Raw genomic sequence first — 72,089 nt, 5'->3', positions numbered from 1 at the left:
GAACATTTAAGCCCACAAAAAATATATGATTATGTAAGGAGTAAAGAGAAATCATGTAGAGAGGAGAGCAAGTCAAGGCTTCACATTCAAAATGGCACACAAATTAAGTTTTAATGGGAACTCGGAACTCAAATAAATGCAATTGAGAAATAGAGTACATTTTAGGAATGGGGAATATCCATTTGAAAAGACAGAGGAAGCATATGTAATGCTAAAATCAGACTATATTAGACTGGTCAAAATGACAAAGACAGAAAATGATAAATGTTGGAGAGATGTTGAAAAATTGGAATTCTAATAAACTATTGGTGGAGCTGTGAACTGATACAAGCATTCTGGAAAGCAAATGCCCAAATGGTTAAGAGGGAGGGAGAAAATATGGATTACAAAATATCAGAAAACTAATATAAAAATTATATTGATGTGTAATCTGAAAAAACAAAAAATCATAATTAAAAAAGATTAAGGGACAGTATCGGTCTCATTTGCCTGGAATATAGAGTTTTAAAGGGAGAGCAAGTCACAATAAGTCTGGAAAGGTGATAAAAGGGGATATTGTGATGATCTTTGAAAGCTGGCCTGAAGAGTTTGTATTTTATTGTAGAGATAGTAGTGAGGCTACTAGTGCTGAAAGGAGTAATATAAAGGAAGAAGATTATTTTGGCACCAGTGTAAATTCTTTGGAAAACAGAGACTGGAAATAAAGTTTAAAGTCCAATTTTAAGGCAATTGCAGCAATAGTCCAGATGGGAACTGGTGGCTTTGTGAGGGCAGAGAAAAGTGAAGGTGTAAGAGATATAGACATAGAAATGACAATACATGGCAACAATAGACAGTGAGAAGAAGGATCAAGGATGACTAACATTTATCTCTCCCTCCACTTTCTTCTTTACACCTAATATGACTTACTCATAGCAGTTCCAAGCAATTTGCTATTACAAGAATTTATTCACCCTTTTCCTCACCAACCCTTTTCTATGAAAGACTAAAATCCTCAGAAAACTGAACATAAATGTTAAGAAAATATAATCTGAGGATGAATCCTTGAGAGTTAGATATATATGTATTTAAAAGAACAATTTTTATTACCCAAGGGAATGCATCTATAATGGTGAAATTTCAACAGAGGTGTGTTTGGAAAGTAGGACATAACCCTCCCCAAAGTATGCAATAGAGGTCACAGCCTAATCTGTGAAAATATAAAGTTGTCGTTACTTGTTCCAGTCATATCTACCTCTTTATGACTCCATTTGGGGTTCTCTTGGCAAAGATAATGGAGTGATTTGCTATTTCATTCACCAGTTCATTTTACAGATGAAGAAAACAAGGCAAACAATATTAAGTGACTTGTTCACAATCACAAAGGTAGTAGGTGTCTGAGGCTGGATTTGAATTCGTAAAGATGAAGATCTCTGATTCCAGGACCAGAGCTCCATTCACTCTACCATTTCACTATCCAAATATAATGCTACTCCTGCTTAATAGCTAGTACCTCAAAGAGGAGGTAAAGAGGATGGGAACAAATATTTATCTCATTCAAATCTCAATCAGTTATGGAGGCAAGGATGGATATTAAATTATAGAAATTCATTGAATAATAATGATTACAGATAGCATTAATAAATGCTCTAAACTTTGCAAAATGCTTTACAAATATTATTTTATGTTCAAAACTTCCTGGGAAGGTAAAGGCTATCATCCTCATTTTACAGATGATGAAATTGTGGCAGAAAGAAATTACATGACTTTCTCTTTAACACACAGCTGTTAAGGATCAGTGGTAGGATTAGAATTCAAGTCTTATTGATTCAGGTACCAGGACTATCTGTACTATATCACCTTGCTATGTCTTTGCCTTGCTTTGCTTATAAAGGCAAGACATTCCAAAATATCAAAACACAAGAGTATTTCAAAACAACAGAATACAAAAAATAAGTGAATATAAATCATTTTGCCCAAGTACTGAGGAAGAACAGGGAAAGAGAGGACTCATATCAAAGTGATGATTGGGAAGGATGCTGTGAGGTTGTAGAAATATTGCATTAGAAGAAGGAAAATTGAGCCCAAGTTCTGACACTGACTCTTTGTGGCTTTGTGACTCTGGAAAAGTGATATCCTTTTTGCACTTCATTCTACAAAATGGAAATAATTATATTTTTCCTCACCTACTTCATTGGGTTTTTAGAAAGTTCAAATGAGATAATATCTGAGATAATGTATAAGCTTGTTATAATTAAGTTCAGAGTAATGAAGTTATATAGAATCCATATGATCAAGGAATGCTTTCATATTATATATATATATACATATATATATATATACATATATATTTAAGAAAACAAAACACTTAAATTTTCCTAGGATCAGCAGAGTTTAAAAAAAAATCAATGCCACCTGCAAAACAAAATATCACACATGCTCAGAATAAATATGACTCTTGCTGTTATTTCTTCCTTCCCATTATATCCTCTCTTAAAGCTTTTCAGTGCACCTGCAGCACACATTCATGAGGGCATGGCCAACTCATGAAAGATATGGAGGGGGCCAACCTGAATCATATTCCTTTATTTTTTACGAGTCTCCTTCTACTGAATCTGTCCTATGAAACCAGGCTTTTATTTTCAATTGGAAATGTGGATCAAGGATTGTTGCCAATGCATATTCATTTCTCTGTCATGCATTTTACTTATTCTAATTTCTCTAGACAGCTTAACAGCCATGTCTTTTGCAATTACTATAGCAGTGGTATCTCTTTTTATGTAACAGATTCCATTCTCTTTAGCCACATAAAAGTGTGCAATTTACCTAAGTGAGACAATCCTCTGGTGCCTGTGGTAGGCTTCCTGACAGGTGAATTAAGCCTTGCTCAGTGGCCTAGGGTAGGATTTGGAAGCACACTTACATCTCCATAGAACTCATCTTCAGTAGAATCTTAACATAAAAAGAAGGCCTCAGTGTGTCATTTCTTTAAACCCAGAAACAATTCAGATTACAGTATAACTCAATTAACTTCCAGCCATTTGTAAAATATAGACATAGCAAAAAGAAAAGACATTCAAAAACTAAAATATTGCCATTCATATCTTAGGATAGATAATCACTTCTAAATACTTTGGTTGAATCTATCTCCTACTTTATTTCATGCTGTGCACATGCATATGTGTGTGGATAGAGTTGTATGTATTATTTTTAGAATCAGTAAATGACATTACAAATATTTTCCTTATAGAGCAATATTAATTAACAATAACATTTATTGAGTATCTGTTGCATTTTGAGTAACAGTTGCTCTTATGAACCCATACCCTCATCAACATACACACAAAACAAAACAAAAACAGAAAACTTGACCCTTTTCACAAAATAAGTCATCCAAAATGTATTGCCAGAGAATCAAAGAATCAAAATAAACCCCCACAAAATTCAAAGAGAGTTGGAATGAACCCAGAAGTCATCATAACCAACCCACACAGGAAAGGAATCTTTGTTACAAGATACCAGAGATGACCGACCATTTAGTCTTTGTTAAAAGATATTCAGGTACAGGAAAACCTTTATCTCTTGAGATAGCCTATTTCTCTGTGCCCTTATTACTAGAGAAGTTTTTTGTTTTGTTTTGTTTTCCCTTTCCTGCTTAATAGCAAGACTAGTTTTGACTTTTAATTTATACTTTTCACTTCTAGTTCTGCCCTCTGCGACCAACCAGAACAAATGTAATTCCTTTTCCACATGGCAATCCTTTAAACCCTTGGAAGAAACTCAATCATTTGAGTCTTCTTCAAGTATACTAGTGATTGAGTAGATGATTAAGACAGGAGACATGCATTGGAGGGTAACGATCATCATCATTAGAGACTGAGTAAGTATTTGTATATATGCTAGCTAATTGTAAAGAGTTAAGTGCCACAAAATTGGATTAATTCATCAAAGGAGAGTTTATTGAGAAAATATCAAATAGCCAAGAGCCAACATTTAGGTAACATCAACTGTTAGGACAGTGGATTTGCCATCACTGAAGGTTTTCACGTAAATACTGGATGCCAGCACTTGACAAAGCTTGTGTAGAGGTGATTATTGCATAGATACTGCAGGGTATGTGATGTGGGGGACTCTAATTCAGTAAGGAAAGAGAAAGGGGACATATTTTGACTCTCAGAACTGAGAAAAGAAATTGAGGGAAATCAAGATTAAGTGATTTACTAAATTCATCTCAATTACTGCCAGATTAAAGTAGGCTTCTCTCTCTCATTGATCCTGAAATAATAAATATGAAAATAAGCAATATTTTATTTTATCTTTGGCTCATAGAGTTAGATCACAATTCTAAAAATAGTTCTAATTATCTTTTCTGTTTATGTATCAAGACAAGAATGTTTCAATTTACATACTACAAAACTCCACTATTAAATCAACAAGCAAATATATATATATATTTAGGATACTTGATGGAAGCTTTGAGGTCTCTAACTGAAATTGTGGTAATTATCAGTGGCCAGAAAAGACTAAGCTAATATGGATTCACAATCCAGGCTTATAACCATTGTTTTATCTTCTGTTAACCTATTTTTAGAAAATCTAAGCATGGGTACAAGGGGAAACAAAACAAAGAAAAATAAAAACTTGTTAACCTTTTTTGTTTTAAACTTTCACTTTAGAATTAAACTGTGCATTGGTTCTAAGACAGAGGAGCAATAAGGGCTACAAAATAGGGATTAAGTGATTTTCCCAGGGCAACACAGGGAAATATCTGAGGAGAATTTGAACCCAGAACCTCCTGCCTATAGACCTGGCTCTCCAACCATTGAGCCACCTAACTGACCCCTAAACCTGATAATCTTAATTTGAACTGTAGTGGAAGGGAAGCGGCCATGGGATAAATAGTCTCTAAAGGTCTTATTAGACCTAAATCTAATAAATATGACTAAAAATCAGAAGTAATAAGTTTGAATACAAGGACTACTACTAATTCACAGTGTTAACTTGGACAAATTATTTCACCTGCCTCTGCAAGTGTTACTTCACCTGTAAAAAGAAGTTAGACTAGAAGATTTTTTAAAAAATTTCATGCCTTTTTATATCTTTGGAATAAAATGTTTCACAGATAAATTTATGAACTATGAGATCTTGTAAACCTCAACATTTCTCAGACTTATGAATGTTAGGGGTTTCCCCCATTGGGGAATCTTCTACTTAAAAAAATTCCCTAGCAGATAGTGAGAATTCTACTTGAATGTGAGGGCTCCTTGCCTTGGGAATATCCCTACTCCAGCCTACTTATGACTATTTTAGGACAGAGAGCTCCTTGAGAACAATGAAAAGTACTTTGATCCATGCTTATTGAAGGGACAGGAAGTTCTTTGAGTCATGACTTTTTAGAATTGATACAATGGGATACTAAGTACCTATAAAGGTGGGCAACTTGTAAACTACTTAGACCTAAAAGGTGAAAACTTACTCAGAGGTTTTCTCTTAATGAAATTAGTCAACACAGCAGCATTTTTTTTCTCTCTTACTAAAGAGATTAATCTACTCAGCTGTGAATTCAAAATTGGCTGTCTTTTGGAAAACATCGACAGTGATTGGTAGATGTAGGGACTTAGGGGAGGTGACATGGGAGAAAAACCCCTATATAAGAAAAAGCAGAATCTCTTGAGGAGATAGATATCCTTTTGGAGAAAGCCTTTTGGAGGATCTCTGATGAGGAACGCTGAGATGGAGCTGGCCTGGTGTCACTAAAATCCTTGTTTAGTCAGACCTTGTGGTGAGTGTAAAAAAACTGATTGATTCATCTCTTAAGGCTCAGGCTTGAGGCCCTTCATACTTATTCCTTTCTTACTCTCTCTCTCTCTTTCTTTGATTACTCATTGTATTGTTAATTAAAATCTCTATAAAATCCAATTGACTTGGGTATTTGAATAATTGGGAATATTTCCCTGGCGACCACCTTATATTTGATTTTAAAACCCAAGACACTGTAGTGAAACATATTTTCTGCAGTCAAATTTACTATCTATCACAATTTATATCTTCCACTATTTTAATCACTACAGTTTAAGACCTCAACCATTTTAAATCTCACATCTTTTGTAGCAAAATATATCATTGTTATCATCTAGAAACCAGAAATATATAAATTTAAAAATCTTGATAATCAGACACACACACACACAAAACACAGATTTTCACCCCTATCCCTATAACTGTGATTCTGTCTCTATATGGGAAACTAGTTGGGGATTCCTTTCACCAAAGAAGATGGAAAACTTGCCTTTAATTTAGTCTTTGACAGGTGTTTGGTGCACTAAGATCTTAAGTGACTTTTCCAAAATACACAGGTATTCTTGAATCCTAGATTAGCTCTATCCTCCGAGCCATTCTACTTCTTAAAGAGATGAGCCCAATAATAAATGTTTCATCAAAGCAAAAGAGTATGCTATGTGACCATGTAAAGGGGAGTAATAGGAGATAAGGGCAGTGACATAGAGAGGTGCCATATCTTTCATCTAGTTCAGTTAAATAACATTTAAAGAAGGAATGATGCCACAAAGTTTCCTGGGATTTCTGAGGGAATTATAAGGGAAGAATTGCACATATTACTTTCCTAAAAATATCTCAAAAACTAATCAATGAGCTTACTACTGTAAAATGTTATAAGGCTTCACAATTGGTGCTGAACCTTATGGTAATTAGTTTTGCTTCAAGACTTTGTCATTCAAATTAAAAATAATAATAATTAGATTTTATTATTTCCATAAAATATATATGTAGCACATTATAGGTTTACAAAGAGCTTTCCTCTAAGAACTGTATAAAGTAAGTAGCATAAAGATTATTATCCACAAGGAATTCCTTTCTTATAAAACTGGATATTTGTGTTTTATAAATAATTACTAATATCAGACTATTCTTCCCCGAAGGACTAACTCATGACCACACATATCCCCAGCATCTCCCTTTTTTAATATATCATACTGACATTCAAGACCTTTGAGTTACCTTTGCATTACATTATCCTTTCACTATTGCAAAGGTTTTTCAGAGAATTTTCCAATTTTTAAATCTTGAATCTCATTTTACACTAATTAAAATGTGTCTCCTAGTTGTATCTGTGAGTGTGGAGATCAAGAGAGCTTTAATCTCACTGATAATGTGCATTTCTATTAATCTCAAAGAAGTGGTCTTATTTGATCTTTGCCTTTTACTCTACTACTTGGGTACTGTAGCCTTTTCTGTTTCAACCTATCAGATGACCTCCTCTCTAGCAATTCCAAGAATAAATACTTTTACTTTTGAGTACTAACTTAAATCTGACTGGTAATTTATTTGACTATCTTTCATTAATATTAAATGTTGTATTTTACTGACAAACAAAGTGCTTAACACTTGAAGCATTCATATTTCTTAAAATCTCTTGAAACTATTGAATATTTTGTCATTATCTTTGATGACATTTATTTCATTTACCCAAATGTCACAATGATATTACAATTCAGGAATATGTCAATTGAACTACATGGAGGACACATTAACATGTCAAAAATAAATGAAACTCTGTCAATTTAAGCCTCATGTGATCATGTTGTAACTTAAAATGTCAAATTATGATGGAAAAACACATTCTCTACCAGCCCTTAGAGGCCAGCTTACAATCTGTTATATTCAAATAAAAAGCTGTTTTATTGAGCCAATGAAATGTACATTATTATTATGAAGTAAATATTCATTCTAAGAAGTTAGTATACAAAACCAAAATGAGATGATGAAATCAAGTCAGCAAAATAGGAATATTACCTCATAGCAAGGACTTAACGGTGATAGTGAAACACAAATATCATCAATGAAAAATTTTAAATTCTATGTTCTTTTGAAATGCCATTAAATTGGCACTCTTCTAATTGGCTCTAATAAATGTCTAGTGATAAAACTGCAATAAGTTAAATATTCTATAAGAACTAAGGCATTTCAATAAAATAATAAATCATTAATGTATTATATGCATGGTGATGTGCTAATTTAGAATATGGATAAAAATGAATCAGAAGAGGGGACCCATGAGAAAAAAGTCTATCTACCACCATAGAAGTAACTGACAGTTTGTACAGATTGAAGAATTCCATTTTTTACTTGATTTCCTCCATGAATTTCTTCCCTAGAGTAAGTGATATGTCTTCTTTCAAACACAATGAAAATGGAAATATGTATTGCATAATACATCTAGAAATTATATCTGTTTTCTTGGAGAGGGGGGATGTGGAAGGGATGTAGAGAATTTTGCATTACAAAATGTCAGGAAATGACAATAATTATATCAATTCAAAAATATTTTAAAAAGATTAAACCAAAGTGGCATTAATAGTTCAAGGTATATTGAGAAGCAAGCAATCAAGAGATGTCCTTGTAACTGTTTAAATTCTGACACTGACAAATTGTAGCATTTTTTTATGCTGTCTGTGCTCTAGATTTAAGACTCTAAATTATAGAGAAGCAGTTTACCTATATTGGCAGAGGGAGTTTCATTATCTGGAAATTCTTTATAACAGAGGTTCATTTTCCTATCCCTATACATACATATATGTGTATCTATATCTATATCTTTCGATCTTTTGTAGGAGTAAAAATGAATAAATACTCCTAGTATTTAAAACATATAGGATTTTTAATAATAAATCAAAGGAGAGGGAAAGGAAAAAAAGGTTCTTTCAGTCAAGTGAGCAGAGCAAAAAGAGCAAGACTCACACCTGCAGCACTTTGCCAAAAGCACAAGCTCCGAAAAAAGAGCCTCACAACATGGGTCTCAGCCAAATTTATCTCCCAAGCATCCTTACATAAAATGAGGATATAACTTAAAAGAATGCTGGGAATGTATCTCAAGTGTTGCAAATTTTCCATCCTCTCTCTTTGTCTCTCTCTCTCTCCCTGTCTCTCTCTCTCTCCAAATAAAAGAGAATAAATCCAGAGTAATATGGTAAGGTAGTTTGGGAGGAAGGTCACTAACCACTGGAGGATCAGGAGTGGTTTTGTATAGGAGATTTTTGTTCAACATTTTGAAAGAAAAGAGAATTCTATGAGTTGGGAAGAGAAAGCATTTCAAGCACAGAGGAGAGCCTGTATGAAAGTCTAAATGTGGAAGATGGAGTGCTGTTTGTGAAATGCTAAAGGTGTTTAAAAGTTACACAGAGAAAGTTATTTAGATTTGTATGCTTCAGGTCGGGAATGACACTATCAGATCTTTGCTAAGGGAGTACCATTTTGGCATGAGCGTTTATAAGATGGAATGGAATGAGAAGAGACCTGGAGACCAAATAGATGACTATTAAAACAATCTAGGACAGATATGTTGAGTATCTGAAATGATGTAGTAGCCATGAGAATAAAGAAAAGAACCTGGAAATGAGGGGGGGGGGGTAATGACAAGAGTTGACAATTGAATAGATAGGTGAAGTGAATGAAGGGAGTGTAATCCAGGATCAACTCAGGGTTACAAACACAGCCAACTAGAAGAATAATGTTGGCTTAAACAGATGGGAAAAGGAAGCTGCTGGGAGGGATAAATAATATAGTACTAACTAACATTAATATAGTGGCTTTATATTTGGAATGTGATGCACAATTATTATCTCATAATAACAATAATGAGTTCTATGTTGTATAGGATGAGTTAGAGATGTCTCTGGGGTATCCAATTTGAAATGTCCACTAAGAAATTGATGATTCAAAACTTGAAGCTCAGTGAGTAAATTAGGGCCATCTAGATATATGAGGCATCTGCATAAAAATGACAACTAAACATGAAACAGTGAGATGTTCAACCTTGGGATGCAAAGCTTTTTAACCATGTGCCTGAATTAAGCTTACAGAAAGCCTGTATGGACAAAATCTCTTTCTCCCTGCAAGCTTTAGAATAAGTAAGGCAAAAGGACAGTATAAAGCTTATAAACTGTTGAGAGAAATAGTGCTTTGGCTGCTTTATCTCTCCAATCTGACTGTCAATTGAATGTATGACACTGCTTTAGTTTGCATCTGTCTATTTTTTCCTGACCAAAGGTGGCTGAGTATTGGAGATAGAACAAACCAGCTACTGATCTTGTGAGCTTTAAAAGTGAGAAAGAACAACCCAAAAGTCTAGAAACCAGAGTCCATAGCAAAGTTTGACCATAGATATCGAATCTGAGCCCGGAGAGTAATGCTATGTCATTTGTCCCAGCTGTGGATTGACAAGGTCACCAAGACACCATTTTCTGAAAGCAAGGAGTGACTATTTCATTGGTTAGGCAGCTCTCAGAAATTAATTTGGTGGAGGAATGTTTACAGGGCTCTGACGATAAAGAGTACAACTAGTAAAGCTGTCTGGAAAAAGACAAAGTCCTCCTCATTATTAGAAACTAAATGAATGTAAGAATGTAAGCTGTGTCCAGGGGTATTGAGGAAGAAAGAAAGTAGGGGAAAGGAATCAGTGGCAAAGATATCAGTTTTCTCAGAAAAGAAAGATACAAGATCTTTTATTGAGGGTTTTATTGTATTGGCTTTTGACACAGGTATACATGTGAATAATAGAAAAAAAATAACAAAGAATTAGATGAAGAGAATTTAAGAAAATAGATACAATGACTATCTGGCAAGTACTGAATAAGCATGATATTGAAATATCTTTTTGAACTTTTCATGCCTACTTTACAGATGCTGATCGTGACTATAGAATAAAGAACTTCACTTAAAAAAAAGCAAAAATGATAAAAAAAGATGCTTTACTAACTAGAATGCATTAAAAATAAGGGAAGAGAAAGAAATGTAAAGGAACAAAATAACCAATTAACAAACAATTAATATGTCTTTATGGTTTGCAGTGGTTAGGGGGATCTAAAGAGAACTGTGAATTAATGTCACCTCCATAATTCTTTAGACTCTCCTTCAGCTGAAAAAAATTTTTTTCTAACTACTCCTTGATGCTAAGTACCTACATATATGTAGAGAGATATATGATAATAACATAAAGAAGACACATGAAGAATAAATTTATAATACTAAAAAGAGTCTATCAGAAAGCACTTCCCAGAAACCACAAAGAAAATTATAAATTTCTACACTTTAAAATCATTCCTAAACTGCAATGTCACTCTTGACAGTGACAGGATCCAGTTATTCTGGAGTAACTAGCCATCCCTAATGCCCTTCTATCTAGGAGTATCTTTCTACCATGTGAACTCCTTGGTGAATCACTACTGGAGCCACAATTTTGGGTTGGTCACAGGCAAGTCCAGTCTTCTTTCTCCCCCTGAATGGATTTCTGACTTTCTGGATTTCAACAAGTCCTCATGATGTTACCTTCTCCCCCACCCCTATTCAGGCTTTTTAGCTTATCTATCTATCTATCTATCTATCTATCTATCTATCTATCTATCTATCTATCTATCTATCTACCTAAGTTTCCCCTATTAGAATAAAAGCTTCCTGAGGTCAAGGACAGCTTTCATTTTTGTTTTATTTGTATGTCAAGCACTTAATTCCTTGTACATATTAAACCATTAATAAGTGCTTGTTGCTTTTCTTCCTTTGCCTTTTAAAATAGTCAAAATCTAGTTCCATTTTTTTCCCTTTATGGATGAGAAGAACCTCTGTAATTTTTTACACTTGCCTATTTCTCCGAGGGAAATAGCAATTGGCATTGACTGAATGACAGCTGTAACTGAATGAAAATTATGCATGATGAGTACATTCACTTATGATACTCTGATTTCAAGTACTTGTTAAAATCCCTTATAGTATATAAAGGAAATAATTTACTCATGATTTTCCTTTTGTCTCTCTGCTATCATAGAGTCATGTATAAGCAGAGAGGCTGTTATTGTTGTTCCAGGAACATGACCTAGTTCATTTCTAAATGTAATTATCAAAGCTAATGATCCTATATTATACTTCATACCTTTATTGAATGTGTTAATTATTAACTTCTCCTTCTAAATCACCTCTCCACTTTCATTTCTTCACTGCATTCACTGTCACATTATTTTGTGTGAAAAGTACTTTTACCTACACATAAACATATACTTAGGGATATATGTAATAATTATGGATAAAATAATTACAACCTTTTAAAATCTTTAACATCACCTTTCCCTGATACATGGTAATGGTGGAAGGTCAAAAATGAAATATGAAATGATTATGCTGAAGAATTAAGAGGCCATAATTAACAAACATAAGAGTCAGCAAGGGATAGTAGAAAACTGACCTTTTAACCAAGACTTTCATTCAAATCTGACCTCTGAAACACATTGGCTTTATGACTCTTGTCAAGTTATTTGTTTTCAGTGTTCTAGACAATACTGTGAAATACAGGTTTCATAGAAAGTTCTGGCCTATATTGATAAAGGAAATTTCTTACACTAGGATCTCTCCATATCAATTAAACCACATCCTATCCAGGTATACAAATATAGGTATATACAAATGTAATAACGATATCTATACATATAACATGTCATGTTATGTCATATTATGTCAGGTTATATCATATCATGTCATATTATGTCATATTATGCCACATTATATCATATTATGTTGTCATATATTATGTTATGTTATGTTATGTTATGTTATGTTATGTTATGTTATGTTATGTTATGTTATGTTATGTTATGTTATACCATATCTATTTCAAGCCAAACCAAACAAAATAAAACCTTTCCCATGCTCTCCATTGCAATTACTTTGGTTAGGCTTTGACTATTTAAAGGTGTAGTTTACTATCTCTTAAGATTCCTAATGAGTCACAGCCCAATTTTTTTTCTTTCCTAATTACAATTCAATTTAGAATCCTTTATTCTTATTTCTTCTTTCCTCCCTTTACTTATATTGATCATCTCTCCCAGTTGAGATCAGGCTGTCTAAAAGAAATCAAACATTTTTGGAGTAGATTCTTATGTTACTTTATGTTTTACATTTTTAGTGATGAAGGAAAAGAGCTGAGTATTAAGGGATGTAAAATTTGTAATTCAACACTATTGCAGTCTGAAGGAGAGGACAGCATAGGAATTCACATGATGCACTTTGTGCTTGTTTATTATAGATATTAAAGCAACATAATTTTTAATATCTTTCACTTTTCTTCTTCGGAAATATTTTTTGGATTTAAAATTATATTTCTGTTTACTTATTAGAGAGTGACCTGCAATTGACTTATTAAATTGTATTTTTCTTTGACTCAGTTGTTATTTAAAATATCCTTATTTATCCCACCTTTTTCCATTCTACTTGGGTAGAAATTATATGCATGTCCTACTCCTGAAAGTTGAGGACTGATATGTAGATTTTCATCTAAAGTACCTGAATCCCACCACTTCCTATAGTATGCCCACACCAAAGCTGGTATCCTGCTAACAATGTCATTCATGAAGAACCCAAGAGCTAATACAGTGTTTTGTGTCAGAAGATAAAAAGACATAAAAACCAATCTTGTCTCTGACAACTTCTAGCTGTACTAGCATATGCAAGATATAACCTCTCTGAACATCAACCCATCTATGGAATGAGAGTGTTGGACTAAATGTTCTTTAAGGTTCATTACAGTTCAAAATCTATGACACTATGAATCCTCCCTCATTTACTTCATACCACTGAGGGATGGGCAGGCTATATCTTTCTGAGCCTCAATTTTCTCCTTTGCAAATTAAAAAATGACAATAATATTACTTGTATTACTTATCTCTCATAGGGTTGTTATGAGGTCCAAATGAAATTCTTCCTCTGGAAGGTCATTTTCCTTCTGTTTGGTCAGATGATCTCAGAATCTCAGTTTTAGAGAGTATACTCATTCTAGCCATATTTTTCTGCTTATTCTTATCTGTGTTGAGCTGCTGTATTCTTTCTGTAGCATAGAGGTCCTTTTATGGCTAGTTTGTATTATTTTTATTCATTATAATAAAAGCTTTTTGAGGGCAGAGATGTTTCTCTTTGCTTGCATTTGTTTATACAGAACATAGCAAAGTGCCTGACACATAGTAAGCACTTTAAAAATGCTTGCTGACTTGATGTAACCCAAAATAGATTATTTAGTTTCTGGTTAAAATACTAACACCTTTGGAGAACAAGTTGAATGACATCCCAGAATACCCAAATTGAATTATATGGATATGGGTATGAATGAATAGATATGATATGAATATATATATATATGTATATATATATCTCAATATGTACATTTATTTGTGTGGATATGTGTGTATAAATACAAATTCAAAATGTTTAAGGTTTGGTCCATGCTCTCATTGACATGAACATGTTTTTAAAACATTTTATTAAGATGGTCTAATATAAATGACTTTTTGCTGGTGATATAATATTTCTGCCCACTTAAACCTATTTAGACTTCTATTAATCCTCTGGGCTTTCTATATATTTTTTTAGGTATTGCAAGAATCCCAGTAATAATTTTCAGCTAGGAAGCCTTTTGAAATCATTCCTACTTAAAATGTAAAAATGTACTATAGATTTATCAATATAATACTCAAGGAATAGCCACTACCCATTCTGTCTTTACCTGTACATGGCTATTCAAGTTCTCAAATTACAGACTCCTTAGGGACTAATTTTGCCCGTTATTTGGCACAGTTTCATCTATTGTATGCCACCTCACACATTTGTAGTGTCATATAAATAATAGTAATACCATAACTCTAAATAATGGTGCCTCTTGAAAAGCCTGCAAATGAGTGTTTGTGAATAAGGATAGGTAGGGTACATTACTTTCATAGGGGTCCCAACTAGGTAAATTCCCTGGACACTAGGAATGGTGTTCATAATTCCTGAGATGTAATCAAGGTTTTATTAAAGGTATTACTTGGGAAGGAACATTTTGCTGTACTATTTTGACAGATTGTTGGTTCTACAAGGCCATAATTTTGTGTGGTTGTTCCATATACCTCATGAATATTTCTTGAAGATTAAATTATTTGATATTGTAAAGTTTTCTGACACAAAATAGGTTACATGAATGTTAACAATAAGTATTATAGTAAAAAAAACTTTTATTATACTGGTGATGAGGAACATTATAGAGTAAATATTTTGTATCAACATTTTTTCTTATTATGCTTTAGAATACATGATTACAGAGGCAGTATGTATACATATGAGAATCTATTTTATAATAGTCTACATTATAACACTTTTTAAAATCCCTCCTACCAACATAGGCTATTTTGATTTCAATTGCATTGTACAATATGAATCAAAAAGAGGTTTATTACAAAGAACATGGCTATTTGTTAAGAATGCATAATAAATTAACATTTGGGAGTGTCATCTAATGACAAAGAATTATTGAAGATCTATTATCATCACCATTACCATTAGAGAACTGATAGGATTTTCTTAAAGCTATAGGATAAGTCTTATATTGGCCTATATGAATGATTGAAATGATCTATTATGAGCGACTTCAGAATTACTATTTACAAGATAAGGCAAAATTAGAGGAGTTCCACCAGACAAAAAGTTTTCACATAGTTTATTGAACAAATGTACTATTCAAGAAAATCACCATTTTTAGATGATATGGGGGGAAATGGGAAGTATCACATAGTAGTAGAATAGAAAAAATAAATTTGTAATTAGAAAACTAGGATATGGCTTTTGGTTCTACCATTTACTATTTTATGCGTGGTAATAGGGGTGGGGAGTGGTGGCCACTATATCCCAAATAATTAATATATGACAGAAATCAAGGGATTAAGATGCAATATAATGATTTTTTTTCTTTGTTATATTTCATGAAAATATTTCCATTACATGTGGAAATATTTTTTGACAATTTCTTTTGACATTTTAAAATTCAGATTTTTTCCCTCCCTCCCTCCCCTAAGCAGTAAATAGTCTGACATAAGTTATACACTTACCTTCATATAATACACATTATTATATTGTTTATGTCATGATAGAAGACATATCACACAAACAATAAAGATCTCATGGAGAAAATGAGAATTGGTATCAAGACCTGAATTCAAATCCCAACTCAGATACATTATTGCTTGTGTAATGTTGGCCAAGTCATTTAAAATTTTTTTATTTATAGTTTCTCTTCTGTAAAATGAGAATAACAATAGCATCCTACCTCATAGAATTTTTGTGAGGATCCAAAGAGATAAACTTTCCCTAGTACTTTGGAAATTTCAAAGTTCTATATAAGAATATTTTATAGTTATATGGTATATATATGTAATATATACTTATTTAGTAACTAATTAACATATCTACACTCCAATAAAGGTATAATTCTATTTGCATTTATTATTATTATTATTATTAATTCTTACATTTCATAGAACCTGGAGTTTTCCATTATCACCCACTTAGGTGGTATAGGGACCAAGATTTAAATATAGGTTTCCAGTCAAAACTGTGATCAGAAAATTTTATATCCAGGTCAAAGACTATAAACACTACTCTTCTCAGACCGCATGAAAGTCAACCTTATATGAAGTTATATGTTGTGCATTACACAACAGATTAAGACAAAAATGACAATAAACCTTCAATATTTAAAGGAAAACCCTATAATTCTATAAAAAAAGGTTTTTGGTATTTTGATAGGCATGACATTGAATAAGTAAATTAGTTTAGGTAGGATTGATGTTTTTATTATATTAACTGATCCTACCCTTAATCAATTAGTGTTTTTCACATTGTTTAGACCTAGTTTTATTTGTGTGAAAAGTGTTTTGTAGTTGGGTTCATATAATTCCTGTGTTTGTCTTGGCAGATAAGATTCCTAAATATTTTATATTACCTAGAGTGATTTTAACTGGAGTTTCTCTTTCTAACTCTTGCTGATGATTTTTATAGGAAGTAAATAGAAATGCTAATGATTTATGTGGATTCATTTTGTATCCTGTAACTTTGTCAAAATTATTAATTATTTCCATTAGCTTTTTAGTTGATTTTCTTAGGTTCCCTAAGTATACCATCATATCATCTGTAAAGATTGATAATTTAGTTTCCTCATTGTTTTCTTTAATGCTTTCAATTTCTTTTTCCTCTCTAATTGCAACTGCTAGCATTTCTAGTACAATATTAAATAATAGAGGTGATAATGGTCATCCTTGTTTCACTACTGACCTTAATGGGAAGGCTCTAATTTTGTATATAGAAAGAAATGTCATTGTACCTCAATAAAGGAGACTTAAAATTGGATAAACGCATAGCATCCATTTGTTGTAGTAGTTAAGTAACGTAATAAAGTCTATCTATGATACAAATCAAGATAATAATCTGAGTTCAGACCCATTATAACATAGACAAATAAACTAATAGAAATATGTCTAAGGGATAAACAATGTCTCAAACCTACACATATACTACCGCCCAGTGTGAAATTCATAGGACTATATCTTCATTTAAAATGCATGATTTTACATGCACTTCCAAAAGGAATAATTTATTGCATTGTTTCCAGAAAGTACAACAAAGAGTACATAAAGCATCCTGCATTTTGTTGAACACTAAAAGATGTAGGGAAATATGAGCCCAAGCAGTTTCCCTTCATCATCTATAGTTTAGCTCTACAATTCAAATGGGCCTGATGTCATTGATATTTGCTCCTCAGATTTATTGCTGCTCTGAAGAGACTCAGACTACTTAGAAAGGAAGCATGAATATTTCCTAAAATCTCATAACCTTTGTCTACTTCTGAATCATTTCTTAAAAAACAAAAGCAATTTATGGTCCCAGTCCAAAATATTGAAAGAAAAAACACTTCCCCTTTTTAAAGCAGGACTGGAAAAGATATAAACTCTGTATTTCTTTTTCTCCCACATTCAGAAGCAATATTTTGTTTTTCCTGGGATCTCTGATTCATAAATGACTTCAGAGGCTCTCTTATCAAACCTATATGTAAACATAGACTGTCTATACACTAACCCTGAAAAATAGTTCTCCAACTATTGCCTAAAGATTTTTAATATTCAGGAATCCAGAATATCCAATCCTATTTTAGGATATTTCTAATTGTTAAGAAGTCTTTTCTTCAATCAAGCCTGAATTTGCTTCTCAAAAGGTCCACTTATATAGTTTCTCTTAATTCTACCATCTGAGTATTCAATATGTTCATTATCTAATATTAAACTATTTGAAAAGAAGAGATATAAAATATGATCTTCAATCAGTGAAGTATATTTCTCTTTTAATGTAATTATTTTCAATAGGCATAAAGTGAATGCACTTTTAAATTCCCCATTTCAATTTTTGCAAAGTTTTTGCAAGTCACACATCTTGTGGACTTTCAAATACTGAACCTAAAGTCATTTACTTCACTACACTGGTTGAGGTGAGGAAGTTAAAATAATTCTAACTCCCTTTTACCACTTCCTGTCACCTCTTTATTTCCCCTACTGCCACCAGTCAATAATCTATCTTCCTTTGAGATTCATGCTATTTATTTCTACCAGTCAATTGAAATTTTGATAGCTGTTTTCTATAGACATTTAGGTCACTCCATTTCATTCCTCAATGAGTGAGGTCCCTAGCTTACAATTATTTTTCTCCTTCCCAATTCCTGCCCTCATACATGGGGACTTCAATATTCATATTGACTCTCCCTCAAATACCCTAATCAACCAGTTCTTAAACCTACTCACTTCCTGTGACATTTTCCTCTACCATACCTCAGCCACACACAAAATGGTCACAATCTTGATATTACCATCACTCCAAATAAATCACTTTTACATTTAAGAATTCCAAAATCTCCTTATCTGACCATAATCTATTGGTTTTCCACAACACCTTCTACGTTCTCTTATGAAAACTTGCTCTTCATTTTCATCATGACTTTCAATTCCTCAAATATTCAATTCTTTCTTAGACCATCAGTCTTACAACAGAAACTCTCTCCTTTTTTTCCTTATCTTAATCCCATGATTATTCAGTTAAATTCTATATGCTAAACCCTTTATTCACTTGTTGACTCCTACCAAACCTAAGCCTTGAATCACTCCCACTATTCATTGTCTTCCCTGCTATATATATGCTACTGACCAATTACAGAAAAAAAAATGCAATCATTCTTATTGGGTTTACTAAAATTTTGTTACACAATCTCAAATGAGTCTTCACTGCCACTAGGCAATTCTCCTATGCCTCCCAACACACTATTTACCTTCCCACAGAGTTTTTTTCTAAACCGTTTTAATTATTTCTCACACCTCCCAAAGTTTTCCTTTGTTCCATCCTTTTTGCTGAGAACCTTTCCTTATGTTTTACAGGAAAAAAAGTGGAGGCTAGTTGCCATGAGATCTCTCTTCTCTCCTCTTCCCCATCTCATATCACTCTTATACCTTCTGCCACTATCTTTTTCTTCACCCCTGTGTCACATTAAAGGTTCTTATCTCCCCAGTAAGCATGTGTTATTTTTTTACATGTCAACATAATGTTTAATAATAATTTTCTGACATTTCATGATCCATGTTCTCTTCCTCCCTCTTGCTCCTCTGACCTCCACAAGATATCAGGTGATATGATTTAGTTTGTGCATATGTTATCATACAATACATATTTCCATGTCTATTATATTGTGAAAAATCATACAAATCACTTACACTAGGGAAAATTTTGTGGAGGAAATAAAACGAATAATGGTATACTTCAACCTGAATTCAGACTCCTTAAGTTCCTTCCATGGCAGTGAATAGGCTTTTTTAATCATGAATTCCTTGGTGTGTCTTGAATCACTGCATTGCTGATAATACAATAATAATTGTCATTCAGAGGTGATGATTGTACTTCATTGCTGGTACTGTATACAATGTTCTCCTTTGCACCATTTCATGTATCATTCCAGTTGTGTGTATGTGTATGTGGAGGTCATCTCCTTCAGTTGGCCTTATTCCTTATTGAGTCCAACACTTTCTCCTATACAACATATTCAATTCCATCTCATCTTCCCCAACAGATTGGCCCCTCTGTCACCCCTACACCATTACTGATTTTCAATCTTTCATGTCTACGGGCTCCTGCCCTCATGCCAACAAACCTACCCATGCCTCCCCAAACATTGCAAAGTTTCACATTCATATCCTCACCATCTTTTCCTCTATAGGCTTTTTGTGACTAAACACTTCGAAAAGACCATCAACAATAGATGTCTCCACTTTCTCAATTCTCTTTCTCTCTTTTTAAAAAGTCTCAGAATAGGTTTGATGACCATAACATTACGCTGAAACTGTTCTCTCCAAAATGACTAGTGATCTTTTAATTGACAAAGAGTTATCTTTTCCAGTATTCATTATCTTCAATTTCTCTCTAGGCTTTGACACTGCTGATCTCTCTCTTCTCCTGGCTACCATTTTTCTTTCTAGACTTTCCAGGACAGGACTCTCTCCTGATTCACCTCCCACTTATGTGACTACACTGTCTCAGTCTCCTTTGTTGGAATCTCGTTCAGATCACACCTATAGTCTTAGGGGTCTCACATGATAATGTCTTAGGCAGTCTCTTAGCTCCCTATACTACATCATATGGTGATTTTTTTCAGCTGTCATGGATTTAATTACCATCTCTATGCCAATGATTCTTAAATATACTTATCCTGCTTCAACCTCTCTGCCTGTTTCTGATCTTTCATCTCCAACTGGATGTCCAGTAGACATCTTAAATACATGTCCAAAATCAAGCTCATTTTTCCTGCTAAATCCTGCCCATCATTTTAATTTCTCTATTACCACTGAGCGCAACACTATCCTTCAAGAATCCATATCTCAAGTGAAGAAATTGTGGTCTAGACTGGTAGATATTGCATTAACATTGCCTTAAATAAAAGTGGTATCAGTTGCACCCTCATGTGAGCTCATATGACAGGAAAAAGGTATTTCACTTTGCCCAAGCAACTTCATGCTCAGGAGAGGTTAAAGGGAAATATTTCTACTGCTACAGAAGTTTCTGACACAGAAATATAATTTTCAGGAGGTGAGGGACAAAATGTCTGTAAAAATATAAATCTTTCCCTGACTCCAAGAGCATGTATTGGTTAAACTAGTGTGTTGGGAAATGACCATTATGATGAATTCTTTAATTCAATATAATTCAATAAACTCTTATCAAGAGCCTACTATGTGTAAGGCATTTTGTTAGGTACTGTGGATAAGATAGGAACTAGGTCTATAATTACACTGTAATAGAGAACTAATATTATATATATATATATATATATATATATATATATATATATATATATATAAAGAAATGTCCTCTAGTAGTTCAGGTCAGTACCTTAGAGCAGATATACAATTTATAGTATTAAAGATTTGCCTATAACACTAAGAGTTTAACTTGTCCAGTATCACACAGCCACTTAATGTTGCATATGAGACTTAAACTTAGGTCTTTTTATGGTTAAATGTTTATTAAATTGCATTGGATTGAATTGGATTGAAACCTTTATATTAATGGTAATTAAATTGAATTGGATTGAAACCTTTACATTAATGGTAATTTCCCAGCACACCTGTATAACTAGTATAACTACAGGAGCCAAGGAAGATGAATAAGTCTAGGGATCTTTTGTCCCTAGCCTTATTAAAGAAACAAACAAAAATAATTAAGAAAAAATCTCTGCCTGATGACTCATTCCTTGACAACATTTTGAAGTAGTATATCATGTAACCACAAATGCTTAGTAGATCATTGTGCTGGGAGAATAGTCCCCTTTCTTGGAATGATAGTTATAGACACTGAGGGTAATTTTATATAGTCTTAAGGATGTTTAATTCCTTGTTACTAAAAGGAAATAGTTGAGATGAATAGCTATGAAATAATAAATAATTAAAATGGCATCATGGAAGGTCTTTAAACATAAAAATACCTCATGTTTCAAATAACCCAGAAAACTCTAGAAAGCAGTCAATTTAGCAGAAGATGATGATAAAAAATCCACTAGATGTTTTGATTAATTTTGCTGAACTGGCTTTACTACTCCCTCTTTCTCTTTAGATTTTGGTTCCAAGGGTTGGCTCATTGAGTTAAAAGGGGTAAAGAATATATATATGAAGAAATGAATTTAGAAACAAAATATACCTATATATATTATATAATTAAATATATAAAAATAAATTTAAAATATACCAAAAATAAATTAACCAATGGGTATTTATTGAGTTCCTACAATGTCTTCAGATATGTATAATATGCCATGGTATACAGAGTATTTAAGTCATTGTTCTTTCCTCAAGTTAGCTTAAACATTTTAGAGAAAGAAAGGTAAAACACATATTATAAACCAATTCAACAGCCTTTTTTTAAGGTCCTGTTGTTTGTAGACACTATTTTAGATGAGGGACACAGTAGCAAGTAGAAACACCAATGCTTAAATAATGGTATTATGAAAAATTTATGCAGATGAGGAAGAGGTTCCTATGGGCTAGAAGTCTCCAGGAAGAAGAATGTGAGCTAGCCTGAAAGGATGGAAAAAACTGATAAGTATAGGAGGGGATAGTGGAGTTGTTTATTGGAAAATATCAAAATCAAAGGTAAAGAGACATACAAAGCATATAAACAAAACAATAATTTAATAGAAGAATGGGAGGTGAGGAAGATTCTACTTTGGAAATGACCAGTTACATGAATCCTAGTGTTGACTTGATTCCATCAATTTTTAATCTCTATGTTAAAGCAAATACTACATTTGACAGATGGCCTACACATGTGATTATAGACTAAAGCAATATCATAAAATTGGGAAAGGCAAATATATTGTATTGAAGTACTAAAATGGGTAGTAAATTTTACACTTTGAAGAGCCCATGCTGATATATATGTATGTATGTATGTATGTATGTATGTATGTATGTGTGTGTTTGTGCGTGTAAGGACAATTATTAGTTGAATGCTTGACTTAATTGTGTTTTAAACCTTCTCATTTATTGAAATTTTTGTCTATCAAGTTCCATCTATTATTCATAAATAATCAGTCAAACTTCTTGGAGATCCTTGTTTAAGTATTTATATTTTATAAATTTTAGTGCTTTGTCTGCCTAAGTCTTATTTTCTAACCTTACCAGTCTACCTACTTTTTAGTGATAAAATTTTTATAACCTTTCTTATATACAAGTCTCAAGGTATTATAGAACTGTGAAAATAATATATTGTAGTTTGCTTTTACCAACCATTTATCTCCATCACCTTAAGTTGTTTCACAATTTTGATTCTTCAAATATCATGATATGCCATGATTTGCAGTTATGTAGCACTGTGGGAGAGTATGGGTCTTGAAAAGATAGACTTTTGTCACAGGGGACAGCTCAGTCATTGAAAACGCTATGGGTAATCTACCCTACTTCTCTTCCTCTTATTCAATTCTGACTCCAGATAATTATCCACTATACCTGTTAAAGATGATAGTTATTTAGACAGACAGACAGATGGTTGGGAGGATGGAGAAATGGATAGACAGATGACAGATATATTATAAATGACAGATATGTACATACATACATATATAAATGTGTATATTTGTATTTATATAAAACTTTAAGGGATATCCATTCAAGTACATATTACAATCCTGTCAATATTCATTCTATTTGATTTTTTCCCCCAGTCTGGATTTCTAGAGCAATTTCTTTTGAGTCTAAATGGATTATATTGAATCATTTCTACTGTAAGCTTCAGAAATCCGAAAATAGTCTACCTACATTCATGTTTCTGAATGTGTATAGACTATTCTCACAACAGACACACACGCACACACACACACACACAAAGAAGAAAGAGGTAGAGAAAAAAGTAGACTTTTAAATGGCATTTGATTATTCTTCCTCTATTACATCATTTTGTTTTGGTTTCATAAAAAAAGACTAGTTTTATATTCCTTAAAACTTTTCTTTTTTGAAATATATTAAAAATACTACTCATTAAAAATTCATTCTAAACTAAAATTATGTGACCTGAAGCATAGATTTCCTTTGTATGAAATTAGTCAGGCTTAACTTCTCTTTATTTCATCTTTAAAAGTACTACCTTTTTTGTCACAGAATATATATGATGACACTAGTAAAATTGATAATTAAAATAGATTATAGAAACACTTGCAATTCAATTGTACTTGATTTCTATTTGTTGCCTTTTTTTCTAGTTTCACTTATAAATACTCTTGTACATGGTTTAATTGGTTCTAAATATTTCCATGGGTTCATTTTGCTTTCATGCATTTTGATTATATCTTACTTAATATTTCCTGGTCTGGGTTCAAATCTAAGTGTTCTGATCTAGTTTGAAGATGCCTGTGGACATATCTTTTAAAATTATAATTATTTTTCCAGCCTACATGTCAATACAATTCTAAAATTATTTGTTTTTTGATATTTTGCAATCCATGTTCTCTTTTTCCAGACAAAACACGAGATTTATGTTGCTTTCTGTTTTTACTTCTGTAAACATCTCAAAAATACTATTATTAATATATTTTTTCTTTATATCAGTTATTTCTATGTCAAATTCAATCTTCTCTTTGACAAAGACTAGCAGTTAATCAAAACACCAGTTACATTGAACACTTAGAACATTTTGCCTTATAGGTTCCCACCTCTGTTTTGAAGTAACTATGTTTCATTATTTATTTTCCAGAGTGATTTTATTACTCAAAATTAGATTTTAAAATCATATTTAATTTACATGTTTGCAGTCATCATATGTATACTTTCCTGGTCTTGATTAGTTCAGGCAAATTTTTCCATATGTCTCTAAATTTCTCTCATTATTTCTTGGCATGTAATAAAATTCCATTATCATATTTCCTCTTCTTTAGTTACCACACAATTGATTTATCAACATTATTTCCAATGTTATGACCCCTTAAAGAGTACTGCTCTCAAAGTGTTGGTATAAAACAGATTCTGAGTCTTTGATGCTTAAAGCATAAGCTCAGTGGCAGAATCACTGGGTCAAAATGTAGGATCAGTTTGTTCATTTTCCTTGTCTGTTGACACCCAGAAAGATTGGACAGATTCAGAGCTGCACCAATAGTATATAGATGAGCCTATCTTTCCAGAGCCCCTCCTGCACACTGTTTGCATTTTTTTTTTTTGCCATATTTGTCAATTTGGAATCTCCTAAACTTTTGTGAGGGGGTGTTTTTTGGTTTTAAAATTCTGACCTGCATTAATTTTCTCTGTTCACTTTAATCCAGCTCCTTTCATCAATTTGGAGAGGTTGCCTTTTGGATTTTGTCTGGTTTCTTCCTGTCTATTCTTTTTCTCCCACAAAAGAATTTCTTTGCTGGGAATTCCCATAATCATGAATGTTTACAAATCCTCTCATTTGTGAAGCTTCAAAAATCAGGGTTACCCTGAGATTTTAGTTTGAACCTAGGACAAAACTGGGAATATTGTTTAAAGACTCTTTGAATAATAGTAAAGTAGTAGTGGTGGTGGCAACAAGAGCTAGCATTTTTAGTATGTTTACTACTTGCCAGACTTTATGGTAAGCACTTTAGAATGATCTTATTTGAAATTCACAACAGAGCATAGGAGATAGGTACTATTTTTATTCCCATTTTATAGTTGCAAATACAGGAAAATAAATGTTAAGTGATGTGTCCAAGAACACACAGCTAGTAAGCATCTGAGCCTGGATTTAAACAAGTTCTATTGATTCTAGGTTCAGATATTATAAGAGGTGGAGACAAATATTAATCAGGTTAATGGAGTTTTAGAAATAATATAATTGCTTATTAGTAAGATTATATGTTAGTGTAAGTTAAGATTTGCAGAAAAATAAGTAGATAAGTAGACTATTCCCTAGTTTCATCAGGCATCTAATATTGAATTTTATAGCACGTATTAAAATTATTTATTTGAAGAAAAGATGACTTTAAAATCTCATAGAACATATAATAGCTCTCTGTACAGTTTTAGGGTTAGTATTTAAGCTATATCAACCACAAAATTTCAGTATACATTTTTCTCCTTGACATAGAGATTTCTGTAAGCTATGGAAAAAACAAACTAGGTCATAAAGGTAGGGAATGGGAATTATATTAAAACAATAAATCCAGGTATATCACATGCTTTCTAAGGCCATTGACCTATATAGCTTATAGACATTAACATATTGATATTTTCTAACACTTTAATGAAAAATTCAGACTTTAAAATTTGGTTAGTTTTGTTCACTTTAGTTCAATTATATAACAAGGAATTTAGCCAGAATGTCTTTCTTCAAAATTTAAACTCTAAATAAATGTTTTAGCAAAAAGTAAAGATGGAATTTTACCAGAAAAGCCCAATTCTGTAAGTCTATGAATAAAATTTTCTTTTTAGTTTATTTTCTATTAAAATCTATATTCTTTCCCTTCTGTGCTTAATCCATGATAATGGATAGAAAACCAATACATATACTCAAACAATACAAATTCTTGATTATAATAAAAAATTGAGTCTAAGTGAATTTGATCCCATCATTTACTGTCAGGAGGTTGGTGGTGGTATACTCTATTTTGAATCCTCTGGAATCATGGTTAGTGATTGTAGTGATCAGAATTCTTGGGTTTTAAAAAATCATTTGTCTTCCTAGTATTGTTATTTATAAATTATTTTATTACTTTTACTCACTTAATTTAGCAAGTCTTCCCAGGTTCCTCTGAAACTCTCTCTTTCATCATTTGCACAATAATAATACTTATATTCATATATCACAAGTTTTTCATTCATTCCCCAAGAAATAAGCACTACCTTCATTCCTAATTATCACTTTTAAGATCGATTCTGTATATATTTTGGGACAAATTGGTTCCTTTTTTGTGTTTATGATGTCTTTGGGGGAATATATAGCCCTAGGAATGGTAGCATTTGATCAAAGGGTATGTATGTAACCAGATTAAGGTATATAGTGTAACTTTAAAATTTAGATAGTAGATCCAAGGTAAAGTCATTGAAGAATCTCAGAGTTGGTAATTCAGTCTATCTCTGATTAAAGCACTTTTATCCAATCTTTGGTTAAATACTTCTAGGAAGGTAGAAAATTCTACATTCTAAAGTAAAAGGTAGCATGTTCCACTTTAGGATAGCTCTAAATGTTAGGAAGATTTACATCAATCTCCATGTTTTCTCTTTGCAGTTTCAAGTTGCTCCATATTTATGATGTCCTTTCAAATACTTGGAGATAGCTATCATACTATAGCAATTTATTTTGAAAGGTATTTAGTAGGCATATAATATAGAGAAGAAACTGATCACGGCATTGGGGATACAACGAAGTAACTGAAAAGAATAACCGCCCTGTAAGAACTTATTTTCTATAGTGGTAAAATAAGAAAGAAACTGTGGCTAGCCAGTTTTCTCTGAGCTCTAGCCTAAAGAAATACCATCTTTAATCCTTTAGTGAATATATTACTCTAACATAAGCACCCACTTACTTTTCTGCCAAATATGTGCATTTTTGACCAATCTAGATCACAGGTTTTATAGCTTCCTTATGAGCACAAATCTAAAAAAAAATATCATATTCAGTAGTAAACAAAGCATCCTACTTATTTATTTTTCTTTAGACCAAACATGTTTACTGATTTATATGACCTGATCTCAACCACAGGCAACATCCTGGTGATTTTCTTTTTTTATGTTCTATATACTGAGTCAAATGAAATAAAATTTAGGTTTATAAGATCATAAACTTAGAAATATCTAGTATAATCTCAATTTTTTCAGATGAGGAAAGAAAAATAGAGTTTGAGACTTGCCATAAATCACACTGATTATAACTTTTGGGAACTACACATTTTACTTAGATCCTCTGACTTTACATACACAGTTATGGTTTTTGGTTTGTTTGTTTGTTTTTCTTGAACTATACTACAAAATTATTTATTGGGAGGAGTGTGGATTTCCAATTGAATTTGTTTTTCTACATCATCTACTACATATGAATGTGGTAAAGGACACAAAAAATATTCATTGAGTACATTAGTGGATGTATTTGTGAGTTATTTGGCTTCATTTTATTAATTCTATGAAAATTTAGAAATTACAATGTTTGAATCTTCTCACAAATGGTAGAATAATAAAAATATTAAAAATATAAAAATAATAAAAATTTAAAAAAATAGTAAGTCATCTTTTTTTGTAATAGAATCAGTTCACTTGATAATGTCCTTGACATGGTTATCTAATTTCTAGTCAATTGTTCAATTAGGAAGTAGCATTTATTAAGTGCTTACTCTTTATCAGGTACTGTGCAAAATGATACTCAAGTATTTTTAAGATTGATCAAATTTTGATGAATGTCACTACATTGAAGAGAGCATTAGTTTTGTAATCAGGAGAGCTTTGACTTCAAATTCCTCCTTGCAAAAGGAATGTACAGTGAATAACATAGTTTATCTGTGGTCAATCTCAAGTACTGGACACCTATCTATTGAGAATTTTAGATTTACTCCACCCTGCTTAGTCTAGCAATCAGGAATGTCTACACCCCTACTTAAGGACTAAGTGTTGAGAAGGAAGGCCTATGTCGGACATGTGCTAGCAAATGACAAATCAGAAACAACTGACAGACCCCTTGGGCTGTCCTAAGTCAACCTTAAGCTACCATTGGTATATGTGAGATACAGGAAGTGATGTATAAAAATGGTCCATATATTTTGAGTCACTTCTCTCTTAACTCTTTTTGCAGAGAGTTGACTCTGGGTCTCTCTTTTTGGTGGTGGAGGAGTTGAGCTCAGAGTCTCTCTCTCAGAGACTCTGGGTTTGAATGTCTTGACGTGGGTCGGATGAGGCATCTTCCTTGAGCTCTCTCAGAGTTTAGGCTGATTCCTTTTTTTTCCTTTACCTTTCCTAAAATGCTATCCTCCTAGGAGGCCCCTCATCTCAGGGAAGGCCTTGTGGCTGAGGTCTCCAAACTCCCCTTGGCTCAGGCTAGGCCATAGAAATCTTATACACTTTTCCCTCTCCTTCTTAATTCCTTCCCTCTATATTAATTAAACCACCATAAAATTCCCAAACTGACTTGAGTATTTTTATTGGGATTTGAAATTAATCCCTGGCAACCATAAGCATAATATATTAGTCAAAAATCCCTAAATTTACCCCTTACACTTTGAATTATTGTAAGTCCACCATTAGCAGCAGTCTGCCACTAGCTCAAGTTTCCCCTGTTTTCACTTTCACTTTTTCAAAGATGTTTGGTGGAGGGATTGGTTGGAGGCCTCAGAGTGTCATGCTGAGGGACAGGAATGGGGAGAGACAACACATAAATCTAGAAGTCAGCATTTTCTACTTTTAAAAGATCAACAATATCTATGACAACTCTTGGAATAAGCAGAATAGGTCGAATCCTTTCAAAAAGACAAACTTTCAAATATTTTAAAGTAGCTATCATATTCTCATAAAGACTACTCTCATTCCTGATAAATGTACTTTTATCTTCCAACCAATATGTATGTTACATAATTTTTGTTCTTCTAACTATTCTAGTCAATCTAGAAGATTTACAAGTTAAAATTCCTCCCAAAATTCGCTGGGTTTCAGACACAGATGACCATGATAGTAAACAAAGATTAAAAATTTCTGATATGTAAATATTGACTTTCTAATAATAAGTGCTACTTTGTATGCTCATTATTTTGGTCTCAATATTTTTTGTCCTAAATATAGGTACATGTATATGTGATATAAAATGTATCATTTTGCAAAATATATAAAAGTACACATAGTTACAAACTAGACACACTGTTATAGACTGACAATAAACTAAAAGAAGAGGAAAATAGAGCAAAATCTTCAGGTGGAGAAATTTACATGAATCCTAATTCTCTCTACCAGAAAAAAATGGGAAAAAATATTTCATTGAATTTGGCCACTTCCTTATAATAACACCATAGGACCTTTTGAACGAATTATAAAACAGAATGTGTTAAAATTAACACAAAAGGATTGCCAACAAGCCCTTGACATGACAGGCTACTGGTGTTAAAGCTATGTGGGCTAAAGTCCCATTTTTTCTTATTTGGATTTAAAAAAATGAAACATGTATGTATTTCTGAGCTAAAGTTAAATAACTACAAGCAAATGTAGTATTGTTATTCTATGAGGGGTAAATATCAAGTAAGACAGAATACTTTAAAAATGGGATTAAAAAGAAAAAAAAGGTATTAAATATTCATTGTACAAATATATATTTTTTCTAATTAGAGCATTATTTAGATACCAAAAAAAAAATAAGTAAACATTTCTCTGATGGAATTTAAAGTCTAGTGATTTTTTTTTTACCCAAAATTTCAACACATGGTAAAACATAGTGAAAATACATGCAACAAGAGATTTATAAAATGTGGTTCTGAGAAAGGCAAGATCACTTCTGACTAGTTGGGACAAAAAGGACATTATTTCAAAAAAAGGAAATCAGAGACCATCTTTCCCAATACTTCCTTGATCGGGAATCCCACATACCACCTGGGAATCCTTAACAAGTGGTCATTCAATTTGGTTTGACAACCATCTCCTTCATGGTCCAGTTGAACCAGACTCTGAGTGATAGATATGAAATGAATAGGCAGGAGAACCAAAGAAAAGCATTCCCATAAGAGGGATGAATTTGAGAATCAGTTGAAGGGCAGGAACACTTACATAGGGCTGAGGAAGTACAAAACGTTTAAGGAAAAACCAACAAATACAAGCTTGGCTTTCTGGCAATAACTGAACCAGAAAAGAAATTTGAACCTTATTCAAGAAGGAACAGTCATTGAAGATTTTTCAGCAGACTAACTAAGAGAAGCAGATGAAGTGTTTCAGCAAGCATGTGCTGTGATAGAAGTGTGTAAGATACACCACATAGCATTAGTTTCTGCTTCCTTTTATCGCATAGACCTAGCAAATATTTTAAGTATTATTCATTTATCAGGATGGCACATGATGTTATTCTATGGAGGTAACAATTAAAGAGCAGGTTTTACCTCTTTCTGATGACTTCATGAAGATTTTCTACTGTTGAGGATTTTGTTTGATTTTTTTTTCTTCCTCCAATTGACTGTCAACTATGCTAAATGTGAAATTATTTACAAATTTAGATAACTATATTTCTGTTATACAAATAGTCTTCTCCATTATGAATATATTTGTGAATAGTGGATCCAAATTCATTTTCCAATGACACAGTTATTTTTAACTGGTGAATTTTTTTCAGGGACTTTAAATGTGCCACAGGGACAGTGTGGATTACTGGAAAGTGTACTGGGAACTGAAGATGACTTGGATTCAAATTTCTCTTTTGACAGTAGCTACCTTATGATTTTGTACAAATTATTTTTTTTTTGACCCTCAGGTGACTTACTAAAACTAGATTCTTGATGTGGCCCCTTATCACCACTCACCTGGACTACATCAAAAGTCTTCTGGTCTTTCTACTTTAATCTCTTCCTCATTCCACTTCCTGTTCCATTCAACTGATAAGGTCCATGTTTTAAAGCATGTATATGTTTCATTTCTCCCACCACTAAATACCACTGAGCTGCAGTGGCTCCCTATTACCTCTATGATCAATTATAGATTCCACTGTTTTAATATATCAAATTTTTCATACTCCATCCTTATCTTGTCAGCTATGTCATGGAGAAGACTCAGGGATGGGCTAATTAATATGAAGGAAAGTCTTTCCCAAAGACAGTGCTTTTGTAATTCTCCTCAAGATAATTTATTACATGATTATGGAAATGAATTATAGTAAAAGTGTCCTCTGCAGGGAAAATGGCTTGGATTCTAGCTAGTGGTTTTACTAGAGAGAACAGCCCCTCTCTGTATAACACGGTAATAAATATGGAAAGTACAAAATTATGCTTCTGGTACTGTGTGAGGTGCTGGGATTAGTGACCAAAGAAACTTTCACTTGAAACAAAAGTCAAATTGTATGGAATCTCAAGTAACACTTTCTAGCTGTATTGGACAACATAGGCATGTGCACACACTAGGTACACACATGCAAACCATCTATATTTGTTTTATACACACATATATAGACTTATAACTACTTTGTGTTGATTGAGTATACACATGTAAATGTATATATATATATATATATATAATACATACCCATATAAAGCAGATCTAAATATTATACATCTATACATATGCTTTTATTTACAAATATATGCACATATGTGGAAATACATGTGTATATGCATACACAAAGCAATAGTATTTTGGGGTGGGGTTACTCACAGCTGGGGGTATCAGGAACTATTTATTACATAAACTGATGCTTAACATGGGTCTTGAAGAAAGTAAATTTAGAAAATTTTTTTAATAGGCTGGATCTTTGCCTTCAAAAATCTTATTACCTCATTGGAGAATACCCATACTTATGCTTAAATAAAAGATTTTGTGGGTTTAGATATAATCATTTAACTTCTCTGTAAATCATATTTTCTGTCTTGCAAACAGTGAACGAAAAAACAGACCCCCTTTCCAACTTCAGCAGCTTAGTTTGAGGGTAAACATGACAATGTGAGGAAAGCATATTCAGCTCTTTGCAAAGATGGCAATGAATCAGATGGGTCTGGTGTTATTACAGTCATTTAAAGCCTCAAATCAGATGCCTATTATCTATTCTAGAGTGTATTTGTTACCGTTCCCCATGAATTAGCATTGATGGAGCACTTTTCTCTGGAGCAGCACAGCAAATTAACAGCCACCTCTCTGTATTTCTACACCAATCCTTTGCCAATTGATCCCCACTTCCAGTCCTTTCAACTTTCATTAGGGTTCAGAAGGAAGAACATGATTTCCATGGTAACTGCAAAATATACTTCAAAAGATAAGAAAATCTTATTCACCACATTCATTATTTTTTTTCCTAAGAATCCTAACAGGTTACATAAGTATAATTTTATCTTATAGAAGTCATATTATTTCTTCCAAAGTAGGCTGTATTGGCCCTGGAGCTGTAACATTCTATCCTCAATTAAATCCCTTTCTCCTCTTTTTAGATGAAGTGTATTGGTTCTCTAATGTTTTTTACTTTCCATAGGGGTGCTTCTCTAGGCAGGAGTGTATAGTTGACAACTCTCAAAGACATATTGACCATTTTGACATTTTACACAGTCTGGAGAGGACCAGAATTGCAGTGAATATTTGCCCTACCCTGACATTGCCTCTTTCTATGGCAGTGGAAAGTGACAATCTGCTGAAACAACTCACTCCTCTGGGGTAAAAATAGAAGTGGGCAAAATCACTAAACAGGAAAAAAAATGTGTCTTAGTAAAACTATATGTCTCATGCCACCAAGTGCCAAGCTATTATCCCTGTGGATTCTCATGAAAAGTCTCTACTTGATGTGGCTACATACCAAGAGAACATAATTTGATCCTTTTTTATAAAGAGCAAAGTGGTAGCATTTTTCTAACAATGTCATCAAACTTATTGAGAAAATAAATGAAAAGGCAGAAGCTTGAGTATATGTGTGTGTGTGTGTGTGAGTGCATAATATTCACCAAGTAGAACTGCAATATATTACCAACTGATATTGTCAGCTTCTATCTGGTCCACAAATTTATTGTTTTTTTTTTGTTGTTTTGTTTTGTTTTCTTAGTGGGTAAGCAACTTAATGTCATACACATTATCATAATATCTGAGTGTTTGTAACCTTAAATTAACTGAAATTGTGAAGAGGTCTATAACTTTAGAAAGTGGAGTTACACTACAAAAAATCAAATTTTTGTCTGGAATTACATATACAACAATTTATATGCTATACTTCAAAGGGGCAGAGGGGTGGGGTTGGAGGAACTTATTTAGTATTCTCCAAAGGGAATCCAGAGACAATTGAATGACTTAGTGGATAAAGCCCTGGGTCTAGAGTCAGGAAAACATGAATTCAAATCCAGTCTTAGAAACATACTAGCTGTGTGACCCTAAGCTTAAATTGTTTGCCTCCATCTTCTGTAGAGGGAAATGACAAACCACTCTAGATTCCTTGCCACGAAAATCCAAGGTCAATATTGGCATGATATGATCCAGGGCATCATAAATAAAACTGAACAACAAAAAAGGAATTTATATTGATAGAACTAAAATTTACTTAGTAGTTCCCATTCTTTCACACCATCCTGTCTTCTGCAGTGTTGATCAATCATTTGGGAGGGGCATCAGCAAGTCTGATGATTTTTGTCTGAATTTTGTCTTAATTTTGATCCCATTCTTCCCCTGTTCATCACCAAATAATCAAGTAGGCTTAAATCCCATTCCCTTTACTTGTAATCTTATTTCTCTTTCATGAGGCAATGGGAAAGGAGCTAAAACACAGTGGACTAGCCCCTTTCAGAGATGTGGACCTTTCAGGATTTTCTTTTTTATTATGAAAGATGGTCATTAAAAGCCCCAGTTCAAATGTCTAGAGTTGGTCCCTAATGACCAGTTGTCTGCCTTGATTTTTAAAAAATAAACTCCTTTTAATTTTTTCATTTTGTTTTGTCTTTTTCATCAGGGCAAAGTACAAGCATAGTATTTTCCCTTTAACAATAGCAATGTTTGTATAACACTGTAAGAAGATGGAGTCACAACATAAAATATCAAGTTTGTATCTGGGACTGCATAAAACAACAATTATATGATATGCCTTGAGGAAATTAAATTTATTCAGTACTCTCCAAAGAAAATTGATATTCATAGTCACAATTATATTGCACTATAGGATATATATATGTGTGTGTGTGTGTGTGTGTGTGTGTGTGTGTGTGTGTGTGTGTGTATATTTTTTTTTTTAAAGCAAGTTACCAGGGACAGCTGGGTAGCTTAGTGGATAGAGAACTAGCCCTAGAGATGGAAATCCTTGGTTCAAATCTGGCCTCAGACACTTATTATCTGTGTGCTAACTTAACCCCAATTGCCTACCCCTTATGACTTCTGCTTTGGAACCAATAATAAATATTGATTCTAAGATGGAAGGTACGGGTTACTTTTTTCTCCTTTAAAGTAAGTTATTTCTATGCAATATTTACTGAAAGTATGAATATGCATTGAAAAAATTTAGAAATATTCTTCATAAGAATCGTTACAATAAAATATTGGCAGATAAGAATGGAATTCAGAATGTAACTGTTTTTGCAGCTAACCATATAATCACTTGAATTTTTCAAGCTATACTGTTATTTTACCATCAACCTGATCCTTCCAAGACCATACCCTGATTTAGAATGAAAATATTTCTGTGAATCTCATGCCTAATGGAAGGAATATTTGCATAAATGAATGAAGGCATACATTTATATTAATTGAAGATCAAAGTACTACTGAATCTATAAGCACTTATTAAAGAACTAGTATGGGTAAAGCTTTATGCTAGGAATCAGGGTTACAACAACAAAAACAAGCAATCCTTGCCCTTAAAGAATTTATATTCTAATTGAGGACATTCAAGTTTGCAGATACATACAAAATACATGCAAAGTAGATAGAATATAAAGGAGGGGGCAGAAGAAACTGAGGCACAGGGAGTTTAGATAAATTATGGTCAATTAATTAGTTACTTGCAGAACAATATAAAAACTAGTTCTCAGGTCTATTGCAAATAACACCTTTATTACACTTTCATAGAAGTGGCTATGACTTTAAAAACTTTAATAGCTCTTCCACAAGCAAGAAATAGATGAAGTAAGCTGCATAGTATATTAACTTCACAATGATCACTTAGAAGACTGAAGATATTCCACAGTTTTATCCCTATCCAAATTATTTTTCAAAATCTATTTCAGGCCAGTTTTAACTTAGTAGTATCCTTTCTTGTGTGACTGAACTCTGACTGGGCACTACTTCCCTGGAAAGAATATCCCTTTAGATAATATAGAAAGTATTTACCAAGAGCCCAAGACAATTCTTCATTAAGTCTGAGACTTTGACTATTGCATTAAAGAGCTTAAACATGGGCAAGGAGCTAAGATAAATTTACCAGCCCTTTCTGGTTCCATAAGCCAGGACTTTTCATAATATATGCCTTCTTTAATTGTATACATACATATATATATATATATGCAAATGAATATACATGCACATATATATGCCTATAAAATGTCTGTTAAAAATTTATTAACTTGAGTGTAGGTTGATCCCAACCTACCCTTCTTTTTGGCAATGAGCTTTAGGAGCTGAAAATGGTGGTAGCTCTTCCAGCATTCAAGTGACCAATCAATCCACTGACAATGATGAACTTCTTTTTGTATCCCAGCTCCAAAATTAGATAATAGAGATGCATAAACAAAAGTGAAATTGTCTCTGACCTCAAAGAGTTTACTTGTTAGGTGGGGCAAAGAACTTAACTATTTGTATATGTATATATACATATATAAAATATACATAGAGATAGAATGTTTATATATGTATTATATGTACAAAAATAGATTTAAAGGGGAATATTAGTGTAAAAATTAAAATTAATGTCAATAATAAAAATGTTTTTTTTTTAGATTAATGATCATTAGTAATCAAGAAATAAAGAGGATACAAAATAAAGAGCACATGCCCATGGCTGATTAGCCCATTACAAAGTCCTCACATTTAGCTTACCACCACCTCCATGCTGGCTGCAATCCCAAGAAAGATACCCAAGAGGACCACCTACTCACTAGTATCCTCTTTCTACAGGAAGTACATAATGACAGGAAATCAGTGGGCCCCCAGAGAAATGTAGTTCTTTTTTAGGATAACAGAATTTCAATTATACATTAGTATCAGCAGAGGGAAGACATCTAATGCTTTTAACCTGTGTCTTGAAGGAAAGTAAATATTCTGAGTAAATTATTCAGTCCATCAGGGAACACACACACACATTTACTTCAGCTTTACTATTGTCTACTTTGAGTCAAACACTAGGAACACAAAGAAAAACAAAACAAATTAAACTAAAAACCCTTTCTTAATGTCCAGAGCTATTCATTTTGATGGAGGGAAGAATGTGTTTAGAGGCAATATATATGCAGAGTACTTGAATAGAATGTGAAAGGGGAAGCCATTAGCAACTGGAGCTGGTGGGGTGAGGAGGAGAGGGAAGATGGGAAGACTAAGAAAAAGAAAAAGAACACATTTCAGATGGAGGAGTTTTAGTTGTTAAAGGGATTTAGAGAAACTAAGAGATATGGAGACTGCTGAACAATCTAGAAATGGTGAATGTTGGGTGCAAAGGCATAGAGATTTGAGACAGAGTGATGTGTTGTTCCGGCAACTTTCTGCAAAGCAGCCAAGTAAGCACAGTTTAGGACTTTCCTCCAGCTTTTCAACAATATTTGGAGAAAAGGGAGCTGTAATGTTCTAGAGAGTAATCCAGAATTAAAACCTAGTGAGGCATCATTGGTGATAAGATAAAGATGAAAGGAAATCAGTGCATGGAGGATAGTGTAAAGGAGATTTACCTAAGGGTCAAGATATCAAAGGAAGATGACCAATAAGTACAGGGGTATTGGTCCAAGAAAGACCTGAGGGGTAGAGAGAACAGAGGTCATTGTGCGAAATAAAGACAGGGTTGGTTAGGGTTCATAAGAGGGAAACATGGGAAGGATAAAATGATTATAATGAAATCAAAGAAATTTTAGAATTCATGAATATAGGGATATAACATTTGCTATGAACCAGGAATTTTACTAAGTGTGGGCCACATATATACACTGAATTTGAAACAGAAAACTAGGTAGATTCTTTTGTTCATAGTAAACATATCCTCTTGCCTACCAATTTGGAAGAGAGTTTTGGGACTGAATAAATTATTATTGAAGACTACTACCAGCTCAACAATTTTATGTTTTAGTGTGATCTTGGAAGAAGCTTAACATCCTACTTGGAAAATATTTCTGTTGTCTTCAAAACTATGAATCATACACCTCTAAACCAGCTCTTGCCCTAGCAGCTAAAACCATAGAACTTCTTGTCTGAGATTTTCTTGCTCATATACCTCATTCATTAATTTCAGGCATGTCATTAAATGAGAAATTGTTTTTCTATGTCTAAGTAGTCTGGGATCATGGACAGCAATAAATCACATAGACAGAGCTGGAAGCCAGTACTGACAGAGTCAAAACAAGGTGAGGAATGAAAGAAAATGTCTTGGCATGGAAATAATCCTGAGATGGGAATGTCTAGAAGCTAGAAGTGAAGACAATATAGTTTCAGAAGCCAGGTAAAAAGTAAAACAGATTCTAGGCATAAAGGCCAGTCATTTAATCAACTAGCATTTTTAAGCACCCACATGGGACAGGCACTGTGCTAAATTCTGGGGTGGGAGGGGTAGATGGAAGAAAAAAAAATAATAATCTGCATTTGTCAGGTTCAAAGCATAATGGAAGGGATGATATTGTCAACATGGATTTTTGGATGACTCAGTTTACCCTTACTTTTGAGAAATCCCAGTACTAAGCACACCTCTTTTGGTTTGGATGTTAAGCACCTTTTTGTTTTGAAGGCTTCTCTATTGGATGAAAGTTTTCCTCTCATGAAGCCCAGTTTCTTAGTTTGATCTTTGCCTTTTATTTGTTACAGCTGATCTTTCCCTAATGCCATCCCTATTGACTGCAAAGAGTTTTAATTATCTGTTTGTGGTTAGTCTCTGTAGGCTTCCCAAAAGGGTATGAAGAGACTCTCAGGTTCAGTATCCCTTAGGAGTTGACACTTAGCACAGTGTTCTCTCCCAGCAGAGGAGTTGGCACTAAGAGATGTATCTTCTCCCAGAGGAGTTAGTACTTCTCCTAGGGATAAGTTTCCCAGAGTCTTTGGTTCTGTGTGGTATTTAGCTTATGACTCTGTGTGGTGGCCAGAATAATGAACCTATTCCTTATTCCTCATTAAAGACTGGATTTTTTGACTACTTGGTAATTCTGTGTTTTTTCCGAGTTAACAAAATGTAAACAATAATGTAGAGACAAAACGTACACAGGAAAATTTTGAGAGTAACCTCAGAGAGAAGGCATTGAAACTAAAGATCAGGTTGGTTGCAGAAAATCAAACTTCAAATGAGACTAAATGAAAACCATGGTATCTAAGAGGCAGAGGCAGAGGCAGAGGAGGGGAGGAAGAGTATTCCACAAATGGAGGGGAGGACAGGCCAAGGATAAAAGATACAAACAAAACACCCAGAGTTGGGAGATGAAATGTGATGTTCAAGCAAGGAAGCCAGTGACACTGGAGCACAGCATCAAATGTCTATGGGCATAATTTAAATAGTTTTCATGAGTCCATTACTCTATCCACTGTTCCACCTAGTTGCCTTTTTCAAGAAAGAAAAATTAAATTAACTTTGCTTTCCCAGTAACAAGGACTGTAGTGACACCAAATTCAGTGTTTTTAGTTGAGTGCTCCATAAAACCCCTCTATTAAAGAAAAAAAAGCAGTAAATAAAGGGGTATTCAATAAGTTTCCTTCCTGGGTCTGTGTTCCTAAGCTATAAAATGGTAATAGTTTTAACTCCACTGACTAGTTCAGGATTTTTGTTTGTTTTTGCTTTGTTTTATGTATATGTAAATATACTCATGCATTTATGTGAATACTTACAGAAAGAAAAAAGCATATTATAAGCTTGAAAGAGCTATATTAACATATGCTCTTATGATGATTATTTTTTTTTCATTTTGCAGTTGGACAGAAGGGTCTGGGAAGTCTCTGTGGCTTGCTCACAATGCCTGCTGCTCCTTATCAATCATACTGAACTGCTGTCTCCTTGTAATATCTCATCTTTTTCTTGTCTCATTTTGGAACATATTATTTTTCCTTCAGCTTGACCATATCATTTTCAACCAGCCTCAACTGTGGCTATTTGACCATTACCTACTCACCTTTTTAATTCCTGGTCAAGTCTATTCCCTTCAGATCTTGGTCCTTGCCACTTTCCCAAGCGTATCTCATACTCCTATTTACCAGCTGGTCTTTCCTGAACTACCTTGATGGGTTAACTCTGAACATCTGCACCTGTTCTAACTTGGTTCACTCAATTTGATTCCAGGCAAAATGAGCAGCCCATCAACCTCCATCCAAATCGGTTGAGACATTTCTCTCTTTTTTCAGCTTCCTTCTTAATACTATTTATCCTAAAAATTCAGAAAATACTTCAACTAAAAACAGCTAAAATTGAATTTCAAATCTATTCAAACAGTGTCTACATAAATATTACTAAAGAAGGAAATTGTGAACTTCCCAGATTTTCATATAAAGTGAATAATAAAGCTGCCAGATTTATTTATAGATTCTGGTCTACCTTAGTTTACAAAAGTTACTCCCCATCACATGGGAGACATAATCCTCCCATCAGCCACTGAAAGTAAAAGAGATTGGGGTCACACTTTAGCTATATTCCTAGAGAGCCCAGTCTCAGTTCCAAATCCTTAACCTTCCTCAGGCTCAAGTTCCAGGTGCCCTGGCTTCTGAGAGATCTCCTTCTGGGTTAGCTGGCAATACCATCTTGGCTCCAAGCTCATCATGGCTCCCAACACCTGAAACTGAGGACAAACATCACCAAACAGAAACCTATATGCCCTATTTCTCAAAGCTGGGATAATAGTGGGGAGAGCAGGGGAAGGAATTCTTTACTCTCAGGTTCAGTTCATAATGCCTCTACTGTGAATGAACTGGGATCAAAAGAGTGACAATCTCAGAGACCTCCATGTTGGGCAATCTGAACATGTTACAAAGGAGGAAGATTTGCCAGATTAGGCAAACTGGGCATGTTCCAATAAATCTAAGTTACACACAAATCAGCAAAATTAAAGGCAACAGAGGAAGGAGGTGGGATGCTATATCAAGTGTCTGTAATCTCCATCAACCCATCAGCACTGCCCTTGATACAAAAAAAAATGCAAGTGTGGGAACACAGGAGAAAATCCTAGTGCAATAAATAAATAAAAAGCATGAAAACTCTATTAGGAACTTTGTCAGGCTTTTTTTTTTTGGAGTTTTAGGTATAGATGTTCCTAATTTGTTTACTCTTTATTTTTATTGGTAATTTACTCCAAAATTAGATAGACTTATCTGTCAGATTTTTTCATTGATTATCTCCCTTATTGGAAGTTCCACATGTTTACAAGTTATTTAAAAATGCATACACAAATATTGCTTAATAGATCATACTCCACAAGGCTATTGGGATGGGGGGGGGAAGCAATACAAAAACCCCTACAAAACAGCTCAATCAGAAAGTGGAAGATTAAAAAAAACATATTTGGTTATACTAGTTTGACAAATTATCTTATTAACATACTAACTTAGGTTTCACTACAATTTCAGTTATATTAAATTGACAAATATTCTCTTATCAAGGTACTAAAACTTCTCACTCTAGATATAATCTCTTTTTTTCACTTTGTCTCTGCTAATGTACATACCGCAATAAATAGCTAATACACATTGTATGGGATTTGGAGTTAGGATATTATTGTGTTAAAATCCTGTCTTTGATACTTCCTAGTTTGTTCACTGCAGGTAACATATTTAACCTATCCAAGCCATAGATTCAGGGACATGCTGGAACTAGCTGACCTGAAAGCTTATTGTTAAATTTTCAGGTGAGCATTTATACCTAGGAAATTTATAAGCACTACAAATCAGGGTGTAGCTTATTGTTTCATTCATTGTCTAAATTTAAGAAAATGATGGAGAAAATAATAATTAAATTAAATATAAAGTGTGTCTGCTTACATGTTTTTCTCTAGTCTTTTTCTTAAACATCCATCAGCATACCCTTCCTTGGTTTCTTTACTCTGGTATAATAATTTCTTGTCACTCTAACAGTGTTGCTAGGTGTAGCAAAGAAGATATTCAAACTACCTTGCAAATAAATGTTAAAGTGTTATGTAATATTTAGTGGTCATACTTTTTTATCAGAGTATTGATTAATATTAATAATGACCATCACTTTAATTAAAAGGAATTCTGTTGCTAACCTTGAGAAAAAATTCATTGTCATTTTCATTCTTAGTAAAAGTACACAGTTTAATTTAATTTTTGTATTTTAACTTCCCAGAAAAGTTAATATATGTGTTTACATGAATTTAAATATATATATGTGTATATATATATATAAATACATTTAAGGATACATGTATATGTTTACTCAATGCCTATTCTTGGGAATATTTTGGAATAAAGATCATGCATGTAATGGATTCTCAAGCAGCAACTTATTTAAAATAAGATGGCTAAAAGCAAATGTCTTACCCAAAAGATTGAAAGGGAAAGGGAACTGAGAATCCTAATCAGTAAAAGCAGGTTTGTGTATTCCTTAGGCAACAGGGCTTTTCTTGACACTGAGTAACATTGGCCTGTGTCTCTGACCTTTTTAATTGGCATTAGAGAAATGGAGATTACATTTTTTAATAAATTATGCTAACAGAAGAACATGGGCTTGAAGAATGAAGGTTAATTACATGTAACCAGTTGGAATCATATAGTTACTGGCAAAAATAAACACTTCAAATGCAGTCAAAAGTTTAAACAGTTATAGATTTCTGCACAAAACCTCTTTTTAAAATTCTTATCATCTTTAAGGAGTTTATTTGAATGTATGACAAATGAGTTGATCTGCCTTAAACATGAAAGGATTAAAATATAGAATATGAAGCATGAATTTTCTATGTTTTAAATTAAGTTGTTAAGAGAATATGTTGTTAAGATAAAAAAAGAGAGATTAACAATGGGGAGGAAATAGCAATTATCACAATCTTCTTGGCATTTTCTTTAGTTTGAGTTCATTTTAAAGTAAAATGTAAGAAAAGTTATCCTTGTGTAATTAGATACGTGTTTATTCACCCAAATCAGGCATCAATAAACAAAAACTCATTTTCTTCTTTCTTTTCTCCAATTTGGGGTCTCTGTCAGAGTTACATGAAGGGAATAGTTACTTAAGAACTCTTTGTGACTGAAGGTCCACGAGCTCTCCCACTGAGGCTATTAGTTCAGAAACAAGTAGAAATTAGTTTAAAAATATTTGAGTAAAAAAAAAAAAGAACTTGGAAACAGTACCAAGTCAAGGAGAGAAATCAGAGCAGTACTAAAAAGAAAGAACATTGGTGTTCATTTTTCTCAAGTAATGAGAAGTTCCGGCTTCTTATTAGAACTCAGTCTTGGTGGCCAGAGAAGAAGGACAATTTCCTTACTTATCTCAAGAGATTGGAAACAAAGAGTAAATTCCCAAAGCAAATTTTAGCACTATAGGAGCAAAGATTTAAGAATCAAAGAGGAAATGTCTGTATACTTGGCCTTGGCCTTGACAGGGTATCATTCTTATTTCTATTTTAGCAGTTATACTCTCAAAACAATTGACCAGAATTTTTACATAGGGTAATTTTTTTAATGTAAAGTGAGATGTGCTCAATTTATATTAGGGAACATGCACGTGCAAATCTTTCTATCTCACTATTCTCTTTTCCAGTAAATTTTACAAAAATAAAGTTGTAAATATAGGCTTTAAAATAATGATGAGTAATTTAATATTAGTTTCATTTAAACAAATCAGATATTTTTTTTTCTGTAAATGGACCAATGATTTCATCGTTATATATTGTAGGTCAAAAGTGATCTAAGCCTCCAAAGCTTATGTGATTATTTTCAATATCTTTCTATAAATCTTCAATACAGCATCTACTAATATATTGGAAGCCTTTCTTCTGGTCTTATCTTAGAGGTGCCAGTAAGTATAAACTACTCAAATACAAAATTCCTTTAATGGAAGCATTGTCCAATGAATTTCATAGAACATTAAAACATAGTTTTCAAAAATCAAATAACTATAATGGAATTATATATGTTGGGGCATACACGAGGTTTATCATTGCCATCAAGGGCATATGCGTAAAATCCTGGATAAAAGATTTAATTAAAGAAATGAAAAACATGATGATCCATCACTTATCTTTGTGCTCTGACAATGGCTATTTTCCAGACGTTGAATATTCTCATTACTCATCTCTACTTTTGGGAATCCCTGGCTCAGCTCAAGTATTACATTCCACATGTGATATCTTTTTAATTCTCACCAACCCCCAGCTTATAAATACATTGTCATTCGTAAAGCCTACTTGTACAGATTTTTTTTATATCGTTAATATACCTGCATGTTGCTTCTCCCATTGTAATGTTAGCTCCTTGAGAGCAAGAGCTGTTTATTTAATCTCCCTGTAGCACAGTTCTCATGAAGCACTTAAAGTATGTTGACTGATTGTAGTCAATATGTACTATGTTGGGAATAATTTGAAACTTTGAGGAAGACAGAGTGAATTTACATTTGATGGAATATCTATATATGTATAGATGATTTATATAAGGAACATCTTTATAAAGAAACAAACAAGAATAGCACAGGATAAGAAGACATGAATAAGACTTGAAAAAGGCTACATGCCATTATACAACATACATGTAGCACCCAAGTAGATAAGATCATGGATCTAATAAATATTGAAATTCCAGTGCTGCAAGAATGCTGTCACTCATTCTTGATACATAGTTGACCAACCTCTTTTTCTAATCTTGCATATATATATCATAAAAACTTAAATTCTACTTCTTATATATGTTACACATGTCATGCCTGAGAACACTAAATTTCATAAAGATACCCTTAACTACCCTCCCTACCACCATGCATGCTTCTATTTGCTATTTAGATTATTACTATTCTTCTATTCCCTTGAGATTATAATTTCATGGTTCATGGAACAGTACAAGAAGGAGAGAGATAGATAAATGAAGAGAGACAGAGACAGAGAAGAGATTAAGAATACAACTGTATCTAGAGATATATAGGCATATATCTAGATAGGAGTTATGGCTCTATTATATATTATATATGCTAAGCATCTATGTAATATAGCAGTAGTAATCCTCTGAGACACACTTTTGACAATTGTCTATTCAAACAAATAAATTACTGGAGAAAATTAATGAACTGAATCAACAACACCCTCAAAAACAACCTTAAAAAAGAAATAAAGAAAAAGTAAACTAGAAAGGGAAGCGGTAACAATGATGGGCAGTGAAAATAGCAAGATAAGAAAACAGTTCAATTGACAAATTTAAATACTACAACTTTATTTTTAATGATTAAGAAAATCGTGGGAAGAGAAAAGTGGTTCTAGTTAGCCAGAATATGCCATAAGCACCCTTTGATGTCAGAGCAAAGTGAGGAATTCCTCTAGCACATTGGTTTCACCCTCCCCATGGCAAATTTTTGATAGGAGATGAACCACAAAGGATCAAAAGACATTGGAAGATTGTAATCTGCATCAATCTTAATTTATTTGGATCTAACTTTATTAAATGCTAAGGGTTTTATATGAATGTTCAAAAAATAACTTATCATCATCCTTATATGTAGGCATCCAGTTTGGCTACTTTGGAATAATTCTAGATTCTTCAAACTGACCTGTGTGACATAGTCAGTTGCCAAATAATGTCCACGGTGCCTTCCTATTTCTTCCATAGGCTCTTCTCTGCTCACAACTCGTCATGTTAATTCAGTCTCTCATCAGCTCTAGACCAAACTGTTCTGGTCAAATTATCTTGTCATTCTTCAGACACCACATTTGACTCCCTCATTCTATGACTATAGAGAGATTATTCTCCATGCCTCCATGAAATACAATCTGTCTTCACCTTGTTACCCTGGACTTTGGACCTTCCCTCAAAGCTCAATTTAACATCACCTATTCCAATAGGCTTCTTTTACTTTCCCCTTAGTGGCTAATGACTTTCACAAACCTTGTTTATTGATTTTGTATAAACATATAAAAACTTGTTGTTCTGATAATGGTAAAATTGATAGAGCACTAGACTTGGAGTCAGGACAAATTGAGTTTAAGTCTGGGGTCAGACATTTAACCTCTGTAAGAAAAAGTTTTCTAGAGTTGCATATTAGGAACTGAGATGGTAGAGTAAAAGATGTTCTGCTTACCCAAACCCTCCACACATACAAAAAAAAAAGAAAATAAATTTTCTCAAAACAAAGGAAAGCAGGAGAGACATGTTTCACTACAGTGAGAAGGAAGGGTAACCCAGGGAGTGCTATGCTATAACCTTTCCCAATAAGATTGGGAGTAAAGCAAAGATGCCCATTATAATTTTATATTTTTATAAATCTAATTATAATATAAATATCATAATATTTATAAAAATATATAATAATATAGTATATATAATATATTGTAACATATAATATAAATATAAATAATTATAATCTAATATTTAATACTGTAATAAAATGCTAGCTATAGCAATAAGAGAAGAAAAACAAATTGAAGGAATTAGGATAGGCAATGAGGGAATAAAGTTATCATTCTTTGCATGTGATACAGTGGTTTAATATAGACTGCCATAGACTCAATGAGAAAACTAATAGAAACAACTAAAACCTTTAGCAAAATAGCAACAAAGTTGAACAGCAAGAGATAGAGAAATTCCATTTAAAATAACCAGAGAAAATATAAAATACTGTGGGAGCAGAAGGCTCTATTTACCAAAATAAACCCAGGAACCACATAAACATGATTATAAAACACTTTCCACACAAATAAAGTCAAGCTTAAACAATTAGAAAAATGTAATTGCTCATGAATAGGCCAATATAATAAAAAAAAAACTTACCTAAATTAATTTACCTATTCAGTGACATATCAATCAAAGTCCCCAAAATAATTTCATAGAGCTAGGAAAGATAATAACAAAAGTTATCTGGAAGAAGGAAAGGTCAAGAATATAAAGGGGATTCATGAAAAAAATGTAAAACATAAAGGCCTGGCCAAACCAGATCTCAAAATGTATTATAAAATAGTGATCATCAAAATCATCTGGTACTGGCTAAAAAATAGAGATGTGGATCAATGGAATAGTTAAATTAATCAAAATACAGTAGTAAGTGACCATAGCAACCTATGTTCCAAATCCAAAGATAAAAGCTTTATGGGGAAGAACTCACAATACCTGTCATATAGTAGCCTTAATAAATAAATGTCAGATATGATGCTTCTGCTGTTCTTTCCACTGATAGAACTTGAGCTCCTTGAGAAGAGGGAAATGCTTCATTCATTCTTTCATTAATCTATTTATTGATTATTCACTCAATCCTTTATTCATTTATTTATCCCTAGTACCTAGTATATTACTTGGCACCTAGTGTTTGCCTAATATTTTTTAAATTTGGGTGAAGATGGTTCAAGAATAACAGTAGTTTATATTAATCATCTGTTGGTCAGCCTAAGAGAAGCTCTTATCTATAGTGCAGATCACGGGGTATTGATTTTTTTTTTTAGCCAGAATAACTAAAGACTCTCCAAAATCAAAAGTTTTGATTTATGTTAATTATGAGAGTGCCTACAGCAAGAAAATCACAAAACTACATAACAATAACTGACAATTATAACCATTTTTCTCAGAACAACTTTGTGAAATGGGAAGTAGAAGTATTAAATTTTTTATTTTAAAAATGATGAAACAGAATCAAAGAGGTATTTGACTTTCCAATAGTCATTTATCAATGCTGTGAATGGATTCAATTTCAAGGCTACAGACTTCAAGTCCAGTGCTCTTTTCTCTATTTCAAAACAATCTTAAAGATGTATCAAAGAAAAGAGGGGCTGGTGATAGAAACAATCACCTGCCCTTGAAAACTTTCTTTTTAAAAATTTACTGCCTATTTACAGATATGAATTTTTTCCCTGTCAAAGAATTTGTTGTAGTGGTATGCATTCATTTTAGATGAACTATAAAAGTTACTTCTCAATATTAGTAAGATAATTTGTCTCCCAATGAAAACCTATTTTAGGAAAATATAAATGATAAACATATTCATTTAATTATAATATAATTCATTTTCTTATTCTTATAATACAGGATGATTTTATAGAGATAAAAGTGCTTTGATATGAAGAAGCATTTAATATCAATTTGTTAGACTAGAATAAAAGTATAATTTCATAACAAAAAATAATAGTTTCAGAAAGAGTAAAATGCATCTGTATACTTTTTATAGTTAGTCTACTAATTAAGTCATCATGCCAATCAAAAATTTGTGTTTATGTGAAAGTCTACAGCTATAATTTAGGATTTGAATAGATGTCATAATTTGAACATATTTGAAGTGAATTTTGTGCTCATTTAAAAATATCAGATTGACATACAGTTTTGTAGACTGAAATCCTATTTTTACACCCTACAAAGTTAATGGAGAAATCACTAGTGCCACATTCCCTGTGCTAGTCTGTCAAAATGAAACTTGGCAACAGGATTGCTGATAGGAAAGATTGCTAAGTTCAAGTTCTATTTCCATTCATGCTTTGTTTCTTTGCCAAAACTGTCAGTAACATATATGTGTGTGTGTGTGTGTGTGTGTGTGTGTGTTAAATCATAGTTCCAAAAGTAACTTTTTCTGAGATTTAGAGCATATTTCCTTTAGTCAGGATTAACCTAAACCAAATTGTGAATTATATTTTAAAATGCTTCTCTTGTTTCTATGTTTCTTCTTCCCCTTTTCTCATATTGTTTCTTTATCACTTTCTTACTCTCTTTCACTCCAATCTGTTCAAGGCTATCTTATTCTGATGTTAACTCCTAAGACTCTTACCTAAAAAGTTGATATGTCATATTAATGGGTGTCTTTGATGAATTAATACAAATATGACTAATTTTTTAGATTTTAAATAATATAGATGACTAAGGAAAACATTTGGAGCTTAGAGATCTTGACAAATTTGGTATTACTATCAACCGCCAGTATACCACATCTGCTGCCGTATTTTTTAAAGCTTTTGTTATATACTATTAACATGTACATTCTAAGAAAATGCAAACATATATTTATGTTTAGAAACTCAACATATGGAAATAAAAAGAAAGAGGTAGAAAGATGGAGAGATAATATAGGATTTATTAAAACATAATAGATATATTCATGTAACTTTTCAGATTAAAAACAAAATGAGCTTTAGTTGGATAATATTACATCTCTAGATTATTCCATTCCATTTACTCATGAGGGAAACAACATTATCTCCTTGATTCACTTACCTGTGTGTAGAGTTTCTAGAACAGACACAATCTTCAGTTTAGTTAGCAGTTTTGGCACCTGAGGCAAGTATCACAACACAACCTCAGGGTGTGAAGCTCAAAATGCACCCTCATATCAAATTTTCAAGAAAGAAAGTAGTTTGTGAAGAAGGAAGGACTCCTAGAAACAAACAAAAAAATCTGTGGCAGCAGATTTGCCAATACACCTTTAGCAAAGAATATTCTGGAAGAAAACTAGGAAGCTAGAGAATGCCCAGCCTCATGGGAAGACTGCTAGAGAGAAAGTATAAAATTCTGAAGCTTCCTAGGTTAAATAAAGTTCTTGCTATTTCTTGGTCTTTCTTTCTATGCTACTGAATAAATGTATGGTGTATGGGGTGCTCAGGGAGGGGTAATGTCTCTGGTATGGAGGGCTTGTTGGGCCATTCTAGGGCAGCTCTCCAGCCTCTGACCCTCACCTGACACCCAGCTCTCACTTGTGGCTCCCAGTAGCTGCTAGCATGCGGCAGCGGCCACACCCCGGGCAATGGCTTCAACAGGCCAGCTAAACCTTGTGAGGGTAGCCATCGGGTCGTCGTGAACCCCTGGTGAACCAAGGCTTTGCTCACCTAGCATGTGAAGACTTCTATGGCTGAACAGACGGAAGAAACCAATAAGAAGGTTCAACGGCTGAGATGGCGACGCAGCAAGGCACTGTGGAGTGCTTAGGGCGTGTTGGAGCACAAAAGACAACAAGGCCATCCAATGCAGCTGAGGAAGTCTCCAGGTGTAACTATTTTTCGTGCCACTGGACCCAGGCTTCCAATGCCAAGAGAGTGGGACTGTTTCTGTGCACCGACTTTTCCACTTAAATCTCTTTCACGCACAAGTGTCTTTGTGCACACTCATCTATACACCATAGATGAAAATGCACAAAGACAATTGTTATCTTTGGTTACCGAGAGACTACTACTGAATAAATATGAGTGCTACTGATGGCCTCTAAGTTCTGGTGCCCTGGGGTCATCCTTTTATTTCCCCAACATGGTTATGATCTAAAGTAAGTTGTGAATAAAAACAGAAGGCTAATTTTGCTAGGGAACAATGAGAACCTAGAAGTTCAACAGTCAGTGAAGAAAGTTTAGAGGCAAAAAAAACTCTCCAGTAACATATATACTCTCAACCATGTGCTAGCTGTCCTGTAGTCACCCTAAACAGACCATACCCCTTCACCACTTTCACTTCTCATCTACATAGCTCCTGTCACTGCTGTTCTTTACATTTCCTCCTCAAATATCCAGGTCTTATTTTGTTTTGTTTTATTTTAAATTTCATCAGTTCTCATTTTCCTTCTGAAAATTCACATGTGCATATATAGCTATATTTATACAGTTCACATACATACTTTTATATACATACACACAAATATTTTCTCAAGTCAAAAAAGTGTAGAAAACTTTTAAGATAACAATTTTACCAATTTAGGGGAAATGGGATAATATTTTGGTATTCAGAGTAAGGCTCTCTGTGTACCCAACGAACCCAAGGATGCGTGACATTCTCAATGGCAACAAAAAATAACACTCAAATTATTATGGGATCTCATTGGAAGTATTACGTCTTACAATGCAGTTTGCCACCCCACCCACTATCTGTGTGTCATTTTTTCATTCCACAAATTCATCAAACATTGTATCCGACCTTCAATGTGATAGATGCTCCCTAATTTTTCTCTTTGTATCATTAGAATGCTGGCAGACTATGGTGAACAGACTGTCATGTTGCAAACTGATACCCGGTAACTTCTTTTAAGCAAAGGTCAAATACATTGTAAATAGTCACAAGCCTTAGTGTACATTTAATACGGGTGATGCTGTAGTTTAGACATTGGTGTGTGAATATTTTGAACCACTGATAAGCAAATAAAATAATCCTGCCAGCCATTATAAACAAATGCATAGATACTTGAGTAGATCTTTGATCTCACTCATCTATGTACTCCTAACAATGCCATTATGATCTTTCCATTTTTTTTTCTTATAAAGGAGAGCTCCTATTCATGCCCATGGTATATTCCTTCATAGGAAATATGTATAATATATGCAGAATGCCATATTCAAGATCTTTTGAAACTAAGTGATAATAAGCTCAACTCTAACAGTAGAGGACACGGATTATCCATCAGGTATCTTTACCTTCAGAGCCATGGATTTAATGAATTTGATAGCTGAAAATTCAGAACTCACCAACCATCTACTTTCCTCATAAGTGAATCAAAATCCTTTACTTAGCATAACTGGCAAGTATAATAAAGCCTCCATTTGAAAACCTTTGAAGACAGTGAACTCATGGCCTCCCAATGCAGCCTATTCTATTTCTAGATTCTTCCATAAACTTTTATAGATTTCAAGCCAAATTTTACTTCTTTACAAAGCTCCACCAATTTTTCCTGGTTTTGTGTTATATGATTGGTCTATTGCTAGTCAAACATCACTTTGATGATATCCTTAATGTTTTTTTCACTAGTAACTTATCATTTGAGATATCTTGCAATATGCATAACCATTATACACCTATCCATTGCCTTTACTTAACTCTCCTAAGACTGCAGTTTTTCATGAAACCATAAAGTATCTCCAGGAAATTGTTCCTCAGGTAAAGAGGGTTATTAAATATTCATATATGAAATCATGATTATTCTGGGCCCCACAATCTGAGGTCCAGATATATTATATTCCACCCTAGGATCTTCAAGTATCCACAAAAGTATTCAGGGGTTCCCTAGTCTACCTTGTCTCTTGGCCCCATTGATTATAATTCCTCAATTTAGAGGTCCCTTTCATACAAATCCTGTTTAGCTATCTAATAGTCAAATTAATTTTTAAAAAGGAAAACTTACTTAAAATGTATGAAAAGAACAAATATACAACCATCTCTCCCAATCATCTCCCTCAATATACAATATCCTCCCCCCAAAGGAGGGCATAATCCCTCCTACATTACCTAAGTCTAAAGGGAATGTGGGGATCAGGCTTACAATTTAGCTCAGTGCTCTTATACTCAGGTTCCACCAAGTTTCAAAATGACTAATCTTGGTATTCTGGCTTCTCAGGGCTTCTTGAAGGATTGTCAGTTATGTTTGGCCTAGAATTTTATCTCCCAATGTTGCTGTGACTTTACCTCCTAGGTCCGGATACTCTATCACCTACACTGAAGTTTAAAAAGGACAAATGAAACAGACCAAAAACTATAATCAAGATTTTCGGGGGCAACAGGGCTTGAAAAGAGGGATGAGGTAACCCTTGCTCATATCCAGTTCAGATCATGGTGGCTGCACTGTGGGTAAATAGCAACGTCAATCTCCAGAACACAGCCAGAAATACAGGAAAGTTTTCCAATCAGTAGTTTTAAAAATATAGACTGTTCTTGTTTTATAGCTAATGAAAAAGACTATTCCCACTCGTTTGGTTAGGGAACATAGAATTCTCCCAGAAGCAGATCTTGGCATCTTCTACTTTTGTGTCTCCAATGGATGCATCAAAGTCCTATTATATATAAATGAAAATATAGAAAATGTCATTTAGAACCATTATTTTTTTAAAAAGGTCATTTTAAATTGTAAGCATTTAAATGATTAACTTTAGAGTTGAGCACAAGTAGTATATTAGTTATAGGGAAAATAAAGTTTAAATGATTTCTTAATTCAGTGTAAGAAATATGTTCCCAAATTCCAGAATATTTAACTACCTTATTTAATAATAATTTATCTTAATCTAGATTTCCCAATAATTTGCTTTGTCAAGACAATTATTTTAGTGGAATGAATATAATGGTAAAATTGTAAGTAATTTTGGGATGATTTCAGTCTTCAATAAAAGTTAATATGCTGAAGTAAATCCATGAACATATTTTTGCAGTTTAATTAACCACTGTTGCTGCCTTTGTTCAAAGGGATGTGACCAATTAATTTGATTATGGAGGTCATAGTCATGGGTCCTAAATCACAACAGTTGAAATCTGAAATTTGTTGTAATATGTAACTTTTAAACTCCTCCAAATTCAAGGCAATAGGGAAAAGACTGGCACTTTAGAGTTTATTCTCAATGCTGTCATGATTCTGTTTCCCATAACACTAAGTAAATTTAGACTAAATTCTAGCATCTTTAAATAAATAAGAGACAAGTTCTCTGAACGGTTTTAAGAATTGAACTTGAAGAGATCAAAGAGACACAGAAATGGTATTTTCTACTAGGCAAGAGGAATGTCAGTCCTAATGAGATAGCAGCAAGGATGGATAGAGTCCTAGACTCTGATAAGAATACCTGATACATACTGGTTTGATCTTTACTTGAGATGTGTCAGACAAGTAGGGGATTGTTCTGTCAGTCTTATTGGAAAGGTGCCTGCATCTCCCTCAGATAGTAGAAGGAGACTTGTCCAACAAAATAAAATAAACATATCAACTACTAGCAAAAAATTCACTCAAAATCATTTACTATATTTTGTGAAAGATCCTCTTATATGTTGAGCAAAATATATTAAGAAAACATATAAGGAAGAACATGATCTTTCAACCTAATGTATTTCTCTATCAAGTTCTCATTTTAGTTCAAGGTTAGGAGTATTAATGGAAAGGACTAGGGGCTATCACCATGCAACATATGCCATTGTTTTGGATTACTGAATTTAGAACAAAAATAATCCTTACAGATGATCTATCCAACTGCATCATTTTACAGCTTTTTTGCATACCACTGTGATCTCTTCAAGGGCCAGAGCTGACTTTTGCCTTCCTTTGTACTCCCAGCACTCAGCACAGTGCCTATATCATTTTTTGTTTAATAAATGTTTATTGACTGACTGAGATAAGCAAACCCAAAAGGTTTAAATTAAATATGTAGCTCATATAAGTAAACTCTGAAGGATCCTTATTCTAAATCTTGATTTAATGGTAAAATGCATGGACTATTGCTAGGGAATGCTGAACAAACTAAGTTAAATGAGAGTAAAGGAATCTAACTGTGAACTAAGATGGGAAGGCTATGAAAAAAAAATCATAGGAAGGCCTGTATAAAGTAATAATGCCTGCTGAAGAAACTAAGTATAAAGGAATGGATATTTATCAATCAACTTAAGATTTATAAAACATTTCATATACTTTATCTCTTTGATTACAAAATAGTCTTGTGAGATAGGTATAATTACTATTGCCATTGTACAGGTGATTATTCTGAGTGTCATGTAGAGTATTTCCATGCTTGATCTTTATCATGTATGATTGTCCATTTATTAGCTAAAATAATTGTGTCCCTTTGTTTACAATGTTTAAAGGGTTCTCCTTTACCATATTTTATATATGCCACATTTCATGTTAAATTTCTTAGGATTATGAATGTCTTTTATAATATGTTAACATTGTTTTGATTCAAAGATACTACCTATTGAACACCTATACATATACCTTTTCAAATACACTGCTTGATGTCATTTATCAGCTGATGAGAAAAAGGTCTAAGTCCTAATATTTTATTATCATACTATTATTATCATACTAACATTTATCATTGTACTTCACCTAAGTTTTTTTTTTTTGAGTTGTTTGTTTTAATGTAAATTTCTCTTTTTTTTTTTGTTTAAATTGACTTTTGGTGCCCTGAAGGCTTAGTCCAGCTTTTCCCTCTCAGTCCCTCATATTGCTCTCATGGTGTGTGGTGCTAGTGCAGTGACTTTGATTTTAGGGGCAACAGCATCATATTCTCCATAGACAAGCAAATTGGGTACCAGAGCTTTGTCAATTCTTTGACCTATCGTACCCTAGCCAGATAGAAAGCAATGAATCTTCTATAAAAAATCACCTGTAATTCTGATGCTAGGATCACAAGTGTTGCATGGGTACCTTGGGGGTGTGTATCATTGCTGGTCATGAAAATGGGGAGCTCAACCAGTAAAATGCAAAGTCTGGAGAAGTGATGGAGAATATTAAGATGCCCACAAGGCAGATTAATAACATTCAGACAACTCAAGATAAGACAAGGTTTGTAGCTGCATCAAAAACCCAATACAGCCATGCTTTTTTACTTTAAAACACTTGAGCACCTGAAAATATTCAAAACAAAGTGATCTGTCAATTCAGCTGCTCTGTCCTCCATCTTTGACCATGTAGTCCTGAGTAGTGGACAGGAGGCCATTGATATAACCACAACCTCCACTAGAACTGGAAAGTTTGAAGGCAAGTTCTTCCATTTTATGTTTAAAGAGGTGTTTAGAAGAGCCAAGGATCACCATCAACAGTGTTGCTTTCCTTCTTCAATCTCCAATTTTCAAGTTTCAGTTGGATGCATGAGAAGTTGAAACCAGAGTCTACTGAATGAACCTCCTGCTCTCTGATGATAGAATGAGTCATGGACACTAAATAATTAAGCTAAATGGGATATAAAATTATGAATATTATATTTTTTTATTTATTTTTGTGTGTCCTGAGAAGCAGAATTATATAGTAGAATGAGCTCTAGGTTTGAACTTAGAAATGATAAGAAAGGGGAAGGGAATAAACATTTATATAGCAATCACTGTGTACCAGGCACTCTACTAAGCATTTTATAAATGTTATCTTATTTGATCTTCAAAAATAACCTTGAAAAGGGAAATAATGAAAAAAATAAATGTGAAGGATAGGGACCTAGCAGATCTTAAAGTGTACTATAAAGCAATGGTCATCAAGATGATATGGTACTGGCTAGGAGACCAAAGGTTGGATCAATGGAAAAGACTAGGGATAAATGATCTCAGTAAGCTAGTGTTTGATAAACCCAAAGATTCCAGATTTTGGGATAAGAGCTCACAATTTGGCAAAAAAAAAAACTGCTGGGAAAATTGGAAAACAGTGTGGGAGAGATTAGGTTTAGATCAACATCTTTCACCCTATTCCAAGATAAATTCAGAATTGGTAACTGACAAATAAGAAAAGTGGAATCATAAATAAATTAGTTAAACATAGAATGGTATTCCTGTCAAATCTGTGGTAATGGAAGGAATTTAAGACCAAGCAAGAGAATTTCAGACCAATTTTACAAAATGTAAAATGAGTGACTTTGATTAAATCAAATCAAAATAAACTTGCAAGGTAGACACTACTATTTTCTCCACTTTACAGATGAGAACATTGAGGCAAATAGAGCTTAATAGATTTGTTCAATGTCACACAGGCATACAAGTAGTAGGTGTCTGGGGCTGGAATTGAAATCAGTTCTTTACTCAGGGCTCAGCATTTTATCCACAATGCCACCTAAATGCCTAAAAAAAGTCAGCTTAACAATCATATATCAGTCAGCCAATCTATTGTAATAAGGAAGCAGATATAACCTAAATGTAGCAGATATTTGGAAAAAAATATAGATTTAAAGAGTATGTACTATTATTTGCTTGTTCTAATGTTGAAAGGTCAAGGACTATATTATTTTATTTATCTTTCTACTGTAATCTCACATTTCTACCAATCTTTAAAAAATGAGAACTGTTAGAGATCTGATGTATTTGCTTGTAGCCTGCAAAAGACTGTCCAGTCATTCAATAATGTCCAACTCTTTGTGACTTTGTGAATCATATGTATATAGAGCTTTTAGGTTTACAAGAATATTCCTCAAACTGTTTGAAGTTACAACTAAGTCTCATGGTAGATGGACTACTATACTGCTAATTAGGAAGGCCTGAGCTCAAATCAAGCTCCACCTACAGTTGTAAAATGTTAGATAAATTAATTAATCCTTGTTAGCCATTTTCTACCATTTTTACAAAGAAAAAATGAAACAATATTTTAAATGCTTTATAAAACTTAAAAAACATTATTTAAATGATTGTTATTATTCAAACCTTGTGAAGTAGGTAGTAAGACTACTCTCAAACACCTTTTAGAGATGAAGAGGGGAACTGAGCCTTAAACAATTTGTTAATTTATAATGTGGAAAGGAAAACTGAATCAAGCTCTGGACTTTCTGCCACTGAGTTGGAGCAAACAGCAGTTGGAAGGTTAGAGTGAAACTGATAGACAGCATTGGACAGTGGGTGGGGGGACAGGTGACTTTGAGAGTGATAACTGCTCTTGAAGGGCTCTCTCTTTCCTGGCCCTCAGACTGGAAAGAACATTCTCTCCCTGTCTCGGGATGAAGTATCTCTATTCCTGATTTTCCCAACTGTGTGCTCTACCTGGATTCCTGTAATCATGACAATTGAACAAAAGGATTTATGGGGAGTCATTTGAACTTTAAGTCTAGTCTTTAGGGGTGTCAGCCCAAAGAGATAAACCCAACCACTTCTGAAGATCAAAACCTTTTCTTCTTCTTGCTGTCTACTGCTAAAGACTTTGAACTTAAGAAAACTAGCATAGATTAATTTAGACAAGAATAAAAGAAACCCTCCACCAGCCTGAAAGGCCTGGCCTCAGCTCAAAAGCTGAGAGAGACTCAAACACAATCTGGGAAATCCCAATTCTCTCTTCCCTGATACCTCCCCAATACAAACTTGTTATTAAAATTCATCTTTATTTAAATAAACCACAGTCAGATAAGAGGACTGTCATTTCAGGGGAACATAGAGGGAGCTGAACCTAAGGATAGCCATTCAACCATAAACAGTCCTTTTTGGACCCCTTTTGGGTGACCTTGGTCTGGGGGAGGCTTGTCCCTCAGGAGCATCTGTGCTTACCTACTCTGGGGTATCTTCAACATTAATCAATAGAGAAGTCTTCCCCTCAGGCTATCATAGTCAATCCATTTCTCAGAAACCTCATTTTTTGAAAGATTAAGTCCCTCAGCAGGAAGTATCTCTCTCCTTTTACCTCACTGACATCCATATTCCCTCTATCCCTTCAACTCCTCCATTCCCTGTTACAAAACCTTCCTTATACCCTGTATTTCTTCAATTCCTTAAAATTCCTTTAACTATTTTAATAACAATAATTAATAAACTTAACCAACCCTTAATAAATATCTAAAACTGATCTTGTAGCCAGTCAACTCCAGGTCCAACATTTTTCTACTATATTACATTGCTTCACATAGTGAGCAGTTAAGATTAGATCAGGAGTGCTTGTAGTGTTTTATAGTAGCCTAGAGGCAGCTAGGGCACACAGTGTATGGAGAGTAGGACTTCTAATTAGGAAGATCTGAGTTCAAATCCTGTCAGAGACACTATCCATATGGCTGTAAGTAAATCACATACTTAGTTTCAGTTTCTCCTTTGTAAAAAGAAAGACAATAAAGAGTATTTCACATGGCTGTTGTGAGTAAACACTGTGGTACAACATGTAGTGCTTGGAAAAATAAAAGTACTATATAAATGGCAGCTATTATTGTTGTTATTGATCTAAAGATCATAAGATGCTTCAGAAACAAAAGAGAAAGCTGATAGACATCAAACAAGGGGAAATGAGCAGATATCCAAATTACAACATGAAGCTATTAAAATGAATATTGGTGAAGAATGTAACCAAAACCTAGATAGAACAGGACATCAAAGAATGTGGATTAAAGTGAGACAGAAAATTAAAGATAGAAACATCTCGCAGTAATCATGGCTGCAATCTAGATGCCACACACTTCCTCTCCCTGGCACCAAACAAAATAGATTACATCAAAGGAGCATAAAAATCACCTTTGGAGGAACACAAGGACTCCCCAGTATCCCAAAGAGGTGAAGGTACGTGGGGTTTGAACATTTCCACACTATAATAAGAAGGAGGGAAAGCTTGCACAGAAACGTGAACTGAGCCGCCCTCCCCCCCCCACACACCTCCTCAATCAAACCAGAGTGAGCTACTGGAGCTCTCACTGGGACAGCGAGTGAGTGGGGAATGTCTCTATCTGGGGGGGGGCACTCCAGGGTCCTTGGGATCTGGGGACTGCCAGGAAAAAACACGGGAGAATCCTGCGCTGAGCAAAGGGGGCCCAGGGAGCTATACTCAGGGTGGTTGAGCTGAGCATCTGGGCAGAGCTAAACACCAGGGGCAGACCACGTGCTGATTATCTGGGCAGAGCTGAACACCTGGGCAGTTTGGCTGTGATCAGGGGCCCAGCTCTCTAAGAAACCTCGGAGGCTGGGAAGAACTAGTCTGAGGCAACCTAAATTCACAGAAAACACGCCCATATCACCCAGACGCCAGACCAAAAAGGAAAGGGGAATAAAACCACCAAAGGGATGGCTCACATGGCCCAAAATCAAGCCTCTAGGATAAAAGGGAAAAAGGTGACTATTGAAAACTTTTATGGAGGAAGTACCTAAGGAAAAGAGCAGAATGAGGATGAAATCCAAAAAAAAATCAGAACATGCCTCCCAAAATGGAAACTATCAACAAGCTCTGGAAGATCTCAAACTGGAACTTACCCAAAAGATGGAAACCTGGAAAGAAAAATGGGAGAAAGAAATCCGCAGTGTGACATATAAGACTACTCATTTGGAAAAAAGAGCTCAAAGCATCCAATAGAAGGGCAGACAAAGCTGAAAAGCAAAACCAGTCCCTAACGACCAGAATTATGCAACTCGAAAAAAAGTGAGATCAAAAAACAGCAAGAATCAATAAAGCAAAGCCAAAAAATTAATGAATTAGAAAACATAAAATATCTCACTGAGAAGGTCACCAACTTGGAAAACAGAGGAAGAAGAGACAACCTCCGAATTATCGGTCTCCCAGAAAAACCAGAGATAAACAATAAACTCAATGTTATTCTACAGGAGATTATGAAAGAAAATTGCCCACATGTTCTGGAGTAAGGGGGCAAAATAGAAATAGAAAGGGTTCATAAAACACCCTCTATACTAAATCCCCAAAAGACAACACCTAGGAATGTAATTGCCAAATTCAAGAGCTTCCAAAAAAAGGAGAAAATCCTACAAGGAGCCAAGAAGAGGAGCTTCAGATATAGGGGGGGGGGGGGGCTCCCATAAGGACCACACACGACTTAGCGGCTAACACACTAAGAGACCGCAAAGCATGGAACACAATATTTAGAAAGGCAAGAGAGCTTGGTCTACAACCAAGAATCAACTACCCAGCAAAACTGACTATATACTTCCAGGGGAAAGTACGGGCATTCAACAAAATAGAAGATTTCCAAGCATTTGCTAAGAAAAGACCAGAACTTAGTGGAAAATTTGATATCCAAGCACAGAAAGCAAGAGAAACATGAAAAGGTAAATATGAAAGAAAGGGAAAAGGAGATCAATCTTATCTTTTTCTTTAAGTCAAACTCTCTTCTATATGGACAACATTTACATTTAATTATATATATTAATATGTGGGGAAAATGTTTTGTGTAACTCTCAAAAATTGTATGCATCATAAGAGTAGTTAGAAGAAACATACACAGGGAAAGATTGGGGCATTAAGAAGATTTGGGGAAAGTGGAAGCAAAGAAAGGAAAAGGGGGGAACCATCGATAACACTAATATTTACTTCAAGAAATAGGGGGGACTTAATAAAATAAACTTTCCCATATAAAGATACAAATGGGAAGGGAAGGGGAAGAACTCTCATATGAGAAAGAGAGGAAGAGAGCATGAAGTGGAATTACTTAAACCTTACTCTCAGTGAAATCAAATCTAAGAGGGAAGAACATCTAGATCCAGTGGGATCCTGAATTCTATCTTATCGAATAGGGCAAGAAAGAAAGGAAAATTAAGGAGGGGGAACAGGGGAGGGAGTTTAAAAAGGGAGGGGCTAGAAAGGGAAGCATCTCAAGGGAGGGGACTAGGGGGACTGACCTAAATTAATCACTGGTTCAAAAGGAGATAACAAAAGAAGAAAGGTCAGAACTAGGGAAAGATATCAAAATGCCAGCAAATCCACAAATGACAATCATAACTTTGAACGTGAATGGGATGAACTCACCCATGAAACATAGACAAATAGCAGATTGGATTAGAACCCAAAACCCTACCATTTGTTCTCTTCAAGAAACACATATGAGGTGGGTTGACACTAACAAGGTTAGAATTAAAAGTTGGAGTAAGACCTCTTGGGCCTCAACTGATAGAAAGAAGGCAGGAGTTGCAATCATGATATCTGACAAAGCCAAAGCAAAAATAGACCTGATCAAAAGGGATAGGGAAGGTAAATATATTCTGTTAAAAGGGAGTATAGACAATAAGGAAATATCACTAATCAACATGTATGCACCAAATGGCATAGCATCCAAATTTTTAATATAGAAACTAGGAGAATTGGAGGAGGAAATAGACAGTAAAACCATATTAGTGGGAGACTTGAACCAACCACTATCAAATTTAGATAAATCAAACCAAAAAATAAACAAGAAAGAGGTAAAAGAGGTGAATGAAATCTTAGGAAAATTAGAGTTAATAGACATATGGAGAAAAATAAATAGGGACAAAAAGGAATATAACTCCTATTCAGCACCACATGGCACATTCACAAAAATAGATCATACACTAGGCCACAGAAACATGGCACTCAAATGCAGAAAAGCAGGAATAATCAATGCAGCCTTTTCAGATCACAAGGCAATAAAAATATTTATCGGTAAGGGTACATGGAGAGCCAAATCAAAAATTAATTGGAAATTAAATAATATGATACTCCAAAATCGGTTAGTTAGAGAAGAAATCATAGAAACAATTAATAATTTCATTGAGAAAAATGACAACGGCGAGACATCCTTTCAAACCTTATGGGATGCAGCCAAGGCAGTACTTGGAGGAAAATTCATATCCCTGAGTGCATATATTAACAAATTAGGGAGGACAGAGATTAAGGAATTGGAAATGCAAATCAAAAAACTTGAAAACGAACAAATTAAAAACCCCCAGAATAAAACCAAAATAGAGATCCTAAAAATTAAGGGAGAAATTAATAAAATCGAAAGTGAAAGAACTATTGAGCTAATAAACAAGACTAGAAACTGGTACTTTGAAAAAACAGACAAAATAGACAAAGTACTGGTGAATCTAATTAACAAAAGGAAAGAAGAAAGGCAAATTAACAGCATCAAGGACAAAAAGTGGGATCTCACCTCCAATGAAGAGGAAATTAAGGCAATCATTAAAAACTACTTTGCCCAACTATATGGCAATAAATATACCAACCTAGGTGATATGGATGAATATTTACAAAAATATAAATTGCCTCGATTAACAGAAGAAGAAATAGATTTCTTAAATAATCCCATATCAGAAAAAGAAATCCAACAGGCCATCAAAGAACTTCCTAAGAAAAAATCCCCAGGGCCTAACGGATTCACCAGTGAATTCTATCAAACATTCAAAGAACAGTTAATCCCAATACTATACAAACTATTTGACATAATAAGCAAAGAGGGAGTTCTACCAAACTCCTTTTATGACACAAACATGGTACTAATTCCAAAGCCAGGCAGGCCAAAAACAGAGAAAGAAAATTATAGACCAATCTCCCTAATGAATATAGATGCAAAAATCTTAAATAGGATACTAGCAAAAAGACTCCAGCAAGTGATCAGAAGGGTCATCCACCATGATCAAGTAGGATTTATACCAGGGATGCAGGGCTGGTTCAATATTAGGAAAACTATCCACATAATTGACCACATCAACAAGCAAACCAATAAGAACCACATAATTATCTCAATAGATGCAGAAAAAGCCTTTTATAAAATACAACACCCATTCCTACTAAAAACACCAGAAATCATAGGAATAGAAGGGTCGTTCCTAAAAATAATAAACAGTACATATCTAAAACCATCAACTAATATCATCTGCAATGGGGATAAACTAAATCCATTCCCATTAAGATCAGGAGTGAAAAAGGGATGCCCATCATCACCTCTATTATTTGACATTGTATTAGAAACACTAGCAGTAGCAATTAGAGAAGAAAAAGAAATTGAAGGCATCAAAATAGGCAAGGAGGAGACCAAATTATCGCTCTTTGCAGATGACATGATGGTCTACTTAAGGAATCCTAGAGATTCAACCAAAAAGCAAATCAAAATAATCAACAACTTTAGCAAAGTTGCAGGATACAAAATAAACCCACATAAATCATCAGCATTTCTATATAATTCCAACACAGCTCAGCAGCAAGAACTAGAAAGAGAAATCCCATTCAAAATTTCCTTAGACAAAATAAAATACTTAGGAATCTATCTCCTGAGACAAACACAGGAACTATATGAACACAACTACAAAACACTTTCCACACAACTAAAACTAGACTTGAACAATTGGAAGAACATTAACTGCTCATGGGTAGGATGAGCCAATATAATAAAAATGACCATCCCACCCAAACTCATCTTTCTATTTAGTGCAATACCAATGGAACTTTCAATTTTTTTTTTACTGATTTAGAAAAAAAACATAACAAAGTTCATTTGGAAGAAGAAAAGATCAAGGATATCCAGGGAAATAATGAAAAAAAAATAGAAAGGAAGGGAGCCTTGCAGTCCCAGATCTCAGTCTATATTATAAAGCAGCGGTCACCAAAACAATCTGGTACTTGCTAAGAGACAGAAAGGAGGATCAGTGTAATACAGTGGGGGCAAGCGACCTCAGGAAGACAATATATGACAAACCCAAAGATCCCAGCTTTTGGGACAAAAATCCACTATTTCATAAAAACTTCTGGGAAAATTGGAGGACAGTGTGGGAAACATTAGGCTTAGATCAACACCTCACACCCTACACCAAGATAAGTTCAAAATGGGTGAATGATTTGAACATAAAGAAGGAAACTATAAGAAAATTAGGTGAACACAGAATAGCATACATGTCAGACCTTTGGGAAGGGAAAGACTTCAAAACCAAGCAAGACTTAGAAAGAGTTACAAAGTGCAAAATAAATAATTTGGAATACATCAAATTAAAAAGGTTTTGTACAAACAAAACCAATGTAACCAAAATCAGAAGGGTAGCAACAATTTGGGAAACAATTTTCATAAAAACCTTTGTCAAAGTTTTAATTACTCAAATTTACAAAGAACTAAATCAATTGTACAAAAAATCAAACCATTCTCCAATTGATAAATGCGCAAGGGACATGAACAGGCAGTTCTCAGCCAAAGAAATCAAAATTATTAATAAGCACATGAAAAAGTGTTCTACATCTCTTATAATCAGAGAGATGCAAATCAAAACAACTCTGAGGTATCACCTCACACCTAGCAGAATGACTAACATTACAGCAAAGGAAAGTAATGAATGCTAGAGGGGATGTGGCAAAGTAGGGACATTAATTCATTGCTGGTGGAGTTGTGAATTGATCTAACCATTCTGGAGGGCAATTTGGAACTATGCCCAAAGGGCAATAAAAGACTGTCTGCCCTTTGATCCAGCCATAGCACTGATGGTTTTGTACCCCAAAGAGATAATAAGTAAAAAGACTTGTACAAGAATATTCATAGCTACGCTCTTTGTGGTAGCCAAAAATTGGAAAACGAGGGGATGCCCATCAATTGCGGAATGGCTGAACAAATTGTGGTATATGTTGATGATGGAATACTATTGTGCTAAAAGGAATAATAAAGTAGAAGAATTCCATGGAGACTGGAACAACCTCCAGGAAGTGATGCAGAGCAAAAGGAGCAGAACCAGGAAAACATTATACACAGAGACTGATACATTGTGGTACAATCGAAGGTGATGGACTTCTCCATTAGTGGTAATGCAATGTCCCTGAACAATCTGCAGGGATCTAAAAAATACTATCCACAAGCAGAGGATAAACTGTGGGAGTAAAAACACAGATGAAAAGCAACAGCTTGACTACAGGGGTGGAGGGGATATGACTGAGGAAAGACTCTAAATGAACACTCTAATGCAAATACCAACAACAGGGAAATGGGTTCGAGTCAAGAACACATGTGTTAACCAGTGGAATCGTGCGTTGGCTATGGGAGAGCAAAAGGTGGTTGGAGGGGAGGTGGGGAGGAAAAGAAAATGATCTTTGTTTCCAGTGAATAATGTTTGGAAATGACCAAATAAAATAATGTTTAAAATTTAAAAAAAATCTCGCCATAACATGATACATGGCGAAACTGAGGATATTTAATAGGATTTGAGATTCTTTTTGTTGTAATTTTGCTGGGTTTTATGCTTATCAAGCACATGATCCAGGATAATTGATTTCCAATCCTTCAGTCTCAGTGTCCTAATCTAGTGAAATGAGCTAAAATCTGCATTTTTTTACTTAGTAGAATTGTTTTTTTTAAATGACTTCCTAAACTTATATAAAGTATTATAATGAGTAAAAAAAAAAGAAAATTAAAGATATAAATGGGGAGTTTACTTGGTCACAGTAAAGGATGTTTGAACTGATAAAGGTAAAATTTAGGGTTGAAATTGAATATATTTTTTGTTGGTCTCCAGCGATTTAAATTTTAAATCCCAATGAAATACTCATCAGAATGGAATTTTATGGTGTTTATTTACAATAGAAGGAAGAAATTAAGAATGTAGGAGCGAGAGGGAAAAGGGAAGAAAATCTTCTCTTGCCTGGTCTGAGCCAGGGGGAGTTTAGAGGCCTCAGTCAAGGGACCTTCTGAGAAGATTAAATCTAGCTCAGCTTTTGGCCACGAGGCCTCATCCAAGATGAGGGACCTCCTTGGAATCATAGACCTTCCTCCCCCTATGAATTCTAATTTTACTTAAACCTGCTTATTCTCTAGAAATTCTAGAAACCAGGAATGTATACACCCCTGCTTAAGTATTAAGTGTTGAGGAGGATGGGCCATAACTGACATGTGGTAGCAAGTGACAAATCAAAAACAACTAACAGACCCCTGGGCTGTCCTAAGTCAAGCTTAAACTACCATTGGTACATGTGAGACACAGGAAGTGATGTAAAGAATGATCTAGACATTTTGTGTCATTTCCTCTCTCCCAGCTCTCTTGAGCTGGCTCTCTCTGCCTCTTGGAGACGTGGGGCTTTTTCTGATTTGGGGGCTCCTGGTGGCATGCTTGGCATCTTGGCAGTTTGGCATTTGCAGCTTGCCAGTGAGGTACCTGGGGGAAGCGCTTAGCATGCTTGGTGACTGGTTAGGCTAATTCCTTTTTCCTTTACCTCCTAAAAGAAACTCTCCTCCAAGGAGAACTCTCATCTCAGAGGAAGCCTTGTGGCTAGAAGCTGAACTAGATGGAGAAGGCCCCTTTGCCTAGGCCTCTGAACTCCTATCTGGCTTGCCAGAGCAGTCCAATTTCCCTTTCCTCCCTCTGTTCATCTTAATTTCTTCCTTCTTTTGTAATTAAAACCACCATAAAACCCCCAAACTGACTTGAATAATTTATTGGGATTGAATTAATCCCTGGCGACCACTAGTATAATATATATTCAGTCAACAACCCCTAGTTTTACCCCTTAAACCTCACAGTTAATCCTTAAGTGGGGGTGTATAGAGTGGAGTAAATCTAAAATTCACAGTTCCATGTTCACTGTTCCATGTTCCATGACTTGGATAATGATGTAGACTTTAAATTAGAGATCGGGGTTGTACAAACCACACCTATATAAACTTTGCCTCTTAAAGTAGATGATCCACTGGTATGTAAATCCCAACAACTAATACAATCGTCATCATTAACAACAACAACCTGCAAAAGATTTTTTTTTTCCTTTGATTTAACTAAGGAAACAAAAGGGAAGGAAACTGCTATCATCCCCACTGGATAAAAAACTTGAACTGTGAGAGATTGAGAATGTTGAGTCTAACTCTCATAATTAACAAATTCACTATTCTTTTGAGAATAGAATATTCATTCATCACACATACTTCAGCTTTTCCATCAGCTTAAAGTAAATATAGAAAGATGTCACTCTGTTCTTGCTCTTTACCAATGATAATTATAGAATGAGCTAGCAACTGAGTTTCTAACACATTGATTAAAGCTAAACTGTAGATTGCATAAAAGAAAACATTTTTTGGAGAATTCATAGATTTATTAAGTCTAGCACTTATAATCTAGTTTATGTAAGTAGACTTAATAATAAGTAAAATAATTGAATAGCATGTTTCTTTTGTTCATAAAATTGTACAATTTCTGAAGCAAAAGTGATGCCAGTGTATATCTAATAGTAACTGTACCTGGAAAATAAATTATCTTTAATGATGGCATTTTCAGAATGTCTTTCCATCATTCTGACTCAGTGGAGAACATCAATGAAAGCATTGTAGCTGAGAGCCTAATGGAGCACTGGGTGGGAGGTGAAGGCAGTGATGACACTTCTTCTCTTAACTAAGAGACCCCTGAGAACCCTAGCAAAACTCAGGTTAGTCTCTCTCTGTCTCTGCCTCTGTCTCTGTCTCTGTCTCTGTCTCTCTCTGTTTCTCTCCTCTCTTTCTCTCTCTTTCTGTCTCTCCTCTTTTCTCTGTCTCTGTCTCTGTGTCCCTATATATCTGTTTTTCTCTCTTTTTGTCTCTGTCTCTGTCTCTCTGTGTGTCTGTCTCAGTCCCCCTCTCTCTCTATCTCTGTCCCTCTCTCTCTGTCTCTGTCTCTCTCTGTTTCTCTGTCTGTCTGTATGTCTGTCTGTCTCTCCCCCCACCCCCCTGGTGGAAGAGAGGTGAGGAGGGGGCTGAGACCTGGACCAAGTTACTCTGTCCTCCTTCCTCCAGGGAAGGGGGTTAGTGCAACTGATAAGAACTTTCCCTTCCTTTGGGAGGGAGTGTGTGTATGATGACAACCTGGAGGCAGGAGGTGGGGGTGGGGTAGTTCACTTCTCTCCCCCAAATGAGGCTGGTGCCTTTTTCCCAGGGCAGGGGTGAGAAATGTGATAGGAGACAAATTTTGTATACAAATGGCTTCCAAAAAAACTGATATGGAAGCCACAAAAAATCCAAAAATACCAGCCTGAGAAATATACAGAAATAGGCAAAGGAAGCCAGTGCAGGATGATCACACAAACATGGCACAATATTAAAAGAATATTGTAACAATATTAGAAAGACTTGGGAAAAGTGAAGAAAGCTAAGTACACAAAACAAAACAAAATAAGCAAACAGGCAAAATAGAGTACCAAAGAAGAGTTAGTACTATTGCTAAGATGGTGAAATGATTATAATTAGCAAGAGAGGAAAAGGAGAGCTGCTCAATTTCTATTTTAATTCTATATTATCAACTAAAAAGATCATGGTAAATATACATAATGTGAAATATAGCTATGCTATAAAGACCCAAGGTAAATAAGGATATCAAGTAATTGTTCTTGATGGATTTAAGTCACTTGGACTAGAAGAAACACTCCCTCAGTCGCTGGAAAAATTGACAGGTGGGATTACTGAACCACTGAGAGATAGTTGAGAGAATGTGGAGAATGGGAAAATATCAGAAAAAGGAAAATGGCCTGATTTTCAGAAATAGGGGATAATAAAATTTGCAAATTATTACAGTCCATTTTACTTTTATTTTTAGCACCATTCTAGAATAAAGTATTTAATTGATAGTGAACACACACACAAAAAGAGAAAATGATTGCAAAAATTTGGCATAGTCAAATAAATAATAGCACACAAATCACATTTTTAGAAGCTTATCCAACTAACAGATCACAGTAATAGTAAAGAAATATTTTGTCTAGATTTTAGTCAAACATTGCATAAGCTATTTCAGTATTTTCTTATGGGAAAGAGAGGGGTTAGGTGATATGTTATAATTTCGATGGATTTAGTACAGATTGAATGGATAGACTTAAAGAGGAGGTATTAATGGTTTCATGTCAACTTGGTAGGAGAGATTTAGTACAGTTCTCTGGGGATCTCTCATTCTATTGCTGTTAATATTTTTAAGCTATTTATTATATTTCCCCAATCATATGTAGATAATAAAAAAAATCTCTGACATTATTCAATCCATGTTCTTTCCCTTCTAACCCAAAAATCTTCCCAAGAAAGCAGGTAATATGATATACCTTCTGAGGGTAGCATTGGGTCGTAGACCCCTGGTGAACTAAGGCTTTGCTCACACAGCATGTGAAGACTGCTTTGGCTGAACAGACAGAAGAAACCAATAAGAAGGTTCAATGGCTGAGAGGGCGACGCAGCAAAGCACTGTGGAGTGCTCAGAGCATGTTGGAGCACAAAAGATAACACGGCCATCCAATGCAGCTGAGGAAGTCTCCAGGTGTAATGACTTTTCGTGCCAAAGACCCGGGCTTCCAAAGCTGAGAGAGTGGGACTGTCTCTGTGCATCGGCTTTTCCACTTAAATCTCCTTCACGCACAAGTATCTTTGTGCACATTCATCTATCCTAACCCCTTCAATCCTCTTCAAGACCTGTGGTGATGGGGGAGTGGCGATGTAACAGGTGGAGGTGACCACTGGCAGTTGTAGTAAAGATCCTGCACGTAGGTGGCCCACAGACCAGTGGTCGCTCAACCCCGTAGGGCAGCAGAGACGTTCAGCAGCACATCCTGGGCGACTAAGCAGCCCTCTCTAGGACAACACTGCTCACCCTAATCAAGGGAGGGGACTAGAAAAGGTGTCCCATACATTGCCTGCCCTACAAAGACCCGGTCAGCACACCGCGGCTGGTGGGTCATCCCTTTAAAGGGTCGAAATCAAAGAAAACAAAATACAAAGAAACTCCTACTAGGAGCATGGAACATCAGAACATTACTTGATAGAGAGAATACCGCAAGACCTGAGAGAAGAACAGCTCTAATCAGTAAAGAATTGGCACGATATAACATCGACATTGCAGCCTTAAGCGAAACACGCTTACCAGAAGAGGAATCACTAAGAGAACCCACCACTGGATACACCTTCTTCTGGAAAGGTAGAGCCACAAATGAAGACAGAATCCACGCTGTTGGCCTGGCCATCAAGACCAGTTTGCTCAAACAGCTTCCAGACTTGCCTGTGGGCATCAGCAAGAGGCTCATGAAGATCCTTTTACCTCTCCCCAAAGACCGGTATACCACAATCATCAGCGCATATACCCCAACACTGACCAGCACAGAGGAGACCATCAAGCAGTTCTACTCTGACCTGAGTGCCGTCCTACACTCAGTGCCCACAAATGACAAGCTGATACTACTGGGAGACTTCAATGCCCGCGTTGACCAGGACCATGAAAGACGGAAAGGAGTGCTCGGCAAACATGGTGTGGGCAAAATGAACAACAACAGCCTACTGCTACTCAGCAAATACTCAGAGTTCGAACTCACCATCATGAACACTGTGTTCATACTGGTGAACAAATATAAAACAACGTGGATGCACCCTCAAGCAAAACAGTGGCATATCATTGACTACATCATTGTAAGCCGGTAAGACATCCAGGATGTACAGATCACCAGAGCCATGAGAGGAGCTGAATGCTGGACAGACCACCTATTGGTTAGAATGACTTTTCAAATGCGCATTGTGCCTCATCATCCAAAATGCGCTCAGACAGTTTGTGCATTTTACAATGTGAGTCATATTAGAGATCCATCTTATTTGCAAACATTCCAGTCCTGCCTGGACAACAAGCTGTCTGTCAAGGGGCCACTCACTGGAAGCTCAACCAAGAAATGGAACCAGTTCAGAGACTCAGTGAAGGAAACATCAAAGGCTGTCCAAGGCCCCAAACAACACAACCAACAGGACTGGTTGGAGGAGAACAACACTACTATTGAAGACCTATTGAACAAAAAGAACAAAGCCTTTATGGAGTGGCAAAATAACCCAAACTCTGCTCCTAAAAAGGACAGATTCAAGTCCCTCCAAGCCATTGTGCAGCTTGAGATTAGGAAAATGCAAGACCTATGGTGGGGAAAAAAAGGCAGAAGAAATCCACGCTTTGCTGATACGAAAAACTACAAACAATTCTTCAGTGCCCTCAAGACTGTCTATGGGCCATTAAAACCCACCACCACTCCCTTGCTATCCTCTGAATGTGACACTCTCATAAAAGATAAAAAAGGCATCAGCAACAGGTTGAAAGAACACTTCATTCAGCTTCTCAACCGACCTTCTTCAGTCCACCAAAGCGCCCTTGACCAGGTCCCCCAAAACCTCACCATTGAAAAACTTGATGTCCCTCCTTCAATAGAGGAAGTCCAAAAAGCCATTAAAAAAATGAGTGCAGGCAAGGCACCTGGTAAAGATGGGATCCCAACTGAGGTGTACAAGGCCTTAAATGGAAAGGCACTTCAGGCTTTCCACATAGTGCTGACCAGCATATGGGAAGAGGAAGACATGTCCCCAGAACTCAGAGGTACTTCCATCGTAGCCCTATACAAGAACAAAGGTGCACGAGCAGCCTGTGACAACTACAGAGGCATCTCATACTCTCCACTACTGGAAATATCCTTGCCCGTGTTATACTCAATAGATTCCTGTCATCTGTTTCAGAGCAAAACCTGCCTGAATCATAATGTGGCTTCAGACCAGATTGCAGCACCATCAACATGGTCTTCATGGTGAGGCAAATGCAGGAAAAATGCCTTGAGCAGAATCCGAGTCTCTACATTGTCTTCATAGACCTGACGAAGGCATTCGACACAGTGAACAGGGAAGCACTGTGGGTGATCCTCAGTAAGCTCGGCTGCCCAGAAAAATTCGTCAAACTGATCCAGCTTTTTTATGTCAACATGACAGGGGAAATCCTATCTGGTGGAGAGACTTCTGATCGCTTCAACATCTCCAATGGAGTGTAAACAAGGCTGCGTCCTTGCTCTGGTGCTATTCAACCTATCCTTCACCCAAGTATTACGACATGCTGTAATGGATCTAGACCTGGGCGTCTACATCAAATACCGACTGGATGGCTCACTATTCGACCTTCGCTGCCTGACTGCAAAAACAAAGACAACAGAGAGACTCATCCTGGAAGCTCTCTTCACAAATGACTGTGCTCTCATGGCCCACCAAGAAAATCATCTTCAAACCATTGTGGACACGTTCTCTACCGCAACAAAACTGTTTGGCCTGACCATCAGCCTCAGCAAAACAGAGGTGCTGTTCCAACCTGCACCAGGGAGGCCAACTAACCAGCTGTGCATTACAATCGATGGCAGGCAGCTTTCTAACGTCAACACTTTCAAGTACCTGGGCAGCACCATTGCCAACGACGGGTCCCTAGACAACGAGATTAATGCCAGGATCCAAAAGGCCAGCCAGGCACTCGGGCGGCTGCACTGCAAAGTCC

The 72,089-nt window shown here is 34.7% G+C and overlaps 1 pseudogene; it reads left to right on the top strand.

The window, feature by feature from the left end:
- The first annotated feature begins 37,101 nt into the window (after positions 1-37,101).
- LOC100619613 (eukaryotic translation initiation factor 3 subunit I-like) lies at positions 37,102-55,328 on the top strand (annotated as a pseudogene).
- Positions 55,329-72,089: the final 16,761 nt, after the last annotated feature.

This window comes from Monodelphis domestica, chromosome 2 (assembly GCF_027887165.1).
Source record: "Monodelphis domestica isolate mMonDom1 chromosome 2, mMonDom1.pri, whole genome shotgun sequence".
NCBI lineage: Eukaryota > Metazoa > Chordata > Mammalia > Didelphimorphia > Didelphidae > Monodelphis > Monodelphis domestica.
Note: the sequence above shows the minus strand (reverse complement) of the source record. Positions and strands in the feature narration are given on the sequence as shown.